We start from the raw sequence: 66,402 nt of genomic DNA, 5'->3' as shown, positions 1-66,402 counted from the left end.
ATGTTGCTAATGGAAATAGAGATGTAAGCTGCCGTAACTGGGGTACTTCCAACCCAGCCTTTCATAATTTGGAAGTGTCACTTGCTGGATGGCCGAAGCTTCAGGCACGTTGTCACAGCTCGTGACAGGTGATAATAATCCCAGTAGACCATTAGCACTGGTAGAAATATTGACCTTTAAATCCTTCAAATCAGGTCACTAAAGCTAAGAGCTCATCTGCACTGGAGGATTTTCAGAAATAGTTATAGTGGGCTGGCGGTGGCAGCGGGAGCCACGTGACAGGGAGTTGTTCTGGGACAGTGACATCTTCCAGGTGCTGAGGCAGAGGCATGACTTCCTCAAAAGACAAAGGTTTCTTTCCACGTACCGATGCTCCTCTCCCAGCACAGCAGCCAGAGATGCAGCCTGCCTTTGTGCAGCGAGCAAGCTCCCAGCACATTTCTAATTAAGGGTCAGACCGGGCTCAAGACTCCAATCCTGTGAGGGACAACTCAAATTGCCAGAGCTGACGTTGCTCCATTCACCCAAGCCCATCCAGCAGTCTGAAAGGAGCTCAAAATCCCTCCCCCTCCTTATATTTTTACACCTCTAACCACGGCACGTACACTGTTCACAATCAGTCTCTTTTAGGCATAAACCTCCAGGACGTTGCACGTCTATATGGCCGCTCTTTTCAGCAAATACTTAACGTCTTAGCTATGAAACAGAGGTGAAATAAAAATTTTCCTTACTTGTGCACAGACTGAGCGTATCAGTAACCTTGCAAGCTCCTGTACCACCAGAGCCTACCCCAGCCCTCTTCATTCACATCACTGGGGCAGCAGGGGCTGATCTGAGAGCTGGGCAACAGCCTTAAGGATTTTACGATGTCGCTCACCATTCACCCACCAAAGGAAAACTCAAAAGCGTGTGGAGATAGGAGTTCAACAGCATCTTCCCTAGGTAGATTGTTATGGTAACAGGAGACTTTGATGGGAAAGTAAGACCCAAAGATAGTCTCTAGAGTGTAAAACGCATCCTAGCGCTTGGGCTGATGGAGCTTTTGGGCAGCTCACCAGGCCCTTTTCGCCACGGAGGCGAGGCAGGTCTGTCCTTAGGTGTGCGAGACTTTACCTCCATCCACCCTCGTTACATGGATGTGCTGGCAAAGGGTGAGGAGCGTTGCTATGCCACATGGTACAGGAGAGCGAAAGCGTACTTTTCTAAGCTTTGTGATAAAGGATGATCAATGTTGAGGTCCTTCGTTGCTTGATGTCTTTACGTTACAAACAACTGTTATTTTGCTTTTGTCATTCAAAGCTATGTTGTGCAGAACCTACTGGTTTGCTGCAGGCCTGGACCAGGTCAGAGAATTTCAGCTCAAAAACATACCAGTCCTGCCTGGTCTGCGGGAGCCACGGGCAGGGAGCGGTGCTTCGCTTCTGGCCCGGACAACTCCACCTGACCTGCACGGAGAGGCGTACGGAGCTGCCCTCCGCTGCCTTGCAGCTCCTGACCCTCTGGAGCCGCAGAGCTCAGCAGCGACGCACGCCTTCGCTTTCCGCACGAACACAGACCTGGCAAGCCCTTGCTGAATGCAGCTTCCCCGCAAGTCGCAACATGCAGCGGAAAAGCAGCCCCGTCGGCACGCGGGCCCCCGAGCCCCAAGGGTCCCGTGCAGACTTACCGTGCCGCAGCTCGCGGGCAGGGCACACCGCTCCGTTTGTCGTCTGGCTCCTGGAGCTCCCCAAAGTGAGATACCAGCTGGTCCTGCTCTCCTTTTAGTCTGCGCTGCCCCAGAGAGGTGTCCTTGAGCAGATCAAGCTCTTCGGCATCGCTGGATGGACGTGGTGAGGAGCGGGGCAGGGTATCGGATCACAGCACTGCTTCTGGGAACAACCTTGGCTTTGGGATAGCGGGAGACCTAGGACAGCTGCGGTGGATTCACTTTACTGCTGGCCTCTCCCTGCCTCCCCCCAGCTTCCCTGGCAGCAGGTCTGTCAGCCTGCTACAGCTCCGCAGTCTCCACAGCAACTATTTATAGAGGGAAATTCACAGCTCTACCCAGATGGAAACAGAGAAATCTGCTCCGCCATCCCCAGACCCAGAAACCGTGCGTGGAGCTGCCTGGCACTTCCCGCCGCTCCCGGCAGCGTGTCAGCAGGACTTTTGGCCCAGCCTCGCCGCTGTGGCACCATTTCCCATCCCTGCCTGGCACGATGGTCCCTGACCTGTGCCTGGCAGAGGGGACAGGCCCCCCAGGCACACCCGTGCGCCACGCTGCCTGACCCGAGGCACCTCAGCCTCCCCCTGCAGCCGAACTCAATCGCAGCATGGTGCTGGTGACCGCAGAGCCCACATTTCCCCCGTCCCTTTTCATGGAGAGCACCCACGACAGCAGCATCCTCCCTGCAGCCCCGCTGGCTGGCAGCCCTGCCCCACTGAGGTGGGACGCCAGCATCCCAGCACCCACTCGACAGGAGCAAATGGCCACACACAGTAAAAAAAAAAAAAAAAAAAAAAAAAAAAAAAATCACATTTTTCTTCTCCTGCGCTGCCACATGCCGCAGCCCTGCACCAGAGCTGGGCATGCCCTGGCCTCCCCCTCGCTGGGGCCCTGGCCTTGTGCAGCTCAGGTTTCCTGGCTGAGGCTGCAGAGCCCAAGCCCCAGCCCCGCAGCGAAGGGTTAATGCTGCCTCGCAGCAGCTCCCCGCTGCCAAACCGAAGTCGGGGCCCCCCGGAGCGCTCTCCCCTTGCCTGTGCCCCTCTCCTCTCACCTGCCTTCCCCACACTAAAAATAACAAGGGAGGGGGCAGAGGCTGCACCAGGCTGGGTGCTGGGGCAGCACGCGGGGACAAGTGATTTGTAACCCCTAAAAGGCCAGCAAGAACACACACACGTAGGGAAAGGAGGGATTAAAGCAGTGACATTACAGAGATAAGAGGGGGGAGAAGCAGACTGTATCCAAAACTTTGCTCGTAAAAGGTGGGGGCGGGGGGGGCGCAGAGGGAAAGACAGGAGAGATGGGCCAGGAGCCAGCTTTATGTCTGGGAAGAACTGTGCAATTAGTTTAAGAATTGTTTTGCCAATTTAAGGACAGTGGTGGACAACAGCCATCAACATCATCTGTACCTTAAGCAACCCCGTCCCTGCTTGCCCACTGTGGAAAGCCAAAAGCAGAGCCGTAACATGGCGGTGCCCCCGCTGCCAGCCCTCACAGCTAGCAGGAGGTGGGAAAGGGGAGGTTCCCCCTCCTGTGGGGATCTGTTTCAGCTCTGGAAATTGCAGAAGTGCCAGGACATAGGAGCGGTAGTGGAAGGTGGCGCAAGGTTACCTCCAAGCAATTCAGGCGGTAGCTCCTCGACTACGGAGGAAGGGGCGTGAGAGAAAAATCCCACGCTCCTGGCATGGCTCCCCAGGCCTGGTGCTCAGGAGGAATTTCTATTTCGGAGTTAAAAAAAAAAAAAAAAGCCACAAATAGATTCTGGGCAATTGCATCATTGTGCAACACAAGCATGACACACAGGTTGTATATTAAAATTTATTGAATTATTGTGTAAGAATTCTCTTTATTAAAATCATTTGGACTCTAAACTGATTATTTACAGACAAAACCTCTTATATCACCAATAGATTCCTACATCTCAGAACAGTATCTACAAACAGTTATTACACTATGTAACAAAATTCAGATTTTTTTTTTCAAGCTTTTTATATTAATTATTAATTCCAATTTGAGAAAGACAGTACCTCAGGTGCTCTGAGCAGAACTCAAGGTGTGGCAGGGCATAAATGCAGGTCAGGCCGTACCGTAACAGACAGAGAGACACCAAGTCACAAGGCTGGCAGAGGGCAGAGTCACCAGGACAGAGGACTGGGAAAAAGACTATTAGAGCAAACACACTGGGTGTTCTGGAAACCAAAAGAATCGTCCTGACAAGAAAGGCACCAAAAAAAGCAGCATCTTGCTGCAACCGGGGCACACCCTGAAAAAGAAATGGCATTCCACCGAGGCAGCAGCATCCGAGAACCCTCTATTTTCATTAAAAAAATATTAGCCATTACTTCTGCCACAAAAAAACCACCAACCCAAACAAACAAACAAAAAAGGCTTCCAGGTACAGCTTACATTTGCCACCAGACAGCTGAAAGCAAGCGTTCTCACAGCTACATCGCGTGGGTGCCAGCTACTCTTAGTTGTGCCAACAGAAGAGACATTCAAAAACATTAATGGATATTTGTCGTAATACTGATCAGTTCTTGGCGTTTCATCCAGACCACGGTGGAAGCAAGTTTCTATCTCTGGCCACAGTACTCAGTAAATCTTAATGCCTGCCATTCAAGAGCATCATCTTTCTGAGAATGCGATTAAAGCAGCGACATCCCCTTGCTGCGCTTGTCTTGCAGAAGGGGAGTGGTGGCTGTGGCAGGGCACGCTCAGCTGGTGCCCACAGAACTTGCTACCTGTAAGAAAACAGGAACATCCAGAGAGGATTCTCCGTCCTTGAGAAGGAACATCCATCTCCAGAGTGTCCGACACGCTGGTCATGGAATCAGGCGGAGACTGGAAGAAACTTGGAAGGATGATGAGAAATAAATAAATAAGTCTTCCCTCCAATAGGGAATTTCATAAGAAAGACTGTTTTGTGCAAATTTAAATGCAACAGAACCCTGTCGTAGTAACGGATTTTGCCACAGGAGAGGGGCATGGACGGAGAGAAGAAGGGCCATGCCTAAACACCCAAGTTGATCCCAGCGAGGGGCCTTCAGTGCGTGAACGCAGGGGAGGAGGATGCCGGTGTCTGGAACACCAAGGACAGAGGGATGGGAAGAGAGGGGCACTACCAGCCTTCCACCCTCACTGCGCCTGCGCTGGGCAGTGCCTCCTGTCCAGCTGTGCAAGGACAAGCTCAAGATGTTAAATCAGTCAATCACCGACCTTTAGCTCTATTTTGAAGTCTTGATTATTGTTCTAATGAAAGCAGACTTTCACAGCCATGCTCAGAGAAAGCCGATCATTTCCAACATCCAGGAGCACTACTGGGAAGGCAAGAGGACGCGGAGCCCACTTGCCCCACGGCCTAAGTCAGCCACGTGGGCAGAGGCTGCGCTCAGCAGGGACGCCTGGACTCCCGTCACTGTGGATTCCAGGAGAGCCACCAAGTCCTCCTCCCTTTGCCGATATGAGGTGGATCCAGAGTTAAGCCCCAAGCCACCCTGTTCTGGGAAAGCGCAGAGATAATTCTGCAAAAATCGGGGCAGACATTAACAGCCTGCAGAGCCGTAAATCCAGCAGGAAGCCTGTGGCTCCTGGCAGACACTCAGCAAGTTGGAGAGGCCACAAACTACGCCTTGCTGCCTGGTGCAGAAAGTCCATCCGTCAGTGCACAAGGGGACAACGCTACTCTGCCACTATCCCTGCACCTGCCTCAAACCAAGGAATTGCAGTTCCCAAGGGAATGGGCTTTACTAGTGGGCATTGTATCTGCTTTTTCCCATCTGCCAGTTCTTTCCTCCACCCAGCTTTTTTGGGCTGATTTAATCAGATTAGTTTGAGACAGAGGTTTCAGAGATGCTAAGTTCCCCTAAGTTTCGTGGAAATGGGCAGTCAGGCAGGAGTGAGACCCAAGCCAGTGCCCACCTGAGGAAAGAGAGGCAAGCTCTGCCCGCCGTGTTCTGCCTGGCAGCAGCCAGCCAGCTTGCCTGCTGCTCCATGCAGCAGGACAGGAGCAGGAGGTGGCACAGGGATGTTGGCCTTACAGAGTAGCTGGGAAGACTGCTGAGAGAGGGTCACAGGAGAGAGCTGGCTTTGCAGGAAGAGAAGCCAGCATTAGCTGCTTGTTATATTGCTCAGAGAACAGTTTTGCAACAGCGCAGCACTCGCACAAAGCCACAGGGCTGATGTGATAAGCCTGGAATTACTGCTGTCTGCAATGTAGAGAGGTAGGGACACGATCCTGCCCTGGTTTAGCTCTGGTGCCTCCTGGCTGGCACAATCACCACCTCAGGGAAGTGACAGAGGAGTCAGACCTGCCGAGGCACGCAGGACATCAGCATGAAATTAGCAGGGGGGAGAACAAGTAGGGCACCCTTATAAATAGGAATTTGCTCCCAGAAGGGCAGAGTACTCTGTTCATGAGGTGCAGGAACTGAGGAGGAAGCAGTGAGGAGCTGCCCAGTGACAGCTGGCAACTAACTGTGCTTGTGCCGGCTCCAGCCTCTCCTTCCTTGCACGAATCATTCCCGTTTGCAGGACACCTGACGCTCCTTGGGAACAATACAGTTGTGCTTCATGGCTTCCTCGAGTTCACAGCTCACCAAATAACCCTTTTATGTGCCACAACATGAGAGTCTGGGAAGTGAAACTGTGAGTAAGGTGTAAGGCAAGCCTAACAGAAGAGCACACAGCTAAGCCTTGAACTGAGCTGCGGGGAAAAGCAAGCTGCTGTTACAACAACGGAGACATCTACGAGTTATCCCTGCAGACAAAGCAGTGGAGAAAACTTTGCTCCAGTGCTGACAGACGTTTGTCAGTAGAAGTGCACAGAGATACTTCTCCAGGAAAAGCTTTGTCTCAAAGCCACAAAATTAAACATTCTCCTTTAGCGTTTAAATACATTAACTTTCTGAGGGTATTTACAAGTCCAGTTCAGAGCAGCAGAACAGCTAGACACCGGAGGAAGGGGAAGTGGCACAAGGCATTTGTTGTGCTTTTCCAAAGACCAGGGCAACCTCTGACTGCAAGGAACCAGGAAGACGGATCCCAAGCTGGGTCAGTGGAGACTGAGGCGAGCCAGGCAGCGAGTCTCACATGCTGAATTTGTCCTGAGGGGAAGGTTGAGGGGGTGCTGTTCATTTACAGTAGGCCCCTGGGCAAGCCCACATGCTGGTGAGCATGTTATATCCAAGCAGGTGTCACACATGAGCTGTCGGAGACACCAGAACACTGGGGAGCAAGAGACCTTCGCCATCGGATGCTCTCCTTTCTATGTCCAACATCCGGAACCAGCTGGGACATTGCTGCAAGGAAGTTTCTCAGGGGGCACACTGCAGGAGCGCTCGCTAGCTGGGCACAGAGGTTAGCCCAGCTGTCAGCCTGGGGAAAGCTTCCTGCGCCCCTGCTGAAGTGAGCGGCTGCAGCAGGGGAGTCTCCCAGCGCCAGCAAGGGCACCTGTGCAAGGCCGAGGACTCCAAAGACACAGTGCTCGGTGTTGTCACCTGGCTCTTCAACAACATTGTTTGGAAACTTGGCACATTCACGTAACATCTGTAGGAAGGAGCTGTGTGGTCCTCCTGACAGTCTGCCAGAGGAAAACCAAAGTTTGTTGGTTTTTTTTTTGTTTTGTTTTGCTTTTAAAATGAAAAAACTGTAAAAAAATATTCTCTGAGATGCAAGGACGCTTGTACTTTGTACTGCCTTGGCCATCCCTGTTCATGTCACCCGCAGGTTCCTTGGAGAGTCCGGTTCCAATGGCAGCAGGACACCCTGTGTATAGCTAGGACAAGCACTGTCCCCGTTCAGCCAGGGGAGAGCAGTCTGTCTGCGCCTGTCACAAATCTGTGACTTTATTCTCCACAGCTGCTGCAATCTGTTGTAGTCTATATCCGAGCTGCATCTTCTGTGCCGTTGGGTCTTCTTCCAAGGCAGTGATGATCTGCAACGAGACAGAGCTCACTGGCAGCCCTTCTCCAGCACACAACACGGTCAACCAGCTCAACTCCATGCACAGTGGAGAGCCCCGAGCTGGAATCCAGCAGGCTCAAGACTAGAATGGGTGTGTAGTAATTAATCTCAGATTAACTACAAAATAAGTATTGTAGTTTTGTCCTAATAACTTATACACTTCATAGTGCAAAAAGAATGCTAAACTTCTCACCTGAAAATGATATGTTTAGTAAATGAATCTGAACTAACTGCATTTCATTTTTAAGTAGAGTACTTGGATACCAGAGTCAAAAAAAAAAGCGTACGTGAAATCCCAACAGCCTCCAAGTTAGAGATAAGTCCTTTTTTGTGATTTCCTGCCTCCCTCTTTGATAAGAAGAAAGCAAACTTATGACATGGAAGTTACACATGCCAATGAAACAATACACAGTATTGTAATAGTCTGGCTGCTCTTAATTATTAATTTTTGGAGGTTTTTTGATTGGACAGTAAAAGGAGAAGGGCATGTTCATACCTGCTGGAAAAAAACACACTCACCTGGTCATAGTACTTATTGATGTATTTGTACAATTCATGTAGAGCCACCAGGGAATTGAGGTCACCTGAGTAATTCTGAATAAGAGAGGAAGTTAAACAAAACCGTGAGACACCTAACAATTGTTCTTCTAAATTCTGCGTCCTGACAATTCATTAGGAAATATGCCTGTTGCACAAAGCAACAAGAAAGGAAATTCACCAATGGTTCCTAGCAAAGGAGAAAAAAAAAAAAAAAAAAAAAAAAATCACACGTACTCCTTGCCCTGAATCCTTGACTACACTTTCCTCTTCAGCTGGGCAGACCAGCATCCTCCCAGTGGTGCCACAAAACAGAGCAGCCACTGGGAACGGTCAGTATGTCTGAGCAGAACTGCACACTCAGCTGGAATATCTCATCTTTGCATTACTAATTTTCTCTTAGATGCACAGGTGAGGGGCCAGGGTGACTTCTGAAATAATTTTATTTACCCGTGATAGCTCAGCCAGGGCAGAGTTCATCTCCTGGTCACTGGCAGAGATGGTCTGACGAATGTCCGCATAATACCTGTACAGTAGTACACAGGCAATTAGCATATTGTTCCTCCTAGCCTCCTTCTTACTGCTTACACTATGACTCCTCACATTTCATTGCTTACCTTTCCACCATCTGCTTGTAGCGAGGAATGTCCCGGGCATAGAGCAGCTTATTGATCGGAGAGTCCTTGAACATCCAAAACCAGAAGCGATTACAAAAAGCTCCTTCATCATGCTGTGGACTAACCTTAGCAGGTAACACCAACACCACTATTTTCTGTCATTCATTCAGGATCAGGAATTTTTGTCCTCTGCATGGAAAGGCACTTCAAATACCAGGCTCCCTTCTAGTAATGCAGTCTGAGGAACCGTGAGATGTGCTGGTGAAGGGACCTCTGGGATCCCTAGTCCAGCCTTCCACTTGGAGCTGGGTGATCACCAGTAGGAGATCACGTTGGCTATGGCTTTACATAACTGATTCCTGAAATCCTCCAGAGATCCACTCATCCCATCTCTGGTGACCCGTGCAGGACTGTTGCACCCTTGGCACAGGGTGAGTAGTGGTGGTAAAAAGTTTTTCTAATGGCCAACCTGAATCTCCCAAGATGCATCCTGTGACTTACACTGTCTGCCACAGCCAACTAGATTTTAGCTCTGTCCCCTGAGTAACTGTAAGCTGTAAATAAAGAACCCCTCAACAACTTCTTCTGTATGTTAAACAAAATCAGCTCCTCCCTCCTCTCTTCCCAGGAGTCCCCGTCACTCTCCAGCGGCACGTGGGAGCAAGGATGGTTCTGGCCTGCTGTCCCAGCGGTGCTACACCAACATTATTACCTTCCTGGGGCAGCACTGCTCAGCTGTCTGTGCCAACCATGCTCCCTTCTCCCTCTCTACTTACCCGCCCTAACTTATGGTCAGCTATTGTACAGGAGTCCATGAAGGTCTGCGCAATGACCAGGAGCACAGCATCTACATTATCTGATGTCTGCACATCAAAAACAAACTGGGGATTCTTGATGATGTTGATCCAAAATCGCAGGGGCAGGCTGCAGAGGAGACAGAAGTGCAACAGGGTATCAGCAATGGTAGCAGCTATGGTGCTGAAAGATATTCTGCACGTTACTGCATCTCCCAGCTTTGCCCTCCCAGAAAAAGCAGCTTTTCACACCATGCGCTGCTGCCTTGCGCTCCCATTTTGCTCCTCCTCAGTAGGCAAAGGTGGCTGTTGCAAATGATCAGCTGGACATAGCTTGGCAGTGCTTCCTCTGGGGCCCACAGGAACACCGTACCTGTTCGTCTTCCAGATATGGATGGTCTCAGGGTCGGCGATCCCATAGTGTATTGCCTGCTCATCCAACAGGTCAAAGAAGTATTTGACTGCCAGAGGGACAGGACGGTTGGTACTGAGGATCACCTGGAACAAGTCATCCACAAACTTCTGCAGAGTGCCCTGTGGAGAACCGAGCAGGACAGAGTCAGCACAGGCAGAGAGGAGTGGAGAGCCCAGGCCTCACGCAGATGAGAGGTTACCCTCTGCTGCTCAGCAACCTCCCCTCCCCAGCCCAAAGCTACCTCCCCTCCACTGCAGGGAGCAGCAGCAAAGGAGAAAGGAAGCCCCAGCAGTTTCTGGAACAGAGGCCAGGGAGAAGCTCATGAACAAAGCAAAACACGGAGGGGAGTCAGATGTACGCAGAGCCACTGTACATAAAGGGGATTGCTACAGTGAAGAGAGCTTGTAACATGAGGGAATGGCACTGAACTGTAGAGACTGCCTAGTGGAGGGGGACTGCTGGCTGCCAGCAGCCGTATTCAGCCGGACAGGAACAAGAACGGGTTTGCTCAGCAGCAAGAGGAAGTTCATGTGTGGGAAGAACACAGGCGCTGCCTGACAAAGTGCCTGGGTTGTCCCTTGAGGAATGGGACTACTGCAAACAGGGCATTGCTGGGGAACCTGAATGCCAAAAGCTGATCCTTTCTTGAGGACAGAGCAGAGGGACAAGTTCCTGGGTCAATTTTTTAACAATGACACTGGAATAAAGCAAAAAGAAGAATGTGAGCAGGCGCTATGCCTGATTTATGACTGCAGCTGAATCTGTACATGGCTGGTGTGTACTACTAGCACCATCTTGCTGCAGTGGGTAACAGGTCAGTCCTATCTTCTTGGCCCTGGGTGGGTGGAAGGTGAGCAGACTTGGCAGCCCAGAGGACACTACTGCCAAAGAAACTCTGCTGCGAAGCACAGGGTACCTGCTTTTTTCTGTGGGACACACAAAGACAAATATGGGGTAGACACAGGGATAAAACCATTTCTCACTCTTCTAGAGGCTCTGCAAAACTTAACTCATTAGTAGGAGTAGCGGTTTGGCACCGCAGTGCTGGGATCAAAGGGGAAACAACCAGCATGTGCATCAACCCAGGCAGGGGGGCTCTTCATCTTCATACACGTCCCTGCAATCTGTTGGGGGTTATGAAGGAAGGCAAGATCCCAAGCACAACACAATCTGTGCTTCTTCTCACCTTCATCGAGAGTAGACGTGTCAGATAGATCTCTGGGATTGCCTTGGCTCGCTCCCGATCTCTTAAGCTCCCACGCCGATGCTTGGGAAGCTCTGGCTCTTCTGTTGGTTTTACCAGGTGCCAGAGCTTGATCCCACCTTCGTCTGCATCCTCCAGCATTGGTGTTTCTAAAACAAGCAATTGTTTACAGATGAGTGTCAGTTCTCTCACAGTAGAGCTCGGCCAGGTGAGCCCCAAGGAAGGAAGATTTCACAGTATGATAGAAACACAAATGGGAAGGAACCTCTGGAGGCCTCTATCCAGCCTTCTCCACAGAGTACAACTGTTGCTAGCACTACAGCAGGTTGCCGTCGTCCACCCAAACCCTTCAAGATCTTGGAAACTTCTCCAGACAGAGATCCCCCACCACCCCAGTGGTCTGTTCCAGGGCTGCACTATCCTTTTGCTGAAAGAGTTTTTTTTCCCACGTCCAATTTGAAGCTGTTAAGCTGCAGCCTGTGACTATGGTCCCTCGCGCCACAGGAGCATCCATGGAGCCGTTCACTCTGCCACGCAGTAAGGTAACTGCTTGGTGTCCTGCCACCACCCTCGGGCTGTGCTCAGCACCTGAAGGTATTAAGGTTCCTCCAGGTCGCAGACTGTGCTCAGCCCTAGAGAGTCAGAACTAGAGAACTGTGCTTATCCTGCATTCTCTTGCCCAGCCTGGCTTTCCTCTGCTTTTACTCTCTTTTGCTTTTCTCTCATCTCACCTGCCCAAGCTTTCAATTTCCTGAATCCTATGAGTGTCCAAATCATGTCTCAGCCTTCTAGAGCAGCATAAAGCTGGGGCTATGCCAAGAGACTTGTCCCACTAACTGGCAAGTGCTATAAAATCATTTTATGAGAATAGGACATCAAACTCACTCTCTCCTGGGATGTAATCCTGATTCTCCCTATGGATGTGCTTGGTCAGGCGTGGGACCAGCGCTACTGTTGCTCCATCAGGCACCTGTACACAAGCAAAAACCAACATTCAAAACAAATGGCATGTTTTGCATCAACACAACAGGCAAGCGCTTGTAGACCAAAACAGACTATACTATTACTAGAAATAGGGACAGAAACAGGGATTTTTGGGGCACCATCACTGTCTTTCCTGATGGTGGGAGAATCTTGTTTGTACCAATTAGAAGAGTGATGTGCAAAGTATGATGAAAATGATAATACTCAGGGATTGAGGTCATTCACATCTAGAACATGTTGCAGCAAGGTGTGACATATTGGTCCAAGATAAGACACATTGGTGCAAGGTAGTTAAAAAAACCCTCAAACCCTCTTTCCATTCCTAGAAACTACTTCACAGATCAGTGCGCCATCACCTACTAACTGATTTGGACTGGAACATTAACAGATCCAGCAGCACCGTTTTCATTGCAACAGCCGCCAGGCATGAACTTGTGTGTCTCCTTCCAAGCTCTACACCTGCCCGTGTCTCAGGTACAGGTTAAGGAGCACTGACTTAATTTGATTATGCTGCTGCAAGGAAGCTCCAATCTCTTGACAGTGATCCACCAGGAGCCAGGGCCACAAGTAGAGCGTAACAGTGTGTAGAAGATGAGAGGAGAGACAAGGCAATGGTAGACCAAGTTCTGACCTTGTAGTGCTGAAGAGTGTTCAGGCGTTTCCAAGTTCCTTGAACAACAGATGTCACATCCTCATCAGACAGTATCAGATGACCTGCCAGCCCTGATCTCCACTCTACAGCCATTAAAACACAGAAAAGTGAAGAGATAAACTGTTAAGTTGAGGCATCTCTGAAGTATGTTGTGCTTCAACCTGAACTAGTGGAACTCTGTGCCAGCGAAGACTAATGCTCAAGCCACATCAGCATCACAGGAGGGCTGGGAGTTCATCAGCCCAGCAGTCAGGGAATAGGAGAAAGTTCCCATGGACAGACCGTTGTGATGCACACATCCAAACCATCTGTGTATGTAAACACACCCAGGATTAGTTTTCTGCATGTAAATCCTTTGCATCTAGTTATTGAATAACAAAATTTTCTTCTGCAGCTTTTCAGAGACCACTTCAGGTTTGACTGTCCTGAATAAAAGGGGCATGATTTGCCAATTCAGTCTATCCACCACCTTGAAGGAAGAGTATTAACAGGAAAGTCTGTAGACTCTCAGAACTGAAGGCCAGAAAGTCTTTAATGTCAGATATTTTTCTCCATTTATAAAGGCATTGAATCGCATATCAATCTTCTCGTCAACAAGCTGAAGATGTTAAGCTCTTAAACCCTTTCAGGTTTGCTTTCCATCCCCAGGATAATTCAAAGTTCTTTGCACTTATCCCTCTTATTTCCACATTCTCCTGGAGAGCAAACAGCAAAATCTGATTCTAGTAGTGGTCCTGCCTCAGAGTACAGCACCTGCGAGATCACTGCCTTGCTTTGACCTGCTATATCCCTTGTTACACACCCATTGATCCTGGTCAACCTTTATCCATGCTGTTTCCCAGACAGCATAGTCTGAGCAAGTACCTGTAACAACACAGAGTCCTGCAGCCACAGGACAGTCTCCTAGAGCACAGGGACAGGCGTCCGCCTGGCCGCCCAGGTCTCCCATCTGACACTTGCCAAATTCCTAGGGATTCGGTCAGATCGTGACTCTTCAAGCAGGTGATTCAAACCACAAATATGCACCCATAGTCCTTATTACCTGCTATTCCCCCAGTACTTGCTCATCTATAAATGTCACTGCTGTTCAGCAACAGCCAAAGGATGAAGAAGATGGAAAACTGAGCAGCTTCCCTCAGAATGCAAGTCCTACCTTTCATTAACCACTGTGGGCAAAATCCTCCCTGACATACATTACCAAGATGCTGCCATTGACTTCTCTAGCAGGAAGAGCCAGTCTATGACTACAGCATCTCTGCACCACACTCAAATCGTCTTCCCCTCCTACACATTCTCCATGCTTTTTTTTTTTTTTTCCTGTGTCCCCTTGCCCAAGCCATTACCATGGTCCAAAGTCTGGCAAAGAACACCATGAAATGGAAGGGGCTGGACCCAATTGCTTCTTTCCCACCCCTACCTCTTGCTGTTAGCCTCTTTCCTGCATCATACCCTCTTGGGTCCAGCCAGAGTGCAAGACCCTTGGTCAGTGACTCTGCACACTCAGCAGAGAATGACAAACACCATGCATGCCAGGGTGCTGTGCACAGATAGCAAATGACCACTCTTCCGCTTCCTTACTGAGTTTTGGCACCAAGGAGTTCTGCTCACCGAGGTCCAGGGTGTCTGGGTCTGGTCGGTGACAGTATGGCGTCCCTTTATAGATCTGATCTAGGATTTTCTCCTTCACCTGTGTTATGGTGTCACAGTCTAGCACTTTCGCAGAAATCCCTTGGGAGTCCTCTGCTCCTCCTGCAGCAACTCCTGCTTGTGTCAAAGCGTTTAAGGTCTGGGAAAGAAAAAGGTCACAGCTACTCAGCTGATAAAATTACATCTGACACATTTACACCTTTGATAGCTAGCATTAAGGCAAGTTAACAGCTAGTCCTTTCACTGGAAGAGTTTCAGAAAAGAAAACATCACAGATGTGTTTTCAGTCTTGTGTCAAAAGCTGGAAGCCAGTTCAACAGCGCTGGGGAGGGGCTTTCATGTGCCATCAGCAATTTCATCCTCCTGTTTCTAGCCACAGAGCACAGCACGTACACCAGATTACTGTGGTGATGGCTCCTATCAGCCTAGTGCAAAAGTGCCTGATTTAGCAGAGCTCTCGCTCATCTATGGAGTTGTGCTGCTGGGATAAACCTGGCTCCCTGGAGACACTGTCAGGATGCTGCACTTCTGCCTCAATGATAGGAGGAGAGACATTCAGCCCTGTCCCATCAGAGAGCCCAGAGGGAACAAATGATTTGGTGCTTACCAGAGTCCGGTACTCCAGGTCCTCTCTCAAAAGGCGGTTGTCATTTAGGGTATATTTGGCTTTGCCTGTCACCCAGTCAACTGGCCCTTTGTCCACCTGGTGCTTGATTCCTCGAAACAGCATGTAAAGCGGCTCCCCAACAGAGTCCTGACACAGAAAGGAAGGAGTTTCACCCGAGAGAAATTCAGCTTCCTCCACCCAGCAGAGCCCAATGGCTTGGAAATACAGACACCCAAACAGAGGAGGAGCAGGACTGAGGATATAGAGCTAAGCCACAGCAGGCAAAGACAGACCTTCTGCCGACAGCTCCTGCTCCATGTACGAGAAAAGTGCACGGGCCAACTACCAGGCGGGGGCACAAGACCAAGGCACTGCTCTGCCTTCGCATCACTAATCCAAGAGGCTCTCCTTGCCACTCCCTCTCCATGAAAGGAATTAGATCAGAATCTGTCTTCCTCACACACAGACCAGCCTACAGCCAGCGTGTCTCAAGATAAAGAAGCTAGACTGAGCCTTGCATGATCTGGCAAAACATCCTGGAAACACTGAGTGGTATTAATGCTGATTTAAGCATACCTCTCCCCAGTGAACAGCCCAGCGCTCTCATTCCCCACCCTGAAATACAGGAAGACTCTGGCACTATATTTCAGCTACGAGTGAGGCAAAAAGCAAAGCTGTGGCTGTCTCCCCTCTTTTGGCCCCTCCACACCACAAAGGGACAAAGAGCTTACCCTCACAAATGCGTACAGACAGATGGACATCCAGTTGGTCAACAGCTTCTCTACCACTGTTTCTGTCCTGAAAGAGAGCATGAGGTTAGTCACAGGAATATGGTGCAAAGCAGGAGGGATGTGGAGATAAAGATCACTCCCCTTGAGAAATGAGCACACTAAACAATGATACAGGATCAAGGCGGGAGGAGGGGAAAGGACTTTAGAGACCAGTAAGGTTAATGCTTTTGATACCACTTATCTGAGGCACTTTTCAGCCTGAAGGAGGCACCAAATTACAGAATTGGAGAGACAAGCGAGCAGGGCACAGAGGAAAGCCTCTGGTAGGTCTCAAACAAGGGAAATTTGTTCAGATCAGAAGGATGGACCAGACAGGAGGCTAATGGGGATCCAAACACAGGAGATATTTCAGTTTAGCTTCCAAACATGGCATGACTGAGAGCCCAGGGACCTCTAAACAGCAAAGTGAGATTAGCAGACTTGGCAGAGCCCTAGTACCTGAACATGAGGAGAGAGTTAATGTACAGCACCTTCAAAAGAAGAGGAATTTGGGGTGGGCAACTCCACCTTCCTACTCTTTTCATACCTTTCCTGCTATTTGCCCTGCCAACTGCTGACTGGGGAGAGTGGTATCATTGTTACTGCTTCCTCCCTTTTGGTGCCTGTTCTCTGGACACTCGCTGGTCTTACAACTGCAGCCCATGCCATGATGTTATCCTACCCACAGGAGTTTCAGAGCTTGCCAGCTGGGCGGAAAGGCTCTGTCCCCTCAGGTAGCTAGCAACGGGACTATGGCTGGCTGGCTCACCTCCGCAGCATCAGCTTGGGGTTCTTGGCCACATACTGCTCCACAAGGTCATTCAGGAGTGTTTTGAGGATGTCAGTGAAGTACTCCAGCTTCCCATGCAATGACACAGTGAGCAATGATGCCACATAGGCCCGGTCTCTTGGAGAGAAAGTGCGCTGGATTTCCAGAGTGTGGATGAACTGGTGGGGAGAGAGATAAGACAGTGTGTGAATCTGCTGAAAACAAGGCAGCCACAGCTACTGGATCTCAGAAGAAGTGGTGCTGCAGGGAGCTATTCAGGAATGAACTTTAACAGACACTTCCTGCCACCAGCAGCCAGTGGTGTGGCCCTGACCCCACAGCAGGCTGCAAGCAGGGAGAGGGACATTACCTTGGTGAGGAAGAGCTTGCTGTTGAGCAGGTTGGAGAGCTGGACCAAGCCCTGCTCCACAGTTTGCCGTCGGCACTCAGGGATATCCAGATCCCTTTGCAGTGGTGACTCACGGTGGCCCGGGAAGAAAATGCGCTCTGCATAGGACTTGTAGTCCAAGAAGGGGATTCCTGTGCCCACAAGGTCACTTGTGAGGTCCATCATCTCAGTCATCAGGTCTGAGGGAAAGGAAATGCCCATGAGGTTGACTACATGATCACACAAGTGATGGTGCAGGGCATGAGGTGAGTGCAGGAACTGGGGCCAGCAGGATGGGACTGAGGAGGGATGCTTCCTGTTGGGAAGAGGCACATTGGGGTCTCACTGCTAGAACACTTAAAACTAGACTAGGCACTGTGAGAAAGTGCTTTAGGAAGCGTCCAGCCTTGGGGAGGAACCAGAAGGTGAATTTGATGATTATTCTCACAGCTGAGGGCTGGCTTCCAGCTTTATAAAGAGGAAGCCACTGTTCAGCACAGATCTGTGATTTCCAGGCATTACCTACATCCGAGACAGAGTATTAGAGATCTCCTGCTCCTCATTCACTGCTTCCCACATTAGTTGGAGATTACAATCTGAGTTATCTGCACGGTTTTAGAGCCCCAGGTCTCCCCACACAAGGGCTCACTGCTGTAAGCAGCTGAAGTACAAGGTTTGTGGGCCCAAAATATGGGGTGTAATTCAACTTGCCCTACACAAACTGGACTAGCTGTCCTTAAGGTCTTTCCAAGTGCGCTGTCTTGACCTTTAGCTCTTCATCTGAGTCTGGAGGATGAACTGGAGAATCAGAGGGGTCAGTATAGATCATTGTGCTCTGAATTAAAGAGAAGAATTACAGATGGAAGGATTTGGCTATCTGTTTCAATGCATTAGGCACAGGATAAAGTTATTGCCTGCTCTGAGCTATAAGTATGCAGGAAGGGAAAGACAGGTAGGGCTTAGAGTGGTTCTTCAAGCTTCCCTGAAGCTGCAAGAACCTAGGAGCTTTGTGACTGACCTGTGAATTCCTTTTTGCATCTGTCCCGAACACTTGTTTCCAGATTTTCCAGCTGGATTTGAACTTTCTTGTAATCCCTGAGAGCCTGTTTGCTCTTCCTCCTGCAATAAGAAGCAGAATTGGTCCCAGTACCCCTACCCCAGGGATTGTCCTTGCCAACTGTTGTGTTGCTGCCAAAGACTCCAGGGCAATTGGTGCTGAGGTGATTTCTACTCAACATCTCCTTTGCAGGATACCAAACAGTATTCTGTAAACTAGACGTGTCTCTTGGAGCACCCATTAGACGGAGGCTCTGAATGAGCCACAGTGCAGGCTGTGATCAGCAGGTGCAACATGCCTCACACACCCAACACCAGGGGCTCAGAATTTGGCATAAAGTAAAGAAGACTGGGACCTTGTTTAGGCCCAAGGTGTACACGCTTGGCCACATCCACTGAATAGTGCTGTAGAGGAACTTAAAGGCCTCATACAATGCCAGAGTTTCTTACCTGTATATGAAGACGATGACCAGAACAATCAGTGCCACAAAGGATGCACCAACACCCAAACCAATCTGTGCTTCCAGCGGGAAGGTGAGCTGGCTTTCTGTGTCATACTGCACTCGGCCCAGGAGAAAGTTCAGGTTTCCCATCTGTACCTGTAAGAAAGCATGCGCCATGACGTAAGCTCAGTGCAGCAATGAAATGCAAAGCCACAGGGCTTCTCTGGAATGGGTACATGTGGCATGCAGCTCTCTAGCAAAGCTGTCCCACAGCACAACTCCTGAATCCAGCTATACCATTTGCTTTCATGCAATGTTTGGCACGTAAGAGTAGAGTTGAGAACAAGAGTAGCTCCTTGCCACCCCTGGTGCCTCCCCTGTCCCCCACCAGGGCTTCTGCCTTTCCTCCACTTCCCATCCCAACCCCCGCCTCCACCACTACTTCTTGCTTGTGCTTCAACAAACGACAGGATTTCTTGCAGTCCTGCTGATTCCCTACCGTGAACTCTGGGAGCAAGTCTGTGCCCTCCCGCTTTGTGCGGTGCCGTGGAGCTGGCTGCTCAGAGGGAGGTTCACAGTACAGATGATTCCTTGTTAGTGTCTTCACCACACAGATTCCTTCCCCAATCATAGCCATAACTTCGTCCTTGGAAATAGCCAGATCTAGATTTTCCCCCTGGAACAGATGTGGAACAGCACATCAAATTGGGGAAAAAAAACAACTCTGCATTTCCATGGCTCCAGAGAAAACAGAGGAGACCAACAGCGTAGGATGAAAGCAGCCTTTTTTCTTCTCTGACTAGGTTCGCATCTGAATTGGCTGCAGAAGCTCATTTTGTAAGCTAAAAAATTCACTTGCATACAATTTAGATTATAGCTTTAGGACCCATACCATGCTGCATAAGTACAGTTATAAATAGCCTGTATTCTCAAGGCTCTTCAGCCACAGCATGACTAAGCTCAACTCTTCACTCTGTGTGTATATGCACATACATACACACAACATGTATATATTTAAAAAGGTAGTCTCATGTCAGTTAACCTAAGCACTCAGATGAGTCAATCAATGCCTTTCAAAGGTGTAACACATTTATGCTATTGTTTTTATCTGATACACAAATCTGCTTTAATTTTGGGGGATTAAAGACTTTTTTTTTTTTTAAATAATACCATGCTGACTGATGTTAATTATATTTTTTACATTTTAATGCTTTCTAAGCTGAATCCTGCAGCAGTGTTTTCATGCTTTTCCCCAGAGCTCTGTCAGGATATCCTGACAGATTGGTAGATCAACCTTCTTGCTCTTTGAAAGCTTGCATCCTGTTTGTTCTCTTTCAGTCTTCTCAAACTGCCCTACTTCTCCAAGATGCATTCAATACCAATGGCAGCAGTCTAGGCATTTCTAGACTAGTACATCCTCACAATTTTTACTCGTATGTGAAAAAACTGCAAGTGGAGAAAGTGCATCTCCAGCTGCAGCCATTAACTTTATTAATTAGTACTGCACTAGAAGTACCTTTCCATAGAAAAGAAGTACCTCAGAGGTTTTTTTTCTCGCACATACAGAAAATGTTAGCCACTCTGTTCTTCAGTATCATCTTTAAAGAGTGATTTTCCTACTTCCATCTAGGTCTTCCCTACTGCCAGGATTCTTTTACTCCTAAGTTTTTTTCTAGAGGAATCTTAAGAAGTTATGAAAAAGCCAGCAGCTGAGACTAGGATGTGGGGTTTATTTAGTACTAACATATCATATACAAATAGTTTATTAGGATTAAAAATAAAAAAATCACAGAAGTTTCCACAAGCCCTATGAAGCCCTTAATGATGTATGGGCTCAACAGGCTTTTTTGATACACTCTTTTCCCTCTTCCTCTGTACCATTTCTCATAAGCCAAAGTAGATGTGCTATGACAGGTTGTAAGCCTGTCAAATGCTTTAAAACCTTGGATGCTGCACGACACCAGTTTAAAACACTCAGGTTAGAAACAACTTCATACAAGGAACATTATTTCCAGCTAGCTTTTGTGTTACCTCCACAGAGATGACGCTTCCTGGCTTGTGACGATATGGTTTGGCAGGGTCTTCAGCATTCAATGGTTTTAGGATGGGATTGACTTCATAAGAGAAGGGCATTGGATGCAATGAGTTGAAATCAAAGCTCAGATTATCCAGAATAAATTCCAGTTTGATATGGACACTCCGCAACAGCAGGTTAATAGCTGGAGTTTTACACAGGATCAGGTAGGAGGAGTTAACAAGACATGGTTCTTCAAACTAAATGCAAAAGGCAAAAAAGTGTCAGTAGTGAAACACTAATGCTTCTCCTGCAGCTTTGCCATACTTCCCAACCCTGAGCAATCTGGGGCCAGTCTGCATTCCTCTCACCTGGAGCAATGCCAGAGGAACTCTGCTTTGCAGGAAAAATCCAAGATCTGAGGAATTCTCCATGTTCCTCTAAAAAAGGTTTTCATAGCACTGCTTTTGTTGCAAGTGCCTAGGTCTCAGCAGTGGGAATCAGCTCTGATATTCCCCCAGCAGCAAATTCTGGAGAGGCATCAGCTTTAGACCTCCCTGCTCTGACAGAACAGGACCAAAGACCTTCAATGCAAGGCTGAATTCCTAGCCTGAATACTTCTGTGAAAGAAGTGTTCCTTCATCCAGTTAGATATGTTTTAATACTTTTACCAAATGTATAGAGTCAGATTTTTTTTTTTTCTCCTACAGGCACAAATGCCTTCCTAAGAACATGGTTAAAACCAGTTATTATTAATGCATGTGCATCAGGACCATATTCTCCCAGTTTATGCACAGGAAGCCCTCTATCATTTGCACTAATAAGGCATATCCTTCTCGTACTTTGGCTGCCAAACACCCTCTTACCTCTGCAAATTCTGCTGCACACTCTGTGACCTTGATGATCACATCAATACCTCTGTAATGACCCATCTCAGGACACTGGCAGCAGGAGAGCAGAAAACAGTGGTAGAACTGGTAATTTCATTGAACTCTGCCTTTTTTTCTATCTCGGAGTGAAAGAGAGCCCAGGGGCTATAGAGATGGACTGAACTATGCAAAAGGAAGAGCCTGGAACATGGACATGCTGAGCCACACAAGCTCTCTGGCTCAGCTGTAGACTACTTTACCTCCAAACTGCTCCCTGCTGTTTCTGTCCCACATCACAAGTCCTGCACATCTCTAAGCAGAGGCAGACCCAACTCATGGAAATGTCTGTGAAAGTCCTTAACCTCTCAGTCTGGTAGAAAACACTTCCACTTGGCCAAGACTGTTGGTATGATCCAAGCAGATAACAGCAAGCGGGCGGAAAAGCCCTAGGGACAGAAAGTGCACCTCTCCAGCGCAACACATCAACCCTTATGCACCCTCAGCTCCACTGAGCACTTTGCCATGCTACCTGCTGGACACTGCACAGAGCATCCTCAGGGCACTCGGTGTCTGGGATGATTCTGCGCCATCGTCCCAGTCCTCGGCGCCGGCGTTCGGATGGAGAAACTGTAACTCGAATCTTTGGTTTCTGTACAACATCCAAGTTGTATCCATGAACTCTGAGCACTCTCCCTCCACTGAAAGAGAAAAGTAGCTGATCTCACCCACCTGTTATTCATTAGCTCTGTCTTGCCTGTGCTCCCACCCTTCTGCTTATTATTCCTACAAGCCTGTCTGTACTCCAAAGTGCAACTCAACAAACAGATGCCATTGGTGCTGTAGCACCTGCCTCAGCACACAGCCCTGAGGAAGGTGCACTTGGTCTTTCTACCTGAGAAAGCTTTTAGGTGGCTCTGCAAAAGTGATGTTGGGATCCAAAGTATATCTGAAGAGGGATCCTTCCAGTCTCCGCTCTTGGTCCCCATATTTGATAGTGACTGGGAGTTCTGCGGACACATTGCTGGGACTTGTCTGGCATGCCAACTGATCCTCTGTCATCTCAGAGAGGCTTGGAGAGACAGAAGAGAGAACAAGGGATTAACACAATCACTGCAGAGACAGATTTTACAGTACTATGCCTTACTCTTTGTAGACAGTCTGCAAACCTCTTCTGGTATTTTCCTAAATTTAATGCTGAAAGGTCTTGTGCCTTATCTAAGCAAACAATAATTGCTGGGCAGTTGTCAGTGGGCAGCACATGGACAAAAAGCAGGTACAGCCACTGTGCAGATTGAAGAGACTGGATGCATGCTACCAAGGCATGTGCACCTTCTTTCTCATCAGCAGTGCTGTCAGGTATACGTGTCCCAGGATGCAAGAGAACAAAGCAGCTCTTAGTGTTATTCTGCAGGAGCCAACTGCAGTTCCCCATCAGCAAAAGCAGAGCTGCCAGGATGGGGTATAGCCCTGTCAAGAGACATGCAGAACAGAGGCCATGTAGCACTGTTCTCGTCCAAGGGAACATGGGCAGGAATGTAAGATGGTTGAAGTTGCTGCCATGACCCTCAAGGGGAGGATCTCCTGGAACAGAGAGTAGATCAGAGCTCTAACACCCTGTGCAAAGGGCTGAGCCAGGCAGCATCACACCCTGCAGGGCTCTGGGAAGGACTCAGTGCAGTGCATAGCCAGCACATCAGCAGACTCTGATCTTACATGTGGCAAGGGAGGTCTCCAAGCAGGACACTGATCTCACTAGGATGACCAGTCAGCAGCTTTGAGCCCAGAAGGGTAAGGCAGGTTCCTCCCGCTTTGGGGCCCTGAGTTGGAACAATGGATTTCAGCTCTGGGTTCTAGAAGAGATGGGGGAAAAAAAAAAAAAAAAAAAAGAAAAAAAAAGGAGGTGAGTGAGAAGGACCTCAAAATACAAGGCAAGGAAAGAAAACAGCAGAACATGTTCAGTGTCCTCCAGTGCTCTGAAAATAGAAGCTACAGATCCCAATCACAGGCAGGCCTCAGGTAGGCTCCAGCAGCTCCCTTACAGAGCAGAGGCAACAGAGAAGGGATCAATCACACCAGCAAGAACCATGAATTGGGGGACCAGTCTTTCCACAGACTGCAAAAGGCAGATAGATGCTGCAAACAACAGAGCTGTGAGCCTCACACACAAACCCTAGGATTAACAGTTCAAAGGGATTGTTCAGATCAGTAACTGGATTAATAACTCAGGTTGGGAAAAACAAGGTAGCAAATAAATTGTCTGTTTGTCTAGTAGATGAGGAGATTACCGGCAGGGAGCCCTAAGAATTTGTGTTGAGACCTGTGGTGTTAAACATACTTGTAGGTGACCTGGGAAGGGGAAATGAAATGTGATAAATTATTTAAAGCAACAAAAACTTAGTACCACTAAGGAGTTGCAGCAAAATTTAGAGGAACCAGGCAGAGTGGCACAAGTAAGTCACTGCTGATAAATGAAGAGCAAGATACATGAAATAAGGAGCGGGGAGAAAAAAAACCAACCCAACCATATGTGCACAGTTGTAAGTTTCAAAATAACTCCTGCCCATTCAAGAGTGCTTTGGTACCTATAACAACTCTACCAGCTGTAAACACAGATCTCAACAAAAACACACCAAGTGGTAGGAATTACTGTGACAGGAATTAAGAAAAACGATTTTTATACTGCAGTAAAAATTCTTTTTGCACTCGCATCTTGAACATAGTATGCAGTTCTCATCACCCTGCCTCAAAATGGTGATAACAGAACCAAAACCAAGAGAAGAGCAACAAACATAATCCAGCATATAAAATGGTTCTATACAGCCAAAAATGGAATAGCCTAAGACTTTTCAGGCATCTCTTTCCCCTTCCCATGGGAGACGGAGACATGCAACTAGGTACATAACTTGTAAGTTGCACAGCAAGGATGAAAAATAAATAATTGTATCTAAAAACTACTTAAATATTATTTCATAGTTGCTGGGTTTAAGCTATCAAAAAGTTATCAGAAACATGTTTAAAAATAATAGGAAACATTTCTTCATACGATGCATAGTAACTTTGGACTTACTGCCACTCGCTGCTGAAGGTCAGAAGCTAAAAGTGTGTTCAAGCAGCAATTTGCAAATTAATAAAAGGAAAGTCAGAAGTCTTAGTAAGATGTTAAGTCATCAATAAAAAAAATCTCCAAACCAGAAAAGGTACCCTGTATTTTTCCTCTTTCTTTAAGCATTTAATAGTTACCATTGTCAAAAAAAAACAAACCACCCCACACAAACAAAAAAAGCAAAAAAACCAAAACAAAAAACCCCACTAGACTACAGAATCTTTAGTATTACCCAGTACAGCTGTTCTTATAATCTAAAGAGGGGTGGGGGGAAAGAAACAAAACAGAAAACCCCCAAAGAACACCACACAACACAAACACCAGAAAAATCAGATAAAATGCCAGCAGCAAGTGCCTGGTAGAGTCCCATAAGTTCATGTGATAGCCCTTTAGCAGAGATACTGGAAGAACAGGGAGAGATATTAAAGAAGCAATAGTTACGTTACCTGATAGGTGAAAATACGTCCAGAAACTCCACGTCCTCCTCCAGGCACTTCCACCACAATGTGCCCAAATCTCTCTGTCCAGCTCCCACCAGTGACGCATACGATACTGCAGGGCAATCCAAGAACAGTATCACACCGTGGAAGAGCAGATGAGCTGTAGCCATTGCATCATGTCCTAAAACCATCTAGCAACCACAGCTCCCTTCTTTCAGCCTTATCACATGCTCAGAATATACAACTGAACATTGAGAAACATCTTTCAAAGCTGGATTAGGTGCAGTAGAAAAAAGCAGAGGGTGGTTCCAAACAGGCCCATCCTATCCAAGATTATTCTTTCTGGGACAGACAGGATGAAGCCCGCTGTATCACAGACACGCGAAGAGTCCAACTCTGCTATTGTCCAGAGCTGGTAAAATCAGTCACATCTGGAGTGACCCCAGGCTAGCAGTGGTCAACCCACACACTAACACTGTGTCTGATGCAGAAAAACACTCAAGACTGTAGGTTTAGCCAGCACTGGTCTTCAGCCAGTGGCCTCTGGGACCAGCCAGTTCCCCTGATCTGCACCACCCCTTCTTCCCAGCCCCTCTTCCAGCCATAATTTGGTATGGGAGATGCTGACAAGGTGAAAAGTCAGGTTGTACTTAGAACAGGGCAGCAAGGAATCCCATGTTACAGCACTGATTTGCTAACTGAAAACCTACTTTGCAGGAGACTTCCCAGCCTTCCTACACAGGAGGAGATTAACTTTGGCTGGGCCTTTCTCAGGAGTGGGTTCCAGGTTCACAGCTATATCCCCTCACTCAAAAAGGCTCAGGAATTTGAACTTAGGCAGTGCAGTCCCAAGCCAGGACCCTGTGATGCCAGGTGATTTACAGATACAGGCTTTGGTCAAAGACAGTGCTAACCCCAGAAAGATTATGCTCTAATTCTAGGATGAAAACAGAAAGCAGATGGATCCAGACAAACAAGGCACACAGACAGGACAACACTGCTCAACACAGCAGGCCATTTCCCAGCAGGATCTTACCTGGCTCCCAGAGGGAAAGGTGCTACAACTACTGCTACTATGGAATGGAAAAATGGGTTTGTGATAGCTCTGATGAGAGGTTACTCACAATTGCTCTCCTCTTCTCCTGCTGCTTGCTTGGCTCCTCTCCCTCCCTTGTTCAAGGCTCCCACCTACCTGTCCCGCCACAGGCCAACTACACAAATATTCCTTTCTCCTTGCTTCCTAGCTACCCCCCAGTCACACTTCAACACCTGACTACACTGCCTTGTCATATGGTCCTGCCCTGGCCAGACACACCAGCTACCCAGTTCTCTAGCACTGACATTAGCTGGATTCAGCAGGACAGGTCTTTCTGCTTCTCATCCTCCTCCTAGCCACTACTTTTACAAGCATTCTGTGACCTGCCAGGCACTCTTAGCCACCACAAGAGTGGCATAGGGCCCACCAGGACTCGCTGGTCTGTCCCTCGTTGAGAGGGTCCTTTCACTGGGTTTGTTCCTGGGAGGTGCAATGCTGGTTGGCAAGTGAAGAATGACAGTCTAGGGGTGTGCCCACTCAAGCAGAGGCAAGAACCTGTGCCGTACCTCTAACCGCGCATTCCTGTCCTCACCCTCTGTTAACATGGTCAGGATATTTTCCTAGCAGTGACACTTGCACAAGCCATGTCATTTGCTTTATTGAAATCACCCTGTGGCTGGCAGAGACACCCATGAAACTGCATGGTTCCAAGCCTGTGACTCCCTGATCTGTCTGGCCTGTGGGGTCTGTACTGGCAGTGTGGTCGGTATATGGCAGCACTGTTTGGCCATCACCTTGCACACAACCTTATCTCTCTAAAGTCACTGCCTGAGTGACTAATCAGACAGTGACCTTACTCAGGGGCACTCCCTGGGGAATGGGCAAGGCTCAATACCTGCTACAGCAAAGGCAATGACATCTCAGGCTGGTGTCAGCAGCCAAGGGAAAAGCCAGTGCCTGCCTCTGGGAGGAGGTTTCACAGATACTCTACCTGCTAGAGATCTCATACTCTTGAGCATCTACGGCACAGGGAATTCCTGCAACAGTGACAGTTTCTGCAATGTCTTGATGTTTCTGCCCGAGGTTTGAGCCAGTGATGGTGATTCTAGTGCCACCTTCCACTGGTCCAGACAGGGGGTACACCTGCAAAGACATCCGCGCATGTGTAAATGTCACAGTATTTCAGACCTCTACAGTCTGGCAACTGACCTACAGCACAGGGCCCTTCAACTGCCCCATTACAAACTCTGCCTAGTCGGGTCACTGCTATGGATTCCTTTTACTGGCTTGGACTAGTACCAGGTTGCACCCTCACCAGAAGAAAGGCCATAAAGGGCACCACAGTCAGAGCCTTTTTTCCCATACCTCACTGTTGCCAGCGGTCCCCCCCAGAGGTGATAATCCACTATAGACTTCTAAGGCAAGGACTGCCCTGCTTTGCCTTCTCATCAACATGCTGACCACTCCATAGGGCATTTCTGCTGAAGAGTGGGAATGCACAAGCCAATACACATTACTAGTATTGAAGCAGCAAGCACCATTCCCCCCTCAGCATCAGTACGACAGTGAATTGCATGCTGCACAAACGTCAAAGCTCTGTCCCGGAGCAGCATCCAAGATAAACTAAGACAAGATGCAGCACATGGATGTTCTGTGCCACCAGAGGGAGGACAAGCTGACAGCAAAAGGGACACATGGCTACAGACACTTGTCATGTGGCAGTTAGCAAGAAACATTTAAAATAAACAGACAAAAATAATTAATTCCAGTAACCTGTCATGCCTTTCCCATCCTTGCTGTGCTGTTATCATTAGGTTTTGCCCTCCTTTGCCCCAGGCTCAGTTGGGCCAACCTGTTTCAGGGCCTGGCTCGGGACAGTTGGAGGATCCAATCTGTGGACCCTTTCCCAGCTCCTGAATGATTCTGCTCCTTCTGGTGTGCCAGTTTCAGCTTGCATGAGATACAAATGCATCCTTTCCCACCGTTCTCTATCAGCAAACTGAAAGCCCAGCACAAAAGTCTAGCATCCTCACAGCACCAAGGGATCAAAGTAGAATAGAACTTGCTCTTCAGATGGCCAAGGTATTATTGAGCTGTACTGTTTTCACTCTGAGTTCACAGCCCTTTGATTTCAACTGGAGAATGGAGCCCTCCTTGCCCCAGCTGCAGTACACTAGCAAGCAAGGTACTCACAGAGTGAATGAGAGGTGCTGGACACAGGTCTTCTATCTCTTCCTTGCAGGAGCCCCTGAAGATACAGCTGGGGTTGTCACCTCCACACCACACACAGTTGTACTTTGAGTCAGCTGTTTGGCAGCGGCTACAATCAGTGTGTCCCACAGAGCAGTTGTAAAAAGTCACTGCAAAGGAGAAAAATTCAGAGGCATCTGCAAACATCCCCTAGGGCATAGAATAATCCAGCAACTTGGCATCTTGCATAGAACCCTCTCCTCCTCCCTCCCCTGTGACAAGCAACAGAAATAAAGTTGTATGTTTTCCTTAGTTTCCCTGTGGTAGGAATACTACAGATGCAAAAAGCCTCATCTGAGGATTTCTCAATTCTCTTCCACCTCATCTGCTGTCTTTTTGCTGCGGAGGTGTTGCACTCCTACCGTGAAGATCTGCAGCACTGTCCACTCGAAGGTGTCGTCGCCTCTGCACAAACACCACAGCGTTGAATTCAAGTTGAGGCACTGTGTAACTGTACTGCAAAGACAAAGACCATTGAGACAAAGCACTTAATAGAGGCACAAACGAGCCAGCTGAATAGGCAAAAAGCATCAGCATCCATCCTGCATAGTGTGCCAGCACATACAGCCTATACGGGGCTTCCTGTGAATGCAGACAAGGCAGCGTTAGCTGGGGCAGTAGCAGCACAGGCCTGTCCTCACTGGTTCATGTAGTCACAATTCTGCTCTAGAAAGCGTAGCAGGCATTGATTCACTAGGATGAATATTAAAAATAAATGTGTGCTCACAACAATACTTGTCCAAGTTCCTAACTGCATTCCTAAATGGCTAACTCCTATCTACAAGCCACCTGCTCAGAAAACTGCTCAAGCTGGCATTTCTGCAATTTCAGTGGAGCTGAAGATGTAGGATTACAATTGGTCTGCAAGGCTCGTGTGCACAAGAGCCTGTGTTGTTTCTCTCCCCTAACTATATGAGTTTGTGAACTAAAAATTTCACCTCTGCTTGCAAATCTTGCCCTAAATAAAATCTACACATCATCCAGAAATGTACATGGCTGGTTTAATTTTGCCTGTTAATCTTACAATCCACAGGCTAGCTTCCACCACTAAGAACTGGTATTAATAGCATTTTTCTTCTCACAAAAGAACCACCATCACAAAATTCACAATCCAGAGAGCCACAAACAACAGTGCCTCAAGCTAAAGCAGAAGTGGCACTGTCCTGCCAGGTCGCAAGAGTGATGATTCAGAGACAGCATCATCCAGTACTACAGCAAATGCAGTAACAGGTTGTGTGGCTCAGACTGCACGATCTTTCTGCAGATTGAAGATAACAGTACTGCCAGGCAGCAGCATCACAGATGAGGGCCCCATAGCGCTAAATATTCTACGAATATTTTTTGCAAAATATGCTCTTTTCCCCACAGAGCTTGCCCTGCTGTTTTGCTGAGCAAAACCAGCACCAGTGTGAACTCTGGAATAGAGTTCATATTCCAAGCACTCACCTGGTTCATCTGGCAGGTAATATAACAGATTGACTGGTTTGTTTCTTCTCCTTCCACGTAAGCATCCATCACCACTGTCCTCCCCTCCAAATTCAGGACACACTCATAGTCCCACTGCTGGTCCTGCAGAGAAGATACACATGGCACCATTTCTCAACTACACGCAGCTTCCTGCTACATGACATTGTACTCCTGCCTCTCCGGTTCAGTACCTTTTACCATGCCACTTACTGTGCAAGCAGTGTGCTACTCTCATTCCCTTCGTTACGCCAAGTCTATGCTATATTCAAGGGCTCTCTATGCTGTCACTGCCTCCATGTATGAAAGGTAACCCAACACAAAATAAAACACCTAGAAGGGAGCACATGTATGTCAGTGCAGGGAGAGCTCAGCACAGGAAGAGCAATTAAAGAAAAAACAGTGGGACTGTGAAGTTATGCCTGTATGTCTCTGTGAAACACTAGCTTGGAAATGAAGAGTGAAGTACACAGATTAGGGCAGTGCACCTCAAAGAACACTGTGTATTTTTCTTCTCTCTCTCCTGTAAATCTTCCACTGAATTGCTTAGACACTTCCTGTAAAAAAGATGAATATGCATCTGTAACCAGCTCTGCTCCTCTGAGCAGTGCAGTATATCAGGTTTAACATATAAAGTAACAACTAGTCCGTGGGCTGCATGTTCCGAGGCCATTGTTTGTAAAAGGTTACTAAATCAGTCTTCTGTCTTGAGAAGCAAAGAGAATTTTTACCAGAGGCACGCCCAAGAAACATATCTTTCAAGGGTGGTTTTCCCCATTGCAGAAGTTTCAGGTATGACAGGAATAGCCACATCAACATGAGCATGCCAGAAAGGAAAGGAACATGAGCATGCCAGAAAGGAAAGGGAACAGATGACTTATCTTTAGCTTATGGAGACACAAACAATCAGCAGAGATTCAGCAGGAAGTTATTCCAAGAACTACCATCTACAGTGCAACACAGGTGCAATTTAATCCAAGCACATGCAGATCTTCTCCAGCAGGTTGGTGCACACCTGTACTCTCCCTTTCTCTGAGAGACCTCCTAAATAAATCCAGCTATGTAATTCTTTATTCAAAGAAGTAGTTAATTCCTCTAGGTGTTTCTGCAAACAGGAAAAACCTAGGCAGAGCCACAACTGTGCCTTATACGTATTTTTAGCAGTCCAGTGGACAGGTTGCCCAAACAGTGCTCTGCATCAATACAGTTCCTCTGTGCTGATGGTGTTGAGCTGACTACCTGATAGAGGTGGAAGTTCTTTCCCAGCAGGGTTATCTTCCTCGCCACATTGACTGGAAACAGTGAAGATCCCTGGATTCCCTGCACACAGGGACATGCATCTGGACCCCAGCTAAGCTCTTCATTCTGAAAACAAACACAGGTCTTTAGAGAAAGAGACCTCCACGGCTCTGATACAGGGAATCAAAGCCTAACATGTCACAGAGAAACAAGTCCTGTCTGAATGAAGACATGGCTGTGCTTCTTTACCATGAAGTTACAAGAAAGCAGTGCAAGAGCCCAAAGTGGTGAACAGCAGAAAGTTGTGAATATGCTGGACATCACAGCAGCTGCCACCTTCAGGCCAGCAGCATTTCTACAAGACCTGGGAATCTTGCACATTTTTCTTCCTCAGGCTGCCACTTCTCACTCTGCATATTACAGCAGTCAGCTTCTACACTCTCAGAGGGCACAACCTCTCCTGTGTGCTGAAATACTAGACCAGCAATCTGTATGAAAATTTCAAAGTGTTACAGCCTTAGACTGTGAACCCCAAAGCCCAGCAACTTACCTCCTCCCAAAACTCAGGGGCATCATACTGATAATCGAGGTCAGGGTGGAGGATCCTGGGAAAGTCAGGGACATCTCTTTCTGAAGAATCACCATCACCCGACAGAAGAGTAGAAGCAGAGAAGGGAGATGTGTCATTCTCAGCCTGCAGCAAATCTACCCAGTCCTCTGTGTCCTGGAGCTCCGTGCCTTCCTCCAGCAGCCACTCGGGGGGAGCTGATGGTGGGAGCTCTGAAGCAGGCATTTCAGTTCCCAGCAACCTGGGAGAGTCAGAGGCAGCAGGGCCCCCCGGCACCTGGCTGGGGGCTTGGGGAGATGGGATGGCAGATTTCAGCGCCTCTGTGGTAGGAAAAGAACTCGGAGGCCACTTGAAACTGGTAACATGAGGGGAAGGTGTTACCGCTGCTGCAGATGTGTGCAGAGGGCTACCCACTAGAGTGGTGGGCGGGTCGGTGTGCCATGGCTCCTGGGTAGTGGCTGGCCATTCAGCGGGCAAGGTTGCGTGATCCATGTTTTTGGATGGGCTGGTGAGGACAGATGCAGCGGGAGAAGTTGTCTCTGGCACAGTGACAGCAGGTTTATCTGCTGGTGGTGGTAAAGGGGATTCTGTGACAGCCTGGAGAGAGGCTACTTCAGTTGAGAGAGTCACGTATGTATAGCTGAGGGTTTCTGTAGGCTCAGACGTCATATCCAAGGCTGCGGAGAGCGTGACGCGGTTGGGCTCTGTGGGGGGCACAGTGCTCGGTACCACATGCACGGGGGGAGTGATGGGTTTTGTGGCTGCGGTTGAGGCTGTGGTAGAGGACTTGGTGAGGGGAGCTGCTGAAGAAGGAAACACACTTGAGGTTGGGATCTGGGCCTAGAGAAAAACAACATTGTGGGGTGAGAAGAGAGAAAGAAATTAAACAGAATAAAACCCAAGCAGATAAACACTCCATATTACTTCCTGTAGCAGTGTTCACAAGAGGCTGCTTCACCCTCTGGATTTCAGTGAGAGCTACATCTCATGCCTCCTTGTCTTAGGATTAGACTGGGGAATGCTCACAATGCAGAAGATCCAGCAACATTCCCTCTTCCCAGATGCCTGCACTCACCTCCACTCACAGGGAGGCCTGCCTGCCTTCATCCCCCTCAAAACTGCAAGGCCACCAGTGACAGCCACAAACTGGGCATCTGTTCCACCTCCCCACTTGCAGCCTCTCTGCCAGCTTGCTCTTGTCCCTCACTTTGAAAACACAGGCAGGATAACCCCAGGAGAAGGGTGACCTGCTTCATCTGACGGCCCTTCCCCAGAAACCTAGCAAGGCCTTGTAACAGCATGGACACAGAGCCTTCTGTCGCTCCAAGGGCAGGCTTTGCTCCAACGGCTCACCTCCTTGCTTGATGTGACTGACAGCTGCTATGTTACCTGAGATCTGACTCACTGCAACTCGCTGAGGCTGTTACAGCACATAGGACTAGGACTGCATAGGAGACGCACCCTTTCATTGTAGATAATGGTTCCTTCCTCACAGGCTGCTTTGTGGGTGCAGAGGTGCTGCTGGACACACCAGTTACATCCCCAGAGACTGCTCACACACTTCTGGCACCTGGAACAATGATAGAAAAGCTGCTGCTTAGATGACCCAGGAAGACACAGCCCCCTCCCTATAACTACAGACAAGAAAAAGCAGGTGCTCACGGTGCCGATTTCCACAGCAGGGCCACTGCAGCACAGTCATAGAAAGAGAAGTCCACAGAAGCAATGAAGATGTCATGGAAACGCACTACGAGCTTTATGGTGACATGATCTGAAAATGAAAATAAAAATTTCTTAGAATGGAGCAACTGTAAGTCTGCCATACTGTTAAGACACAGCATGCTTTAGGAAAGACACTGCCAAACATGGAGACAGACTTCCTTCCATGCTTCTAGCATCTCAATCACTGGATTATCCTATGGACACTAAAAACAGGCTGGACAAGTTTGTCAGGAGTAGTTTATGACAGCTGTTGCCAACCCATGGGAAGGAAGACTAGTCTGAAGATCCTCCATCTTTACCTGCTATAATTCAACTGTCATCTCTGTATTAGAGGAAGATGTAACATTCCAGGCTCAAAGCCAATTGTCTTCCTTTGTCACCCAAAGGAATAGCCAAACCCTTAAAACTGACATGACCTTCACATACTGCCTTCACCTTGAGAGATATGTTCTATGTCCAGACTAAGAAGTGAGTCAGTGAAGAGGTTTATAAGACTTGTAATCTCACTTGCAATGACTGAAGGCTTATCTGCTTTAAATCCAGGTCTCATGTCAACTACAAGCCTCAGAATAGCCCAGTTCTCTTTGGGAAGAGACTATCACTGTTTTCTGATAGACCAAATAGCTGCAGAGAAGGTCAAAACTTACTGCATCTGATAGCATGAGCCTGAAGGAGATATTTTGCATATGACAGTACTAAACCAGCTAATTAATCTTGTTCTAGACAAATGCCCCCAACCCTAGAGTTGGGTGTTAGTTCTCCAAATAATGGGAACATTTGCATGCTCTGCTCAAGTCCAGGAGATGCCATTTCTCTAAGACAGTTTGCTATACAAATAAGTTACAAGAAGCTTGTCCGTTGTTCCTCTCACAGAATTCAGACCTCTTCTTGCAAGCAAGCTCTATTCACAACAAAATAATTAACATGTCTGGTGAAGGATCAGTCAGGCCTAAGCTGGGTTCCTGACAGGATGACAAGTGAAGCAGTATGCTAGTAAAACAGCTGATAGGGTGTGTATCAAACCCCACAATTAGGGAGCAAATAAGGGTATCATATGCAGCTGGAGGCAGGAGTCACTGCAGTCCTGTCAACTCCCATCACTGTCATAGAGGTGATTGCATTTGGCAGTGGTGGAAAGGCTAACACCTCCCAGGATTTCAGGGTTATGACAGCATATTTATAAATACTCCTTTCTCCAAAAAGGCCATTATTTCCCTTGACTGCCAGCAATGCTGTTCAACAGTACAGAAGATGAGGTCGAGCACTTGCAAACTGAGAGCAAGAGTTTCTGCTATCAACTTGGAGCTCAACAGCTTAAAGTGACAGATGAGCTGGTATGCAACCTTTAAAACAAAGCTGAGAAAAAGGCAAATAATTTAGTGAGCTGAGAAAAGTATAAGTAGGAATAGGAAAGTGCCAGTATCTAAGGCCCTAATGAGACCTCATTTAGAAAAGTGTATGATTCTGGTTACCAGCTTCAAATTCATCTCAGCAGAGCGCAGAAGCCGTGCAAAGAAGGGCTAGCAATACAGTGAAGGAGAGAGGAAGTCTGAGTAACAAAAGAACATGAAGAAAAAGTTGACACAGTTAACATGGCAAAACTTGGTGCTAAGAATGCCTGGCCGTAGTTCACTGAGTGGGAGAAGAGCTGTGGAAGCAAAAGGACAACACAAATAGATCAAATAGACACGAACCATCCATGAGCAAGTTTAGGCTAGAAAAACAGAAGCAACTTGTTAAGCCTCAGAGATGCAATATGAAAGTAACATAGGTAAAGCATCTATGGAGTCTTGAAATAAAAGCAAGACTGACTTACAAAGGAGTCATTAAGAATATCTGAAGCCTGGAATAATGAGAACCAGATTGTGGCTTTATCTACGCTTATTTTTCACAACTGTGCTTAAATTCAGGCCCACATTTACAGAACTAAACAGGGAAGCCAATCCTGCCCACTCTGCCTGTAGTGGCAGCACATGAAGTCCTTTCCCTCTGTCCCTGACCACCCTGAAGGGAGACCTGGTTGGTTTGTTCCAGACTAAAGCAGTGTGAAAGCCAACAGATACAATAATATTGCAAATAATACTGAAAATGAAGGAGTTTGAGATTGAATGAGTGCATTAGCTGGGTTCTGCTGTCGTGTCCATGGAGATTGCTTCAGACCTATTAGCAAGCTGCATACTTGCACGGAAAATCTGTTTAGCCGTTTAGGTGAATCGTGTGGAATGCTTCCCAAGTGGCACCTGCCTTTTACTTCAGATGAACAAGCTCTTTGAAGAGATCAGCTCATCAGAGCTCACACTGACAGGCTGGGTAAAATCCAATGCAAAGGCTATAAACTGAGAACTTTCCAGGTTCTTTAGAGTGGCCAATCAGCAACACTCAGCCAGTTATTGTTCACAGTAATAGAAGGCTGACTATGTATTTTCTGAGGTTATGCCGCATTGCAGATTAATTTCTAACTTTAAGGACTGTGGGTCTCTTCTTGCCTTTCCTTACATGTACTGCCTTCTCCCACTACTATGGGGATTTTGAGAAGGTTTGCATTTTGTTTGATTTAAGTAATAAAGCAGTATTTAAGAGAGCTCTCTTTCCAGATTTATGACAAAGCTGCCAAACCAGCCGCCACTCTAGACTGCATTTCAGATGATATTCAGATTTGCATACAACCCTTCAAGCAGGATCTTCTTTCCAACTACCAGAATTTGGCATTGGAATTTGGCAACAGCCCAAAATAGCACAGGATGTGTGTGACACAAGTAGAAAGCAAACAGATATTATGACAGAATGAAATGAACACCTGCTGACAGACCACATACATTCATGGCTGTTAATCCTGGCAACCTGACGGACCTACAACATACTTTCTCCCAACAATGTTATCAGACCTATCATGCTCTGTTTAAAGCATTTCACTGACCTGCTCCTGTTGGCAAAGCTGGTGCTTGGCTGGGATCTGGAGAAGGACACATGATTCCTGACTCTGTCAGAACTGCTGGGCTTTCATAATCTTCAAAGTAACATGAGTAAAATTCTTCCTCACGCAGAGAAGGTAAGTCCGAGATAGCCAGGAATATCTACCAATTCAATAATATCCAGTAAATAATTTGCCCTCTAACACATTCTTCTTTATTTCATCTAATTTTCTGGTTCTATTTTTTCAAAGAGCCCCATAAAGTAGTTATTTGCATATACACCCATTTTCCTATAATGCCTCCTAGGACTGACTGTTCATTCCTCACCTCTTGCCATTCCCAAACTGAACTTGGCACCCACCAAGCAATTGACAACTTCCCCCTTTGCCCAAGTCTCTAGCAAAAGACAGGTTCTTGCCACCTCCTTACACAATGACAGACTTCAAAACACTGCAGCACCTTCTTAGCTTTTCTGCCAGCTCTCAGATGCCAGACTGAAGCCATAATTTTGGGTAGCAACTTTCAAATCTTCCTGACAGCAAGTGTCAGAAACACTGTGAAACCACAGACATGGACACCTTATAGATACTAAGCCAAGGAGGGACTCCACCCAAGCAGCCATCAAATACTCCAGAATACCCAGTAACTCTTAGCAGGCAAGGACATTTAATTTTATGGGAAAAAACAATGACATTATCTCCTGGTACAGCCAAGCTGTTAAGTCCCTTATGTGAAACAGACAACATGTGTTTGAAGGCTCAGTGATTCAGTACCCCACCAAAAGCAACAGAAAGACTTGTGACTCCTCAGACTTTGCAGGGGACTTTCTACATGCTTAAGCATCATCAGAGGATCATCACCACTCACATTTCTCTTCTCCTCTCTGCTGATATTGGCTGGAGTTAGCGACTGGACAGACAGACACTGCTGCGTAGAGTTAAAGCTCCAGAGCCACTGTTCACTCAACCTGGACCGCAAGCACTCAGAGCGACGGCTGCACCTGCAGGGGAATAGCAAGAAGCCCTGTGAGAGATCTGTGCAGCCCTAGCAGGGCATGTTCAGCTTCCAAGCTGACACTGGCTGTCTGAAGCCTTGCTAGAGTCTTGGGGAAGCTGCTACACAAGCCATGGAAGTCCCAGCCTCCCACCACCTTCAGTAGGATGAATTGTTGCCAAAATACAGATGGGTAGGCACTTTTTGGGCTTCAAGGGTCATAAACTAGTTCCTATAGGATTCTACAGGGAGCCAGAGCCAGCAGACACACTGGAATAAACCATGTCTCATTAAGCAACATCAGTAGGGGAGCAAGAAGTGAAAGAGAGTGCTAAATAAGAGAGTAACATCAGAAGAAGAGATAAGACAGTTTCTCTACATTTGAAATGAGGCAGTTTGAGCTGCAGTCAGACTAAAACCAGGCTGAAATCCACTGGACAGGAGCACTGTGAATGGCGACCAAAGACCCAAAAAGCAATGGAAAGATACCCTTGTGTGCAACTGTGACCGCTGAGCGTGTTTTAGGGAGGCAGACAGAGCAATGGTAAGTTAGAGAGAATATCCCATAAAGGAACTAAAAATAGACTAAATCCGGACACAGAGACACACAGACATAAGGAAGAGAGTAAGTGGAGACAATCCCTAAGCACTAACCCTCCAAAAATCCTTGCAGGTGAACAGGGTTCTATCTTACCGTCCCTGAAGGACACACCAGCCACAGTAGGGATCTTTCAGCGCCAGACAGGATTCACAGTCCAAGTACAGGGAACATTCTAGTATGGGAACCTTTACCACCTGTCAGAGAAAGAAATCGGTGCAAACACAGCACACACAACACAGGGCCCAGGTCTATGGCTTCTTCTACCTAACTAACAAGTCCCATCGTCTGCATGCTCACTGAAACAACTTCTTAATCCCCAATACTGCATAAAAATAAAGAAAAAAGGAAGAAGTTTCCAGAGCCCATCTGAATGGCCATTTCACATATTGTGAAGGACATCTAAACATCAGGCTGTACAGAGGCACCAAAGCAAGCAAAGTGTATTGCTATTAATGGGTTATCTGTGACAGTTTTTGCAAGAAGGAGACCTTATTTAGTGATAAAACTGTATTTTAACAAAATGGATCAAAGAATAGCAGACTGAATACCATCCACTCTTTTGATTTTCTGGACTCCGTCATGGGAGATCATCTCTCTTGACATGTAGGTGACTGAAGCTGGAGACAGCAGGTCCAGCCAAGGCCTCTGAACGCATCTGCACTATTGCCCAGCTTTATCTAGCAGAACTATCATTTTTGACTGAAAGTACACCAAGAAGCTTTGATCAACGTGGAACAAAAACCTTCTGCCATCTGGGGGTAAGTTTTACTTGCAAAACACTTCTGCTTTAACTTACTATTCTTGCTGATTTCAGCCTCTTACCCTCTTTTTAATCCGCTACTACACTGTCAGTTACTTTAAAATACCAGCTTCTAATCCCTGACCTGTTACTTTTGCTAAGTACATGATATAATTTGCATTTTTTAATTGACGGAACAATTACTGTTAAGGATATATTTCAGATTTCCCTAATCTTCTTCCACGCACAGATTTCAACTCCTCCTTTGAAGTGTTACAAAATTTCTGAGTACTCAAAGTGCACTGGTGGGAGTGAAGGAAAGCAGTGGTTTTCCAGCATGCTCTTATTTTTTGTTTGTTCTTTCCTTCAGAGTAACTCAAGGGCTGCTTTTTCCTTTGCTAGGAGGATCCTTTTCTTTCCAGCTCAAGGAGCTGATATGAGTGGTGTTGTACAAATCCTCTCCAATAAAGTATCCACAGCTGGATTTCCTACTCAACAGACACCAATATCCCAAGAGCCTGGGGCATCGCAATGCCTCTTCTCCAACTGCCACTGGGCACAAACAGAATTACAGGAGGCAGGAGGAGAGGGAAAGGTGCCTTGCCTGGTTCCTTGTACAGTTTGATTTCAACTGCAAGACTGTTATTATATACGCGGTCAGAGTGCAGCTCCGCTATCTGGAGACACTTCCCACACATTTCTGCTTTTTGTAGGTTACATGCCTACAGAAGAACAGCTTAATCTTTTAACTGATTAAAAACAGGAGAAATGCCAGTTTTAATTAGACTAAACCTCCCTTTTCTCTTTTTAATCTTCTGCAAAACCAAGGCAGGTCACATTCTTCTGCTCAGATGGAGACACGAACTGCTGTCCAAACAGTTCCTGCTTAACACAGAGGAACCTAGGAATTTGCAGTCCCTTGTCTTCATGCCAATAGAGCAGCCTTTTATAGCCTGCAGTTCACATTCCTCCATCACTGCTGATACAGCCTGTCTGACTTGGGGAAATGCACATGCAAACAGGCCATGGTTTAGGGTAACAAGACTTCCTCCATGCTTCCTCCAGCTTTTGCAAAAGGCCAGTCCCCATCCTGTAAGCCAGACTGGCAGGCAGCTGCTGCCCAGCATGGGCTTAGCTATACACACTGCTTCTCTCCCTCCCACACTCCCATCAGTAGTTTGTCTGGACCTCAAATGCTTTCAGGTCTTCTGTGGAAGGGATTTTATTGCTCTTACCATTGACTGGGTCATAACAAAGAGGTGCTCCTGCAACTGGTCAAACAGCAGGTCTCCACTCACCATGCTATTTAACTGGATAGCTAAAGAAGCGTATATATGTGCATCTCCCATTGCTCCCAAGTACACCTGCAAGAGAGTCACAGTTGTACACATGCAAAGTATCACAGCAGGAGCTGGGGGCACCCGTCCTACGTCAGGAACAAGTTGGAACCACTGCTGTGTGCAAGGATTTCAACCTCCCACCAAAATCTCAATGCAGTGACTTCAGCCACATGAAGCATGTGCCTAGAAGTACCTCTGGAAGCCACGCAGGATGCACCAGCCCTGAACGCTGGCTCAGTGCAGATGTAACCAAAGGCAATGTGACCACTGTTTGGGGCATTCACATTCTCAACAGTCAGTACAGTGTGAGAAGAGACCATCTGATAGTAATGATCTTTAGTAGGAACCTGACTTCCCAAGGGACAAGAGAAATTCCCTTTTTTCCCCTTCCACCTGAGCATCCCTGATTAGTTTTATCCTCTTTGCTTCCTGTCGCATCCAGATCATACCTTGTGCAGTCTCCCTCTGCTGTCTCCCAGAAAAGCAATGGTGTGGCCATCTTCCACATTCACTGCCACAGCTGTCAGACGGGCATCTGTTTTCTCCAGGAGGGGGGCTGCTTCCAAGGGTACCCGGCTGGCCATAGGGCTGGGAGTGTGGTCAGAGCCGCAGGGGTATGCATATAGGGTGTCCTTTTTTCAGGAGTGGAAAGAACGGGGAAATCAGTACAAAAAAATGGATACAAAGAACATCAGCACCTTTAACTCTTCCCACCATCCCTTTCCACCCAAATTCCTTAAACAGATGCCCCAGCAGTGAATTCAGCTTTGAACCCCTCTAAGTTTTTTTACTGAGAGTAAAAAAACCCAGCTTTTAATAATTAATTTAGATATGTTGGCTGTTTGTTTGTACCCTCACAGAATCCTGCATACATTTCAGCAAGCCCATTCAGCATCAGTAGTGAAATGCATCAAAACCCTACTAAACTTTTAAGTTCTCAAAAAAACATTACTGGCTATACACTGCTATGATGCAGCTTTGGGGAAGATTCACTGCATTTTTCAGAACAAAACAAAAATATGAGAATTCCTGCTTCCAGTGCAAAACCACCTGGTCACAAACATTGCCTCCAACAATTAGCATGGTTTTGTTGTATCACCTACAAATTCTAAGCCTGAAGCATCAGGACATACATAAACACAGAGTGGAGCACAGCCCGCTCCAAAGAGCTTACCAACTACACATAGAAATCGTAGAGCACGTACAACCAGAGACCCACAAAAAGTTAAAACAAGAGTCATCTCTGCACACTGCTTCAATTATTCTGAGTCTTGCAAGATTTCTGAAAATTAACTCCACAGCACTGTGCAAAAACAGTCATCCTTCTGTTCCAGTTAGATGCCTCCCAGTCCCACCAAACCTTCACTTACTGAATTCTAAAGGAGAGAGGATGAAAGCTGCCAACTTATTTACTATTTCTATGTGTAGAGAGAAGATATTCCATTATGATTCATCTTTTTCCTAAGTAAAAAACTCAGTCTTGTCTAGGATAGTTCCTCTGTTGCTTTATATCTTTCTTGTCACCTTCTTCTGTGTCCACTTTAATTTTACAGTATCCTTTTGGAGACTGAATGCAGGATTGTTCATCCAAGAATTACTATTAAAACCACCATTTTTTTTAATTGATCAGTGGCTTGTCTTCAAACAATGTAGCTTGTGTAAGCTAATGATTTTCAACATGAAATCCCTTATGGACAACATTTTCACCCTCCTCTCCAGCCCCTTACTAATTACTCCTACGTAGCCGCGTGTGGAGCAGAGGCATTAACTGCACAGTCCACACTGACTCCAGCTCCCTCTCTTGCCTCAGGCAACATAGTTGAATTTAGACTCCTTGCGAGCAGGGTTATGTATTCCTTCTGTCTGATGTCCGTGGCTTTGCATTTGGCAGCACTGAGCTGCACGGTACCATCCGGCACCAGGCAATGGAGCTGCCCCCACCGGAGGTCAGCGATAACAGCACAACGTGGCATTCTTCAGGCATCTGCTTATCACCTCTTGCTGACCCCATGGAAAACCTGACACCCCCCCCCCCCCCCCCCCCCCCCCAATTATTTTTTGGTTTTGTTTTTTTTGTTTGGCTGGTTTTTAGTTTTTTTGTTTGTGTTTGGTTTTTTTTGTTGTTTGTTTGGGTTTTTTTTGTTTAATACTTGACTGCTTCCTGGAGAAACTAAAAATGATCAGGAGCTTTTGACAAAGTCTGTGGAAAGCCCATGGTAAAATATATTTAACCTGCTGACCTCTATTCACTCTCAAATGTATTGCTATCTTAGCAGGGAAGCAAGGCTTGACACAGCGGTTCCACATAAGAAACCGTGCCAGTTAGACTAGCGCTACTTTCATTCTGATGCTTCATTGATTTCCTTTCAAATACTAATTCCACTGATTTTCTGCACACTAGGTGTAAGGCTCGGACTTAAGGCCTCAGAGGAGGTTACAACTTTTAATGATTGTTAGTTTTTACCATCCTCTAAGCTGTCATTCATTTTCAGTGACAGGTATATTGTTCTTATCAGCTGTCATTTGATTCCTAAGCTTCTACCAACCAGCATCTTGTAACGTAAAGATTTCTGTTTCTCCAGTTGTCCAGCTCCTGTAAGGTTTATTAGGAAGTGGGCCAAAGCCAAATTTCCATACTCAGAAGCATCAAGTGTTTATTTTGAATGGGATCCTAGCTATCTTTTGCAACCTTTGTATCAACTCAAAAGCTGGGGCCTAACGACCTCACTACTGAGGCTGATTTTTCAAAGTTTGCTTGAAAAAAATGCATACAAGTCAGAAATAGTTGTACCCCAGTTGTGCTCAGCACTGCTCATGCGATGCCAAGGGCAAGTCACTACACACAACATTTACCTACTGTAAACCAACACGACCTGTGCAACCTCCCCCAGCACTGGCACAGCCTCCCCGTGGCCTTGCAGGGACTGTCCGCAGCGCAGTTAATCACAGCCAAGAGAGCTGAAACTTGTTCCATTCTACAGGATTAAGACACGATAACTGTATAAAGCGCTTATATAATTTACACAGAAGCTGTTTGAATTGTTTTCAGTGAACATCATCTTGGCAACGTAGCAGAAAATACACTTCAGGGATCATCCAGTGTCCTACTGCGATGCAGCACGTTCGGATGAAGCTGCTGCCATGAATTCTGGTGTGCGCTTCCTACGTTGCACAGGTAGGAAGCAACAATAGGACAAATCTGTATCTACGTGTGAAGAGGACTGAAGGCTCGGTGCAAAAGGACAAGTTACATACCTTGAAAACTACACCTGCAGAAGATATGCAGCCTTCCCAAGCCTTGCAGAAACATGTTCCACACTTCCAATTATCAAGTCACTAACAGCATCTACACAGCCTGCATCTGAATACTAATGGATCTCCAGCAAGCTGAACAAATGAACTGGTTCTGAAATTCTTATAGAAACAAGCATTTTCTTCCAGTTGAAGAGATTGTATTGAACTGTAAAACTCAATCTTGGCCTCTCCTGATGGGCTAAAAATCAGAGGCAGTGCTAACTAGGGAAAAGGGCGTACCTTGTGCACAGGCTGGTTTGGATGCAGAAAAACGTGAAATTAATTAGCATTATCCTTACATACAGCACAAGCTGCCACCATTGAAACCGAGTTAAAACTCTTCCTGCATAAAGTGTTCATTGACAGCCGCTTCCACTCAGCACTGAATAGAGCTGGCTGGAGCTGGCACAGACCCTTATGTGTTGTTAGATACAATCTTAACGACAACCGCTACCATGTACTGAATGGTGAAGGATAAAGTTTGTTACGACATTTAGATATCATTGGACACACTTGTTAATAAGATGCCATACTTTAGTCAGCCCACTAGTGCCAAACCATGCAGCTGGGACCCCGGGATCATGCGCCAGGAATCACGTAGCAGAGACTGGCCTTTTCCTCCCACCCAGCGCACCCACTTCTCCCCTGGATCAAATGGTACAGGACGACTCCACATCATTTTGAATGAAGGATTTTTCTAAAGTGCTCACACCAGTTTGACATTTAATTCCCTCAAGCTGCCCTAAAAATCATCTGTGACAATTCCTTCCATGCGGCCCTGCAAAGGACACATAGGGCATGGCTAAGAAATAAAGTGAAAGCAGGACCTCAAGCTGGGCAGCCTCTCGCTTCCCAACCCTTACATACTCCTCCTGACCTCACATTTGTCCTGCTCCCAGTCTGCTCTTTACCCTTCCCTTCTCCCACAAGCATTCTACAGTCAGCTTTAGCTACTGAAAGGAAGACTGTAATTTTAAAACTGCTTTTGGACCACACATCCAAACCCAGAGACTTCCAAAGCTCTGTGGTACCACTTTGCTCTTTGTAGCACCAGGCTGGGAAGAGGCAATTATCTGGACAGCCTGTTCTGTAGAAGGAAGACACAAGATAACACGCTGTTCTGCTAAGGACTAGCAACGCCCTGGGTGAAAACAGGCTACTCGCAACCACAGAGCCTCGTGCTGGGACACTGCATCCAGCACTGCCCCAGGAGAACGCTGCTGCTCTCTGTTTGTGTCACCATCCCTGATATCACAGCACCAGCCAGCGTGGCTGACAGATTCAGCCTGGCTGCAGGGATTCAGGGTCACAGCCACTTCAATTCACATTTTTATCCTGCAACATCCCATCATGCCTTTGTCGTAGAATTTAAAGAAGGATTACCACCTCTTAGAGCTCTGGAGACAAAGAAGAGCCAGGTCCTGGCCTGGGCTCAAAATTCTGCAGGACTAATGCAGTCTATAGGAAATCAGGATTTTGCTGACACTTGTTTAAGCTTATGTTCTTCTTTGTTCCTGGGTGCCCTTGCAGGAAAATGTTGTGAGGTGCACCTCACCAAAAGCAACAGGGACACAGCACACCCCTTAAATTCCCTTCCCAACAAACAGGTGCGCATGCACATACTCCTCTCCTTCCCTGTAGTGCAGACCAGGACATGAAGTTACTGATGAAGAACAACCTGAACTGCAGCTTCAGTGCTCTTGCCTGGTATTGCCATGAGACAGACCTCAGGGCCAGGTCACACCAGATGCCCTCCCCATTGCCACACATAGTCCATCTCCCTGTGCAAGGAAACCTGCCCACGTGGGGCAGAGAGCTGCGGCAGCAATGAGACAGACTCTACTTAAAAAGGATGCAATGGTTCTTGCATTGCATTGCTGCAGTAGCAAAGAAACAGCCTGAGCCCCAGGGCTTTTAACCCAAACAGATTTCAGCATCCATCTGTGGGAAACGGGCTGACTCCAGGAACACAAAGCAACACAAGAACACGCTACAGACTACTCTTTACCCTGGCAAAGGTGCAAAGCCACTTACTGCTGGCAGCTGGACACAGTTGGAACTGACATCGTATTCAATATATGCCACTTCTGTCCCTTCTTCTGACTTCCCATCTCTCATGTAGCAAACATCCCTAGTCCAGTTGGTCAGGCGATCCACCTCCTCCATTGCATAGACACAGAGCGCAGATTCCTCGCTCAGTTTTCCAGAAGCAGCCTGCCAGGCAGAGAAGGCTGCAAACAAGACTTCTCCCTCGGTGTCCAGCTGCCCCTGGGCCAGGCCTTCTCCTGGCTGGGTGACATAGGCTGCTTGCAGGAGGCTGTATGTATTGGCTTTGCTCTGGCAGAGCAGAGGTAACTCCACATACGAGTAATAATGAGAGTCATCCAGGCAGATTCGTGAGATGTATGTCTTGTACTCACGTGACTGAGACTTGAGGTCCCGACGGTAAAATAGGAAATAGACACTTGAGCGATAAGTGAAGGATTTAATGAAATGGTGGTTGTACTCAGAGAGCCGGCCCACAGCCAGTTTTGCTGTTTCTTCGTAGGAGAAAATTGAGTGAGAGTCCGTTGCTTGAACATCCCCTCCGTGGGCCCTGAGATTTCGGGTAGTGATGGGAGGAATCCCTCCTCCAACTCCTCGGCTAGTGTACCCTCGTCCCACAAACAGCAAGGGGACCTCATCCTTTGAGTAGGCTATGAGTCCCACAGTGGTGATATTGGGATCATTGGCAGCAACGTACTGAGTGTCACCAGGGCTCTCTGGTCGGAAGAGGACATGGTCGATGGACGCGAGGCTCCTCTTCTCACAGATTCCCTGGTGCACACTGCCGCACACAATGAGCTCCTTCTGCACCGCGTTCACCAGCAGCAGCTTGTTGTGATTGTCGGTGTGATGTGCCTGAGGGCACTCCAGCTTTGAGACCGGGGGGAGGCAATCTTTACTGTCCAGAACTGGCCCAGTCTGAACCATGTTCTTCATCAGCAGGTCAGATGTCAGCTGAAAAAGAAAGTTGGTGGCACCCAAGTAAATGGTCCCAGATTCCAAGTCCATAGACAGGTGGAGGAATTTTGTAGCGTTGTGTGAGAACGTGACATACTGCAGTCTCTGTGGAATTGCTGCTCCCAAGAAACAGAGAACAGGAAGGAGGAACGTTCCCAGAGGCATGGTAAACACTCTGCAAGAGAGGAAAGGCTGTTATAACTCCTTGGAAACCAGGAGTGAAGATTAACACTCAAAATCCTTCAATAGCACTCTTATTATGAGAGGTGGGCAAGGAAGACATGAATAACCATAGTAAGCAGAGTGCTAGACACAAAGAGCCAACACAGGACATTTGCAAAAACACCAAGAGAAAGAGGCCTGCAGGAGTATCAGAGACTTTACTCAATCATCCCCACACCAAGATGACAGGCACAGCATCTTCAGGAGAAGCTGCAATCATACTGCAAGTAATGTTCTTGGGGGCTTTCCCAGAGGCTGCTGGGTGATACTGGGGAAAGCTTCTCTTCACAAGCCCGGGACTTGTACTAAACTTGCTGAATAAACAGTCTGAAGCACAGATTCATAAATCCAGGGACATAATCTAAGGGGAACAGTCCTACCTATGCTGTGACAGAAGGTGTTTCAAACATTGAAGCTGATCACTATTTGTGTAACATAAAAAAGAAAGTCATGTTTAACCTGACTCCTGCACAACTCTTTCCTGTGATGCTATATTGGAAGTTCTCGAGGACAGGACCACATTCCTGTAGCAGCCAGCACACCACATACATTGTTAATGAGCAACACCATAGTAAAACAAACCACTGTCCAAGACAAACACAACCTGCAGGACCCATTGTTTAAATAAATTGCAGCTGGGATCCAATTCAGAGCAAACTAATAACCCCTTTGTTCTATATTTGATCTAGATATCATAATTAATCCTTTTCTTTCTTATCACTTATGGCTATCAACAGCCTCTTTTAGGTCCAAGGCTCTTCCGCTAGTGCTTCCATGCCATATCTGCCACTGAGCATCACCCACCCAAGCAGGACCCAGGTGGCAGGACGAGGCCTCCAGAGTGTCAGTCACAGCAGCTCCCAGCCACCCCCCAGGGCCACCAGTCTGCCCCCAGCCCTGCCAAGTCAGCCCCCGTGGGCCCCCATCTCCTTAGCAGTTACGCGCCATGTCCAGGTGAGGGGAAGACCACCATATCGTGCTGGCTTGTTACTACACTCTGGGGGAGAAGTCTCTTGCTGGCACTCATCTCTCCACAGCACCTCTACCAGTACCATAAAAAGTGATTTAAACATGCCTGCTCTGTGGACAATGCTCCATTCCTTCCCTGTCCCATGCTTCAAAGTGCAGGCAAGGCCAGATGGGGTGGGTGTTAGACAGACCCAGGGAACCACCAGACCTGTTCTGCTCCTCTCCAGAGGATCTTTAGATCAACCCCTCTTGAAATCTACTGTGACTCACCTAAGCCATGCCACAGATGGGAACAACTGTCCTGAACAGCATGGGGAATCCCACAGCATGGTGGAAATGTGGTAATAAGTACCTGCAACATTTAGATTAATGCTTTCTGCATGGAGAAAGGGCAGCAGCTGCAAGTACTCATAATTTACTATAAGTACCACCTTATTTGAATTGAGAAGTAGGTGGTGATGCAGCTGTGAATCTCCCTTCCCTCCCTCCCTCTTGCGGACAAGGTATCAAAGCTACATACAGCTACACAGATGCCAAGCTGGGCCAGAGGCTCAACAGAGCTGATGGGTACAGCATCTCCTCCAGAACTGGCCTGTAATCTGCTGTGTTCATTTCGGCAGCTCAGCTCCTCAGGGGTGATGCCAATTTTGTAGTTAAAGCTAAGAAAACTATCATCACTTCCCTCCTACAGCATCATCCCTCTTGGATCTTCTTGGTAAGCTCAAAGTGCTATTAGCCCAGAAGTGCTTAGAGCACAGAGGTGGAAAAAGATCTGCAGCATTTCAAGAGAAGACTACCTCAGCATTTACTGCAGGACTTAACCAATTTAGGTCACAAACTTCTCACCACACAAACCGTGTCTTACACTTGTTCTGTACAACATCCAACACACAGTGGGCAGAAAACACAGTAGCAATGGTGATAGCAATAACTGTAAGCCTCTAGATCCATCTTTAATTTCACCGCTATTGAAAAAAAAAAAAAAAAACCCACAAAAGTCTGCTTTCCAGCTCCTTTGTCAGTAAAACCGGCATTTTTGCTCTACCAAAAGACCAGTTGAGAGGATTAGCCTACTTGTGAAATCCAGCGGATGGAAGGTATTATAAATACAACACATTATTAAATATAGGCTTTGTGAAACTCTGGAAAAGCTCCACTTCACATGGTTATTGTAGGTAAGTAGGTAGTACTGTCAGGATATACCCGGACGCCGGAATGCTGGCTCTATGCTGGCAGCTTTCCCCCAGAGCACACAGCCACTGATTCATACCGTACCAGCACTGTGTTTAGGTTACGTGCACACTAGGGCTTTTGTTTGCCCTGTTAATGGACACTTAGTGTTTTCTGCTCTCAGTGCTACGAACACACTGTGCTTCACCCAGATTCACAAAGAGTGCTGAACTAGCCTTGGAGTCTCTTCCAGGGTGGTGAGAGAGTACAGCACCTGACAGAGGTCCTCATCATGCAGGAGATGTTATCTGTGAAGCCTGATGAGGGTATTTAAAAAGCCAGCAAGTAGATATATATATACACTGAAAGATGGAGCTCTAATTTGACTCTATCACGTCAGGTTTACATCAGCAGAGCGTATCTTGCCCCAACTCCAACATGTGAGTTATTTTTATGCATTCTCACCATTGTTATTGGAGAAAACTTGATATTCAAGGAACTCCTTTAACCACACAACTGTCTCGGTACCTCTACACTGCCATCATGCAGATGTCACGATGGCTTGTTGTGCAACTCTGGCTGGAGTCTCCTCAGTTTCAAAGCTTAAAATGCCTGCAAACAATAGGCTGATGACCATCCAACAGCAGGAGCTTGATTACATCGTGACAGAGCCACACTGACATGGAGAAAAGAGTCTTTGATCTGGAAGCAGCTGAGGATCACAAGACATCATTACACTACACCACTTAGAGGAATCTCTAATCTTCTTTCTAGCTAATGCAACCTTCCTATGCCAGCATTTACACAGTAAAGTCAGCATGTGTCTTCAGAGTTTATGAATTCCGAAATACGGGCTTTCCAGCTAGAGGTCATGCCTACAAGCTGCAAAACTCTGCTCTGTCCACCACATACCATCACTGACAACTGCCGGGGCAGACCTAACACTTACACGTGCCACCAGTACTTGAACTCAAAACCCAACGTATGACACCAGTCTAGCATTTGAATCTATCCCTAATGTTTCACTAAAAGCATTTTACCTATTGGAGCACCAGTACTGGAAAGAGATGGAAAAGCAACTAGCCCTTCATTCCAGCAGACCATAATCAAAAGCAGATCTTGCTGTGGTCAGAGCTCTGACCTGAAGCTACTCTTCTTTCACTCACCAATATTATTCCCCTAGAAGTCACTTTGTTAAGAGCTAGTCCTCAAAAGGTGTTCCCGGTAAGAAACTATTATCTAGTCCTCATGACTCTGGGAGAACAGAGGGCAGCTGAGAAGACCAAAAAAAAAAGAACAAAAAAGGTAGTACAGCGTGTTCTGCAAGCTAGTTCTACTCGCTCTGCGCAATGGGTAAACATTGAATAAAGTACTCTGTGTTGCTCTTTGCTGAAGAGCCATTAGCAAATGAACTTGTATTTATTGCTAGGTGATCAAACATACATTAGAAATGAGCGTTAGTGTGTGGCTGTCAGTAGCTAGAAGCATTCACATCCTATGTGCAAATTGAGAAAAAAAAAAGCCAGCAGTGTCTTTTAATTCAGTTTGCCAAGTTGTTTCTCAAGCATGGGCACCACTGCTTTTTTTATTCTTGCTCTTCAGTTAAGCCCATCACAACCTCTCTGGGAGGACAGGAAGGAGGAGGATAACCTACATTTAAATCTGATGGTTTCATGACAGGCTACACTACTGAGCTCTTTATGGATTTACTGAACCGTTCTGCTTCCTGTGCTCACTGCTAGTGTACAACACAGCTGTTACAGACAGATTGCAACAAAAGTGTGTAGCCTTTAATTAATTCTGAAAGCAATTGCCAAGGCTTAAAGATTCTTTTTAAATATTCCATTTTTTTGATGAATTCCCGTTAAGTAGGAAAATGCTCCAGACAATACTCTGAACATTGCCTCTAACGCACTGTAAAATATTAATATCCAAATGATACTTCTGAGTTTCATTTATTCATCTGGATCACAACAGAAGGGCTAGAGGATTAGTCAGTTCTGCCACAGAATATTTATATCACATCCACAAAACAACAACCAATAACATGGAAGCAATGGCACTATTTTGTTACTTGGAATTTGAAATAAGACCGTATTTTCTATAGCACTACTTTTACCTCTCTGACCTCACGTATCCCTCTCAGAGACTTTATTCATTTATTAAAGAAACAAACCCAGAACTCATTTGGACACATTTTAACAGTGTATCAGCACATAAAGATTATTTAAATCCTCACAGATTATTTCCCTAACACCACATCCTATTCCCCCAAACATGAAGAGAACCAATAATGTTCCAACTTCTAGGCTAGATTTCGTACTCAACACCAATCCCAGCAGAATTATCCTTGGAAAAATGTAGGTCCCTGAAATTTGCACCTGCAGTTTCCACTGTATCATTTGCTGAGCCAACCCACAGTGAGAGCACTGAAAGACTTAAAAATTAAAAATGTAATTCTTCCAGCTGCACGATGACCCTTGTGCTCCAGCACATTCAAATCACCCAGCAGCAGGAAGACGACCACTGCTGTGTTTTCTGCACAAAAGCCCTGAATTACAGCTCCCTTCTAAGTTTCATATGCTCAACAGAGACTTGCTGTTTTCTGCTGTGAAAGATGACATTCCCATTAAATAAATCTTTTTCTGAGTCTTATTTACTACTACCAGGCCAGTTCCCTGCTCTGCTGTTCAAGAACACTTGCAGCAAGCAGCTCCAGTAGAGATGAACACAAACCTCTGTTTTCCAAATAAAATTGACCCCAAGGAGAATCCCAAGTCCAAGCCATCCTGGTGGAGCCGGACTGGCACAGACAAGGGAGCTCTGTTATACCAGATGTGAGTAACACCAAAGCTGAGGTCAAAATAACTTAAAAAAAAAACCCAACACCTCTAAAGACAAAATATCAAATCTGAAACAGCGAGGGAAGGTGGCAGAAAACCTGTACTTTCAGGCTACAGAATTAACAGCGTTATTAGATAAACACTTGGAAAAATTATGTTTTCTAAACCCTTGCTAGTTACTGCTGACCGTTACAATGTACTTTTCTGGATGGGGGAGGAAGAAGTTATACTAAAACAATGTTGCACAAAATATTTTGTCAACTTTGTGATACTATTGCCATTTTAATGATGCTTGTGCATTGTTAGAGTTCTTTGGAAAAAACTGCAGAAAGTGCTTCTACACCCCTGGGCCTACCTAAATATTAATTTTAGCCATACTGGAATTAATTGCTGATAGTGGACAGGTATTTCCCCTAAACTGCTCTAGCACAACTGATCTTTTCTCTCGCACACATGAAAATGTTATAAACACTGGTTTAAGCTTCCTGTACAAATGATTAATGAAGAGTTAATGATTAATACAATGCTAAATAGTGCACTCTTCATAAACCAAGACAAAATACACAAACATTTACAAGGAATATAAAGCAACCACAAGCTGCTTGCTCTTAAAAGAAACTTTCTTCATCGATAACCTGTCACTGTAAATTGAGGGTTGACTTTTCACTTTATCATCCTCTCAAACACTAACAAAATGTGAACTCAAGTACCATGTTGTGTACATACATTTTTAAAAGGGGAAATCAAGCCAGCTGTTAATTTCGCAGTATCTTAACACAACCAAAGGATAACTTTGTGCCAGTGTTACACATTTGAAGATTAGAGTCCTTTAGGTTCTGCTCCAACTTTCTGCATAATCAAACCACAGAACACCACTAAGCAATCTCTTCTTCTAGCCCACAAGCTCCTGACTAAAGTCTCCCAGTGACAGCAGAATTTTTTCTTAGGGCTCCTAAATTACAGAAACTACCACCTTAACGCAGCAAGCTGATCCCCGAGGGTTATTTACCCCAAGTAAAATGCCTTGTCATTTTGTCTAACTTTGACTTGGGAGATCCTGTGACAAGCAAAGAAGCTTCTAGATGCTTTTTGCATGAACAGTTTGAAAACTAATCCTTCTTTTTAATCCTCCTTGGGCAAGAAGATAACAACAGCTATTCTAACTCAGAGAGGTCCACCTACACAGAAACTCTGGCTCCAGCAACAGACAATAATAGATGCCTAAGTAGTAGTATAAGGGCAGACAAACATAAGGCAATCCTTCCCCTATACATCCTGCCGGCTTTGGGTCTTCCTGAATCATGGATTGCAGCCACATGTAATCCTTTGGATGGATACATTAGGTTGTCTGAGCTTTTTCAGTCAGAAAGAATTAATTTTTCTTGTAGCTCTCTGAGCCCTTTCCAGTTTGTCAGCATCCTTTTTTTAAGGTACCTGACCTGGATGAATATCCCCTTTTCACAGCACCTGACCCAGACAGGCTATACCTTGCTTTCTAATGCTGCACACAGAGCAAACGTTACTTTCTCCCGTTCAACCCACCAGTCTTCCATTTACCTGCCCTAGAACCTTCTAGCTGCCACATCACATGTCAAGTTTGTATCCAACTGAATACCATCAGTGACTCAAGTATTATTCCAGGCAACTAGTAAGGAGAAAAAAAAAAAAAGAAAAAATCCCATTCCCTAGCCTTTAATGTGTAGGGTACATCCACAGAGCCTAGATAGGTTTAATCCAGCTGTAATAGAACCCTGCTGGGAAAGCAGAGCTCACTGAAGTTACCCGTTTCCATAAATTCACCCTGCTGAGCAAATCCACCGTTTCTACACAAATCTAAGCCTATCACCCCTGTAGAAACAAATTTGCTTCCAGAAGTTCAAGAACCCAATTCTTGATCAAAATACAGACTAATATTGGAGCAGAGAGAAATCCCTGCAGTACCCAGGAAATTCCAAGAGCAGATTTCCCATTTCCAGTTAACTAAGATCCAAAAGCCACTTTTTAATCTGTTTAATAGGAACTAAACTGATTTTAAAGGAACTGTCAGCCAAGGCTCTTGAAAAAAAGTTAAGCTATTGTGGAATCAAAGTTACAGTGCCTATCATGATTTAATAAGTAGTTAAAAGACAGGAAACAAAAAGTTTCCCTCTCAGAGGAAGGTTATCAGTGAGGTCTGCCAAGAATTTGTTCTGCAACCTGCACTGTTCAATATGTTCACATAAGATCTAGGAAGAGGAATGTGTCTAGAAGTGGCAAATTTTATTATTAAAAAAATTATTCGTCACAATCACATTCAGAAAAGACTGCAAAAAGTAACTGAACTCATGCACTCCTAAGTAACTACACAACATCTTAGATCCTGAACATGGGGCAGGGTAATCCCAAGCACAAATACAGGCTGGGTGGAGAACGGATTGAGAGCAGCCCTGAGGAGAATGGCTTCGGGGTGTTGGTTGATGAGAAGCTCAACATGACCCAGCAATGTGTGCTTGCAGCCCAGAAAGCCAACCGTATCCTGGGCTGCATCAAAAGAAGCATGACCAGCAGGTCGAGGGAGCCGATTCTCCCTCTCTACTCTGCTCTCATGAGACCCCACCTGGAGTACTGCATCCAGCTCTGGGGCCCCCAACAGAAGAAGGACATGGACCTGCTGGAGCAAGTCCAGAGGAAGGCCACGAAGATGATCAGAGGGCTGGAGCACCTCTCCTGTGAAGACAGGCTGACAGAGTTGGGGTTGTTCAGCCTGGATAAGAGAAGGCTGCAGGAAGACCTTATTGTGGCCTTTCAGTACCTGAAGGGGGTCTACAAGAAAGCTGGAGAGGGACTTTTTACAAGGGCATGTAGTGATAGGACAAGGGGTAATGGCGTTAAACTGAAAGAGGGTAGATTTAGATTAGATATAAGGAAGAAATTCTTCACTGTGAGGGTGGTGAGGCACTGGAACAGGTTGCCCAGAGAACTTGTGGATGCCCCATGCCTGGAAGTGTTCAAGGCCAGGCTGGATGGGGCTTTGAGCAGCCTGCTCTAGTGGAAGGTGTCCCTGCCCATGGCAGTGGGGTTGGAACTAGATGATCTTTAAGGTCCCTTCCAACCCAAACCATTCTATGATTCTATGTCAATAAATACCAAAACCAACACAAAATACTCTAATTACATAAACACAACAGGATCCAAATTAGCTGTTACCATTCAGGAAAACTTTGGAAACTTCATAGGTTTTTAGTATTTAGTATCAAGCAAAAAGGCAAATACAGCCTTCAGAGTGACTGGGAAAGAAAACATGCATCACCATTATGCTGTTGAATGCTGCAGGCAGTTCTGATTCCCACATCTGAAAAAGGAGACAGAATGACAAAAAGGACAACAAAGATGATAAGAAGCATGGAGCAGCTTCCATATAAGGAGAGATTGAGCAGAGTAGGACTTTGGATGGACAAAGAAACAACTGGGGGAAGATATGGAAAATTTAAGAGATCTGAAACGTGACATAGCGTCAAGATGAAAAACACGGAATAATCAACTACCATGTCTTACAATGCAGAAACAAGACAGCACCCACTGAAGTTACAGACAACTTTTCTAAGCCAGTTCAAGGATATTGTGTGACTGGATGTAGAACATTTTAAATAACATTTAAAGTGCATAGTTAAATTGTAGAGCTCACTGCTGTAGGAAGTCATGGAGACTAGAAACTTAAACAAGTTAGAAGAGGGATTATATAAATTAATGGGGAATAGATATAGTCAAGATCAGACGATTAGATACAACTTCTGGCCAAGGAGGGCCCTAAACTGATGATGGTCACAAGCTGGGAGTCAAATGAGGGGGGGGAGAAAGAAAAAAAAACACCCCAACAAACCCACTACATTATATTACGCCCTGTTTCTTACAGCCCTCATTAAGCATCTGCTTCTGGATCTTGTAAAAAACAGGATACTGAGCCACACAGAGCTTTGCAATTTGCCCCAGAATGACAATTCTATTTAAACTTCTTATTTTATGGTACATTTACAGATTTTATTTATTTTTAAATATTAAGAATGTAACTTTAACCCTGCCTAATTGCATATTTAGGAAGCTGGAAACCTAACCTCATTGACTATTTCGAAAGGCATTATCTATCATATTAACATTTAGATACCATCTAACTGAATCCTGACAGCACAGCACAAAAGTTAATGCACAACACAGCAGCGAAGCAAGCAACCATCACCCTCAGCAGACTGGGAAACCGAAGCAAAGGCCACAGCCATGGTGCGTAAAAGTGGCAGAATTGAGTTTAACACACCAACAGCTCCTCTTCCAGGAACAGCTCTTCCCTGTCTGCTAAATGTTTGATAGAAACTTCTCACTCAGACACGGACTGAACAAAACAGATAACGTGTTTGCCGTACATACAGCTAAGCATTAGGTAGCGTTCAACAGAACTGCTGTTGCTAGAAATAGGTCAGGACTGTCCATTCTAACCATGGAGAAAGAAAAGCTAAAGCACACCAGACTATTTGGCCAGGTATTACAGAAAACCTTCTTCATCTAGGATTTCATCACTACTTCAAACAGACGTGATTCATATTTTACCAGCCTCCACCTCAAACAAGGCACTCCTTCCCAACCGCACTGCCCTCCCTATCATTAGGGGCACCTCTTCTCCCCAGCTCAGCCAGGATCCTCCTGTTCTCAGCTTTGGCTTCACAGGCTACGAAAGCCAGAGTCCTGCTCTGTGCTAGCTGCCTTAGCTATTCTGTGTTGATTTCTACAAAGCAGAAATGCCCAACTGTTTCATCCAGAAACATCCAGGACAGCACATGATCTTCTCAGTGTAATCACTTCTGCCTTAGAGTCTATTTTCCTTGGCAAGGTGCCCTCCAGAAGGGAGGGAGGAGACCTCCTGCAGCCAGCACATGCTTCACAGACGATGGTACCATGACCCCCAACCAAGCTTTCACATCCCAGAGGCAAAGGCCACACTCCCAAGGCAAGTCCTTTTGCATCTAGCCTGGCCTTGGAGTAACCCAGCAAGAGAGGAAAGGAGCTTCAAATATCTTGTGAAACTCCTGTGAAAGGAAGCCAGTCCTACACTTGCACCCCAAGAGGAAACCATGGTCTCCACACCAGCATCAGCCCTGCAGGATTGCACAGTGGAAGGGAGAACAGAGAGACCTACCACAAAAGGAGTTCATGCTAGCAGTGTTACAGACCACAAGCAGACACACAAGGACCACATCCTGAGCTCCACCATCCAGTTGTCAAGATGCAAATCAGAACCATTAAACACTGGAGCTTGCCTTGAATAAATCCTTTTGCTCTGTGGACACCGAGCAGCGCAGGGTGCTCTGGCCTATTAAAGAACAGCATTTCCTCAACATCCCAGAAGTCTTCAATTTTAGTACCACAACAGCTCTATAAAGAATTAATACGCCTTGGGTGGACAGGAAGGAATTCTTCTCCTGAGAGTTTTCCTTCATTTCAAGTAAAATTCACTTTTCTGCCCTCCCCAGTCATCTGGAGAACCATACAGCCTGACAGCAGTTTGACAGTCTTCCCCTATCACTCCAACAGTGTCGGCAGTTCTGGCTACAGCCATGAATACAGGCAGTAACATGCAAATAAATTTAATGCAATGCAACCACATGAGTAGCAGCTATCCCCTCCTACCCAGAAGAGACAACAAAAATCAACAGAATTCCACATCACTACCACAATCTGCTTGTGGTTTGCCCTCAAACCAAGTTGGGGTATATTCTATCTTGTATTACTCAACTCATTTTAAGGCATTATCAGAAATGAAGCTTTGATCAATTAATCTTCCATAAATTAGTGCCTAAGCCTGGAAGGCTATTTAGTAGTCAGCTACAAACTATTAGGCTCAATATTCTGGTAATTAGGTTACACAGGTCTGCCAGATAATGATCCAAGTTGATGTGGCCAGACATTTTCTTTCATCTCTGCAAGCCAATACCAAGGCTTTCATAAGTCCAAGAACAGATAGCAACACACCATGTTGTTCAAAAAGCCGGGGGACCTTCTCAAGTTGCTCATAGCATGTATAAAACCCAATAGTTCCCACTGCACTACTGCAGAAGACTGAACAGGTGGGGTGCAGACTTGAGAGCCAGGACCAACTTCGCACCAGTCTCAACAGCCCCGAGCAATGACCCTTCCATACAGGCTGGGATCTTTGATATCCAGTGCTTCCAAATGTAGTCCAGCATAGAATGGAACACAGGAACCACCCATGAAGGGCTCTCAAGGTGCATGTGGTCAAGGAGCCACAGACCAGCAGCAGCTGCATACTCTTCCACCCTACAATCACAGCCCTCTATCCCAGACATTGTCCACACTTGGCAGTTCTCATTTCAAGGATAAAATTCAGAGTGCCAGACTGCATACGGGTAGGGGTGGGAGGACTACTACTGTGCATGGGCCATCAGGCAATGCTCTTCATTCATATCATTGTGGGTCAACAATCTGGAGGAGTGAAAATGAGCAACATGAAAATTAAGCAGCAAAGGAAGCAGAAGCTAGGACACTGCAAGATTTGGTACTTGGAGAAATAAACCATCTGGAGCAAGATCTCTCCAGTCACTTTGTTAACAGGCAGATATCTAGTCACACCTTATCCAGAGCAAGGAATTTTATTAAAAGACAAAATTCACCATAAGAAATTTTAACACCATCAAGTGGCTTTGCAACATGAGCTTCTGTTCTTATCTGTACACTCAGACTGAGGAGATCCTAACTTTTTCTGGCAAAATATTTGAGCTCCTTGTCCTGTTCAAGGCTGAGAAAGCTTCTTTGGTGCTGCCCTAAAGGCACCAACGTTCAGAACTGGCTACCTGTTCATGGCAGCCATGAATTTTAAAGGCTTTTTGGTTGAGACTGTTCTCCATCTGGTTTGCTACCCTCCCACCTTCACAGTCTGACAGCCACTGGCTGGACAGGACCAACTGGCTCTTCCCTTTGCCTTTCAGGGAAGCCCAGACCTTCACTCTAGGGCCACAGAGATGCACTAACAGGTCTGATGCATAAACTGCGGTGCTAGTCTGAAATGCAAACTGCTATGAGCAGGAATTTCAGCCAGTATAACTGGCTGGCAGTTGGCATTTCAAGAGAATGCTACCTCGCCAGGGTCACCCCTGGGCAAAAGTGCGCAGGAGACAGGAAAACCAGATTTACAGCAGTTTGTTAGGAATAGCACTGAGAGTTTTACATCTGAGTGGCTGCTCTTCTGCTGGAAGGAACAGCTAGACAGAGCTGAGAGGCTGGTAAGGGGAACAAGGAAAAAGTATGCACATCTGTGCTGAAAGGATAAACCATAGCCTGTGGTCAGCACAGTTCTGTTTGTAGACTGTCCCAGTTCCAGGCACCCTTCCTCTGTCATTTTAAGCTATATACTCCACACGGCAGGGACTGTGCCTCCCTCTGGGAAAGGAAACTGTTCAACTCTGCCACAACATCGGTAACTAGTCAAAACCCCACAAAAATGTGGCTCAGACAGCACTCTTCAGACATATACATGGACCCAACTGAACAATTGGCCACCTAATGCCGACCCAGGAGGCCACAGTGGGGCTGACAAGTTTAGCATCATAAAAATATTTTAAATTAAACCTTCTCAGGGCTTAGTGGGAAATAGACTAGTTGAAATCATGGACCAACTAGGAATAGAAAAGATCATACAGGCTAAAGACAGGTTCAAACTAAATCTAAGCTAGACAGACTACCTGGAGAATGGCAGACAGGTCTAGCACTCACAGGAACAGGCTGAGAGAGAATCATTGCTGGAACAAAAATACTGATGAAAACAATAACTGAGAAATTGAGAGTAAAACAGGAAGGATGCTCTCTAAATGGTGTAACAACTGAGCCCATTGCTACTCTGCAATGATGAGACTTCTGGTTTGGGGTACAGACTTCTTCCTGCATCAAACAGCTGACTAAATAGGCGCAACATGTCAAGATGATAGGGGAACAATCAACAGAAAGGGAACTTAAGCTCACTCTACCTAGCCTAGTCCCAGCCTTCCCCAACATGACCCTTGTCCTAATCCTGTATGTACTCCACCTGGCTTCTTGTCTCAGCCCCAGGCCTGTCCTCACAGCTGTAATCTGAGCACACAACTTCTCAGCCAGTCCATGGAGTGACTTTCACTATAGAATATAAGATGCAGACAAGTCAGTTTCTGTATCCTTGTAAAGGGGCTGTAATTTCCCAAAATACATCAACTCAGTTGTTTTCAGTCATAAGAACATGCCTCCAAGAATATATGTCATCTTAGTTCTGCTACCAATCAGCTTTCCATAGCTGTTCCCCAAAAAAGGACACTACCTAACAGCAGAGGCCATGTTCTTAGGGACAAAAAGACAGATACCTCGACATTGTTCTCTTCCTTCTGAAAGAGAAAACAAAAATTCAAAGGAACAACTAGGGCTGTTCTGTACTGTGCCCTCTGCAGATTTGGGTAAGCACCCAAAACCAAGTGCAAGACCAGACTTTCAAGGGTGAAGCATCTAGAAGTGAGCCCTATTTTCAAGTTATTTTTAAATGTTTAGACAGGACCTAAAATAAGACCAGTGTTTTGAGTACTTCTGAAGAGTATGAACCTCACGTAGGCCATGACATTTTTAGTCTGAAAACACTTTGGAACAGGGATTGTACTGTTTATACATCTGCTTATCACCCATTTTAGCTCAAATTAAGTTACAGTCCATTACCAGGCAAGAAACACTCTTTTAAAGGGGGGAAATTCACACAAATACAATTTAGACTATCAGCAGTAAGACAGTCTTTGTAACTCAGTAAAACACGTACCATCTCAGAGCAGCAGGAACAGTGTATACCACAGAGAAAAAGTCAGCTTCTCTGCTTAGAATATTTGTCTTCACACCACCCTTCCTAGCTGCTTAGTTTCCAGAAATATACTCTCCGCCTCTCTTCAAACTCAAGTCAACAGCCTGCAGACTCCCAACAGTCCTCAGGCAATGCCTTCAGCAAGTAAGAGGTGCATGCAGAATATCACAAGCAGCACAGAACCAACCTAGAACACAAGCTGTGCCAGTCTCCATTTTTACAAGTTTTATTTGTATCCCCTTTCCCGCTCCATGCTGACAAACCAGGTTGCAGTTGTCTGGACCTGGCAATGCCCTGAAACGTAAGTATGAAGTAAGCACATAGCAGCACTTTACCTCACCGAATACTCTCCCAGGCTTCCACAATGTGCAGCTCAGCGATTTCTTGGGACAGAGGTGGTTTCTGTGCATTTAGTAACCTTCAATAGCTCCTTCTTCTGTGGAGCTGCCCTGTGTCCTCAAATACACACAGATATTTGGCATTCACAACATCCTGTGGCAAGAAGCTTCCCCAGTTAACTGCACACATCAAGGACTAAGTCCTCCTCTCAAGGTTCTAAAAGCACCACAGGTGCTTTTAGAGGCGAAACGTAAAAACAGATTCGGAATTTTATTCTTTACCTCACTGTTGATATGTGTAAGTCTGCATCGTTTTTCCACTGAGAGAAGCTCAGATACTATCAAAACAAGAATCTGGTTGTTACAAGGTTAAATAATTAAACGAATGGAGCATACATACCTAGAGAAGAAGAGCTCAGCATGCAGTGGGAGACATCTTGGAAACATAATTGCAAGACAACAAGATGCAAGACCAGAGCGCCATTTGGACTAGTCTTTCATTAAAATACCACATTTGGAAATGGAGCTGGAGTCTGAGGTAGCTATGCAGAGGCTTTACATTACGTATGAAGGAAGTACATGGCCCCAGGTCTAGAAATACCCAAACCCCCCACTATTCTGACTACTCTGCAGAGAGCACGCTATACAGAACTGTTTGCTAGGCATAGGAAGCAGTGAGAAAGAAATGTCTACAGCCAAAACACATCACCACAGTTTGGAAAAACGTGCCCTCTACCCCCCTGAAGGTGAGGGTTTCTCCTGAAGAATTCTTGCCTTGCACACAGCACGTTTATATATGTATGTTTATATATGTATGTATATATGTACATTTATCTTTACTCTAAAAAAGCAAAACTGGTGGTCCACAGAAAATAGGGCAGAAAAATCAGCCCCTACACTGCTTAAAAAGGAGGGGAGAGAAGAGGAGGGAACAAGTAACACTCTCCTAGGTAACAGCGAATTGCTACTCTGGCTGCACAAGAATGAAGTAGAGTGCGACTCAGATAACAACCGTAACTCACATTTCAGAAGTTAGTTTGTTCAGCCATGTTCTTTTGCACTTAAAGGTACTAAAAAGCATGTCCTCTAGTGCACTTCTGCCAGAGCACTTTTTCAGTAGTATCTGGACAGAATCAGCCTGGTATCTCAAAGAATACAACATACAGACCTCTGTCCTCCTTATGGTCTTTTATTTTTTATGTACCCTGAAAACCTGGATCCAGAAGAGACTGGCCTGAATTCAAGTCATCTCAAGTACTTACTCATTCCCTATTTCAAACAGCTTTGATTTAGTGGTTTTACTTGAACCACCCAGAGCAATGCAAAGCTGAGGAAGCCAGACTCGCCAATTTTTGTACGTGCATTATATGTAGTCAGAATTTATTCTTGGAGGCTCCAGATTGAAACAGGTTTTCCGAAAACTTGCTCTTTACCATCCAAGAGTTCAATCCAGGTCTGCTACCAAACTGAAACCACACAGGCTGCACACACAGAGAAGTCTAGACTAGGGGTTGCTGTCTGGCTTTGTTCATTGTTTTTACTTCTGCCGAGCCCTCCTGCTGCTATAGCTGCAAGTCCAACAAGAAGACGTCCTTCTGATGAAGGGCTCCTGTACTCCCAGTGCTCTAACGCGATACTCATCTCTCCAGTGCAAGAGTCGGTGACTCATCTAAAACAGCACCTAGTGTCCAGGTGCCAGGGTTTCACTCCCCAACCAGAAGTTTATGCAGATCTGCAGATCTCCAGCAACTCATTCAGTCTGGAATCTCTGCTGTACCACCCTATATTTGATATTCAAATTCCCGTATTCAAATTCCACACATTCACTTACAGAGTGCTTCGCCAGGCAAACTGAAATAGGAGTTGCAGCTATCCTGTTTAACAGGAAGCAGCCTGAAAGAACTCAGTTTCAGGGAGACATTTCTTAAGGGTCTGTAATAGCTGTCGACACCACAGAACTCAGCCAGCACAAAGCAGCACATCACACTCCACGGTGATTGACAGCCAGATATGAACATCACCCCTGCTCCAGAAGGCTGTCTTCAGATTTGGCAGCACTCACCGGCCCATTTCTGGCCATAGATCACCATCAGAAAGTAGCTTTTTTGTTTGTTTCCATATGTAGGTTAAACTCATTCCCTTGTACAGAAGATTCAAAGTTTAAAAGTTATTTTTTACATTGCAACAGAGATGGAAGTGCAGCATCAGAGGTGCTGAGAAGACTCTTGCAAAAGGTGTACAGTGGCCTGACTTAGGCACCACTGCAACCCACAGATCCCAACCACTCCCTCAAGAAAGGGGGGTGCAGCTGGAGAGGAGGACCAAGACAAAGACAAAAATAACAAGTAAATAGACAGGCATCCTCTGGAGTACATACATCTGCTTATAGCGAACACTACAGATCAAACCTTCTGTTGAAGAGATGCCCTCTGTCCTTCACAGGATTTCCCTACATAAAGGGAACATTCCCTTTGGAAAGGGAAGAAGTGCATATTCTCACATACAGCCACTCACTCTTTCCAGTAGACCACATGCCTGGTGAACCCACTCGTCCAACTAATCACAGGTGGTACAGTTCGTCAGGTGGGTTCGTTACGCAGCAGCATCAAGAGGCTGCCCAGCATTACCGTTACACTGGCCACACAAATGGAAATGATCAGGAACACGGAGGAGCCCAGCAGGCTGCAGCAGTCCATGGATGTCCCAGTGGTGACTCCCGGCGCATTTTGCTTACCATCTGGACTCTTGGGAACGTTGAGACACCTTCATTTCTCTTATTGAAGAGTGTGCCTCAAGCTGGAAAAAACAACATAACATGAAATGCAAAGACTATTTTTCCCAATAAATTAAATCTCTGTTGCACTTGACTCCTGCTGTGGTTCCCTTCCCCCGAGAATGCAAGGTCTGGCCAGCTGCACAAAGTCCAGGCAGCCCTGGGAAAACAATGGGATCTTTTTCCTTGCCAGAACGAGCCTTCCCGTTCACCCTTCTAACCATGGCACGGAGGACACCCCCAGTGTGTCTGCAGGGGTGAGGAGTCTGTTGGCATAGCAACAGTACACCCTAACTCTCTGCTAATGAACAGGGATAAAATGTTTTGTTCTCATTAGGAAAAATACAGACACATTCCTGATTGGTGAGTAATGTCTCTGCCTCTGGGAGATTAGCTCAGAGCTGTGCAGCCTGAAACAGCCTCAATTCAGCCTACTGCAGTGCTTCCCTTGAACAGCCGCTCTCCAAGGACCGCACGTCTCTCAAGGACAAGCCTACAGAGCCTTCTGTAGCACTTTGCCTTCAGGCCTGAGACAGCTCAAGGCAAGAATAATGAGAAGAGGCTTGACAGGAGCAAACCAGAACAGGCACAATGGGAACACACCCCCTGTCCCTGCAGGAGCACGGCAGAAAAGCCAGCTCTCGCTGGTGTATTTGCTGCACCTGGGTCCCAAGCTACCGCCACGGCAGGCGGGAGTTTCTCTTTGTGCATCCACCACAGGTCCGCCTCGCACAGGGCTCAGATCAGACCAGGGCTCTGGCTCCCACTCCAGCCACATTTCCCATTGCCAGGCAAGTAAATGGACAGAGGAAAAGAGCTGTAGTATACTCAAAAGCAGAGCTCAACAACCCCTAGGTGTGGACAGCTGAACAAGGGCTACTGCCTACCAGTTTTATTAGGATTTTGGCATCTAACGATGCCAGTCTCTATATGTTTGCGGAATATTGCACAGATGCTGTTGTTTCATTGCTCGTGTCTGTATCTAGGCGCTGACCCAGGCTACTCCCTTGGCCTTGCAAGAAGTAAAGCCTCTGTCCCGCACAGACAATACTCCTTCCCAGACCCTCCCGCCACAGGGGCCAGCACAGCAAGTGGGAGGATCACAGTATTTCAGCCTTCGCAAAGAGGATCTGGGACGGGAGCAAAGCCAAATATCCCATGCACAAACAAAAATCCAGTCTCCAACCACACATTTGCCATGTTTTCTGGCATAAGCTGGTCTGCACAGCACAAGTGCAGCCTAGCAGAATTAAACTGTGGAATTGCACTCCGAGCCCATGGTACATCTCTCCTTTATGCTACTGCTGGGTCCCATTCACTCACATCAGTTCACCTTGCCTTGAATTCAGAAGCTGTTGAGAATAGGGACTGCACACCTCAATCCTCAGTGAGTATTTCTAGGGGCTGAACAGCTACTCTAACTCCTTTCTGCCTCTGCTGGGAAATGGGTGCTGGCCAGGATTAATACTCCACACAGAGATACACTCAGCTCCAAAGTAAACTGGGATATGGCAGAGTCCTCTCACTCCCCCAGCCCCCTGCACTGCTGATGGAGAAATGGGGGGATTCGGGCCCTGATGCAGCTGCAGGCTGTGCTCTGAGTACCCACTAACTCCCCTCCCTGGCCCCTCAGACTTTCACCTGCTCTTCCCACTCCTCAGGGCTTCAAACAGCTCAACATGGTGCAGGAGGAGAAGGTGGAGCCAGCATCAGGAAAGAAGGGCCCTGCTATCTTATGCCTTTGAGAAACTTGCACATCCTGTAGCAAACGACGCTCCTTCAAATGCTGCTGCCCTCGCTCAGCCACAAAACCCGTATGTTAACCTGTGCTGCTGCTCATGGAACTGCTGGGACTTGATTTCTACTTTACATCCTTCCAGCTGAGAAATAATTTACTTCAGTCCCCTAGGCAGGAACTCGATTGCCTGCAAAGCCATCTTGGTCTGCTTAAAGGAGAGAAATAAACCCATGATCTTACCCAGCGGCCAGCCGAGCAACGACAGACCCCGGCCTTGGCCAGCAGCCCCTATCCAGCCTGCAGTGAAGTTCAAATCCCTCCCAGCCCAAGGCAAGGCCAGAGGGGCCGGGGTGCTGTTTTCCAGCCTCTGGGCATTTTACTTGTTCCAGGCGAGATCCCTCCCCCAGCCCTGGTCAGAAAGGAAAAGCCGTGGGAATGGAGCTCAAAACCCGAGGTAGGCTCACCCCCAGCTGACAAGAAGCGCTTAACTCCCTCCGCGCCGGCGTGCAGCCCTCCGCAGAGACCGCTGCCGCAGGGATGCCATGCTGGCAGGCCCTCCAGCAAAGGGTTACAGCTCCAGGACTGGCCCCATCCTGCTCCCCAGGCCACCGCTTCCCCACATTGGCAGGCACTGCCCAGGGATTGGGCTGGCCTGCACCAGAGCCCGCGGTGCTGTGCCACGAGCGGGAGCACAGCCGAGGGCAGACCTGCCACTCGCCCGCCACAGTCCCTCACGCTTTCCCAGGACGCCCGTCGCTCCTGCTGCCTGCCCTACCTTTCAGTGTTTCCATCCTCCACCAGCACACAGAGAGCAAGCCAAGAGAGGACAGCACTCTTTCCATCTTTCCGTGCTCCCAGCAAGTCCCCGAGGCTGCCCACTTAACAGAAAGATATCTTCATCATTGCATCGAAGCACGTTTTCTTTCTTTGGCTCCGCATGCTGCCGTACGAAAGCCGTGCTGCCGTACAAAGCAGCCCTCGCTCCTTGCAGAGCGTGCGGTCAGCAATCAGCCGGCATGTCAGGAGTTAAGTTAGCATTTCCATTCTCCTGACCTGCACCAACATTGGCTGAATATCGAGCTATTCTTTGCAGCTTGATAAAGCATGAGAAAGCTGAAGGCCTCACACACTCCTCTTTTCACAGCTTGGCCTGCTGCCCACAAGCTGTCACTCCCTGGCACCCAGGGCAAAGAGAGAGGAGGCGGCCAAACTGCAGCCAGCTGCAATGAATCACTTGCTCCCCCCGGTCCCCTCCTCCCCAGGGAGCCTGGATCCCTCCTTCCGGCAAGGGTATAATGTCTGCCTGGCTACGCTGGCTTCTTTCACAAAAAAAGCCATCCTTTTCAAGGCGGGGGGGGAGGAGGG

The 66,402-nt window shown here is 46.7% G+C and overlaps 1 protein-coding gene across 2 annotated transcripts; it reads right to left on the bottom strand.

Moving 5' to 3' along the window:
* Positions 1-7,529: 7,529 nt before the first annotated feature.
* PLXNB1 (plexin B1) lies at positions 7,530-46,298 on the bottom strand. 2 transcript variants are annotated; one of them, XM_009478938.2, is made up of 36 exons: positions 45,165-46,298; positions 40,286-40,468; positions 39,732-39,860; positions 37,851-37,951; positions 37,031-37,163; positions 36,169-36,325; positions 33,192-33,300; positions 32,991-33,099; positions 31,512-32,369; positions 30,962-31,087; positions 29,705-29,827; positions 28,621-28,714; positions 28,202-28,368; positions 27,000-27,151; positions 24,979-25,084; positions 23,143-23,279; positions 22,322-22,498; positions 21,959-22,127; positions 20,578-20,820; positions 19,046-19,222; positions 18,554-18,702; positions 18,066-18,166; positions 17,030-17,247; positions 16,660-16,838; positions 15,852-15,918; positions 15,121-15,267; positions 14,475-14,652; positions 12,846-12,949; positions 12,116-12,200; positions 11,213-11,379; positions 9,985-10,145; positions 9,594-9,741; positions 8,818-8,882; positions 8,651-8,726; positions 8,183-8,257; positions 7,530-7,634 (listed from the first exon to the last, which is right to left on the bottom strand). In XM_009478938.2, exons 1-36 carry the CDS (start codon positions 46,296-46,298, stop codon positions 7,530-7,532), a joined length of 6,609 nt encoding a protein of 2,202 aa, XP_009477213.2. The 2 variants fall into 2 exon arrangements, with proteins under 2 accessions (XP_009477213.2, XP_009477214.1); XM_009478939.2 differs by lacking the exon at positions 31,512-32,369.
* Positions 46,299-66,402: the final 20,104 nt, after the last annotated feature.

This window comes from Pelecanus crispus, chromosome 7 (genome assembly GCF_030463565.1).
Source record: "Pelecanus crispus isolate bPelCri1 chromosome 7, bPelCri1.pri, whole genome shotgun sequence".
Taxonomy (NCBI): Eukaryota; Metazoa; Chordata; class Aves; order Pelecaniformes; family Pelecanidae; genus Pelecanus; species Pelecanus crispus.
The sequence above is the reverse complement of the archived record's forward strand: the minus strand, read 5'-3'. Positions and strand labels throughout refer to the sequence as shown.

Bases quoted from the DNA above. Each gene is read 5' to 3' on its own strand.
- PLXNB1 (XM_009478938.2), bottom strand. From the start codon at position 46,298: ATGCCTCTGGGAACGTTCCTCCTTCCTGTTCTCTGTTTCTTGGGAGCA. The intron at 39,861-40,285 runs GTATGATCTGGA...ACTCTCTTGCAG, and splicing joins GCAGAGGGAGACTGCACAAG to GTGTACTTGGGAGCAATGGG. The intron at 18,167-18,553 runs GTAAGAAACTCT...TTCTTATTGCAG, and splicing joins GTCATCGTCTTCATATACAG to GAGGAAGAGCAAACAGGCTC.